This window comes from Triticum urartu, chromosome 5A (genome assembly GCF_056163025.1).
Source record: "Triticum urartu cultivar PI428250 chromosome 5A, HENAU_Tu73, whole genome shotgun sequence".
In the NCBI taxonomy this organism is placed as follows: domain Eukaryota; kingdom Viridiplantae; phylum Streptophyta; class Magnoliopsida; order Poales; family Poaceae; genus Triticum; species Triticum urartu.
In genome coordinates this window covers 461049101-461111126 of record NC_141877.1, presented here as the reverse complement: position 1 = coordinate 461111126, position 62026 = coordinate 461049101, and the positions used below count along the sequence as shown (strand labels likewise).

The 62026-nt window shown below is 44.6% G+C and overlaps 3 protein-coding genes and 1 pseudogene across 13 annotated transcripts; 3 read left to right on the top strand and 1 right to left on the bottom strand.

The window, feature by feature from the left end:
* Positions 1 to 19514: 19514 nt before the first annotated feature.
* Positions 19515 to 50950, top strand: LOC125509757 (uncharacterized). 11 transcript variants are annotated; one of them, XM_087526450.1, is made up of 7 exons: positions 19515 to 20843; positions 20932 to 21036; positions 22522 to 22665; positions 34592 to 34743; positions 35416 to 35551; positions 42624 to 42742; positions 44403 to 44619. In XM_087526450.1, exons 4-6 carry the CDS (start codon positions 34671 to 34673, stop codon positions 42724 to 42726), a joined length of 312 nt encoding a protein of 103 aa, XP_087382576.1. In that variant the 5' UTR covers positions 19515 to 20843; positions 20932 to 21036; positions 22522 to 22665; positions 34592 to 34670; the 3' UTR covers positions 42727 to 42742; positions 44403 to 44619. The 11 variants fall into 11 exon arrangements, 6 of the variants coding, with proteins under 6 accessions (XP_087382576.1, XP_087382578.1, XP_087382575.1 ...); XR_015604930.1 differs by lacking the exons at positions 19515 to 20843; positions 20932 to 21036; positions 22522 to 22665; positions 44403 to 44619 and adding exons at positions 48498 to 48875; positions 50608 to 50950 and having other exon boundaries at positions 33408 to 34743; XR_015604931.1 differs by lacking the exons at positions 19515 to 20843; positions 20932 to 21036; positions 22522 to 22665; positions 44403 to 44619 and adding exons at positions 37309 to 37380; positions 48498 to 48902 and having other exon boundaries at positions 33408 to 34743.
* Positions 40626 to 41599, bottom strand: LOC125507131 (putative LRR receptor-like serine/threonine-protein kinase At5g10290 pseudogene; annotated as a pseudogene).
* LOC147971937 (uncharacterized) lies at positions 46004 to 47013 on the top strand. Its single transcript, XM_087526446.1, has one exon. It carries the CDS (start codon positions 46151 to 46153, stop codon positions 46898 to 46900), a length of 750 nt encoding a protein of 249 aa, XP_087382572.1. The 5' UTR covers positions 46004 to 46150; the 3' UTR covers positions 46901 to 47013.
* Positions 50951 to 53152: 2202 nt separating the features above from the next.
* Positions 53153 to 58298, top strand: LOC125509756 (plant UBX domain-containing protein 10). Its single transcript, XM_048674792.2, has 5 exons — positions 53153 to 53269; positions 55280 to 55879; positions 56034 to 56243; positions 56331 to 56501; positions 57964 to 58298. Exons 2-5 carry the CDS (start codon positions 55298 to 55300, stop codon positions 58189 to 58191), a joined length of 1191 nt encoding a protein of 396 aa, XP_048530749.2. The 5' UTR covers positions 53153 to 53269; positions 55280 to 55297; the 3' UTR covers positions 58192 to 58298.
* Positions 58299 to 62026: the final 3728 nt, after the last annotated feature.

Below are 62026 nucleotides of genomic sequence, written 5' to 3'. Positions count from 1 at the left end.
GAGTACATGGCAGCCTCGGAGGCAGCACATGAAGCAATATGGGTGAAGGAGTTCATCACTGACCTAGGAGTCATACCCAATGCGTCGGGGCTGATCAAGCTCTTCTGTGACAACACTGGAGCCATTGCTCTTGCCAAGGAGCCCAGGTTTCACAAGAAGACAAGGCACATCAAGCGTCGCTTCAACTCCATTCGTGAAAATGTTCAAGATGGAGACATAGAGATTTATAAAGTACATACGGACCTGAATGTAGCGGATCCGTTGACTAAACCTCTCCCTAGAGCAAAACATGATCAACACCAGAATTCCATGGGTGTTCGATTCATCACAATGTAACTAGATTATTGACTCTAGTGCAAGTGGGAGACTGTTGGAAATATGCCCTAGAGGCAATAATAAAAGCATTATTATTATATTTCCTTATTCATGATAATTGTCTTTATTCATGCTATAATTGTGTTATCCGGAAATCATAATACATGTGTGAATAACAGACACCAACATGTCCCTAGTAAGCCTCTAGTTGACTAGCTCGTTGATCAATAGATAGTCATGGTTTCCTGACTATGGACATTGGATGTCATTGATAACGAGATCACATCATTAGGAGAATGATGTGATGGACAAGACCCAATCCTAAACATAGCACAAGATCGTATAGTTCGTTTGCTAGAGTTTTCCAATGTCAAAGTATCTTTTCCTTAGACCATGAGATCGTGTAACTCCCGGATACCGTAGGAGTGCTTTGGGTATATCAAACGTCACAACGTAACTGGGTGACTATAAAGGTATACTACGGGTGTCTCCGAAAGTGTCTGTTGGGTTGACATGGATCAAGACTGGGATTTGTCACTCCGTATGACGGAGAGGTATCACTGGGCCCACTCGGTAATGCATCATCATAATGAGCTCAAAGTGACCAAGTGTCTGGTCACGGGATCATGCATTACGGTACGAGTAAAGTGACTTGCCGGTAACGAGATTGAACGAGGTATTGGGATACCGACGATCGAATCTCGGGCAAGTAACATATCGATTGACAAAGGGAATTGCATACGGGGTTGATTGAATCCTCGACATCATGGTTCATCCGATGAAATCATCGTGGAGCATGTGGGAGCCAACATGGGTATCCAGATCCCGCTGTTGGTTATTGACTGGAGAGTCGTCTCGGTCATGTCTGCTTGTCTCCCGAACCCGTAGGGTCTACACACTTAAGGTTCGGTGACGCTAGGGTTGTGAAGATATGTATATGCAGAAACCCGAATGTTGTTCGGAGTCCCGGATGAGATCCCGGACGTCACGAGGAGTTCCGGAATGGTCCGGAGGTAAAGAATTATATATAGGAAATGCTGTTTCGGCCATCGGAACAAGTTTCGGGGTTATCGGTATTGTACCGGGACCACCGGAGGGGTCCCGGGGGCCCACCGGGTGGGGCCACCTGTCCCGGGGGGCCACATGGGCTGTAGGGGGTGCGCTTTGGCCTGCATGGGCCAAGGGCACCAGCCCCACTAGGCCCATGCGCCTAGGGTTTCCATGGGGGAGGAGTCCAAGTGGTGGAAGGCACCTCTAAGGTGCCTTGGGGGGAGGGAATCCTTCCCCTGGCCGCCGCACCTAGGAGATCAGATCTCCTAGGCTGCGCACCACCCCCCCTTGGCCCTCCTATATATAGTGGGGGAGAGGAGGGATTTCATACACCAGCCCCTGGCGCCTCCCTCTCTCCCCGTTACGTCTCCCTCTTGTAGCATAGGCGAAGCCCTGCTACTGTGACGCCCTGCATCCACCACCACGCCGTCATGCTGCTGGATCTTCATCAACCTCTCCTTCCCCCTTGCTGGATCAAGAAGGAGGAGATGTCTCCCGTCCCGTACGTGTGTTGAACGCGGAGGTGCCGTCCGTTCGGCGCTTGGTCATCGGTGATTTGGATCACGTCGTGTTCGACTACATCATCACCGTTCTTTGAACGCTTCCGTGCGCGATCTACAAAGGTATGTAGATACATTCAATGACTCGTTGCTAGATGAACTCCTAAATGATCTTGGTGAAACGAGTAGGAAAATTTTTGTTTTCTGCAACGTTCCCCAACAGTTGCTGGTGGTGATTTTATCCAAGACATGTTTGGTCAGTCGATGGTTTATAAAGCACCTTGCTTTTGTTGTAAAACCCCACCCTTCCACCCAAATTCGGTGTACTCATGGTGGTATAGCACATATTAAATAGACTTATGCAGTTAGTTAAGAGCATTACCTTTTCAAATAGCCTCTACGTTCATTCATGATCTCAAAGCAAACAATGACCGCATTATTGGCAACTCTTCTCATTTCTTCTTTCTCTTTCCACATATCAAACAAGGTTGTGATTCAATGCATCATCACTAAGACAATTGCGCAAAAATGCCTTCATAATTTTCATGCCTGAAAAACAACTTGCAATAGCAGTGGCAATATGCAGTACAAGTGCTAGATTCATGAGCCGGCAAACCAAGGGATACACAATAACTTTCTTTGTCTCCCCCATTTTTTGAGAGAGCTCATAAATATTATTTGCTAGAGAATCGATCATCTACTCGAACATTGGCAATGTAAAGATGGGGTGATGTGTAAGGTCCCTCGGGTCTCCATCATCAAAATCTTTCGGATAAAGTCTAGCTAGATCCATCAAAATCTCTAAATTGAAACCTTTGAATGATTCTTTTGGGCTCAAAGAAACTAAGCATATTGGTAGCTTAGATTTTTTTTCTCATTAAAGCGGCTATCATGTTCTTGAAGCAGTAAATCAATAACATCACTGAAACAATCCACTTCATAATGATGCTAATTAGTGATACCTATTTTTTGACGTGCCTTCTTTGGATTGTCATATTGCTCTTCCATCTCCACCAACATGAAAATCTCTTGTTTGTCACAAAAGGCATACACTTCACCCAAGACTGATTCCATTCATTCCTCCTTAAATTGCTCAAGGAGTTTTTGGTTGACTGCACATAATGTACGACATTTACAATGTCTTAATTCTTCTTTGTAGGGCCATTGATAACGTGTTTGTGATAGTCAATATAGTGGACATAAGCTGCAGATATAACACAAAATCAACTGATTGGAAAAATAAGAGACCACATGCTTGCCATCTATTTGCGTCATCCCTATCTTCTTCTTCCACATTCTAGAACTTTGATAATTGTAGGGAACAAATCAATCAAACTCTTCAGAGTCCTCTGGTGAGAACTCCATCGAGTGCCTCCAGGTCTTTGAAGTGCTAGCTCTTTATTTAATCATGTCCAACTTTGAAGTACATCACAACCTATGGCTCCACACACTTGTTCGATGTTGTGTGCGATGATGAAATCAAAAGGATGTGGCGGTTGGAGGTGTTTAAGTTGGCGGGCCTACCTAGATAGGAGGGTTAAGGGCGTCTCCAACAGTCGTATGATCATCATTTGTAAAATTGTCACCCAGACTATTTTGATGACATGACACATAATAAAAGAAGAAAGAGAATGAAATCATATGAACCTGAAGCAATGCTTGAGGCACAAGCTCCAAGGCAAGCATGTTCATATCTTCAACATTTAGTGGCACCGCCTGTTTGTTTAACATACGCTTAATATATGCCTCATTGAAGAGCCTGTATGATGTGCTGATGGCTGCTGATCTGGATACTTATACCAACGATTGAACATACAAACTGTTGTAGATGCTCTAAAGGGTGGTGGGGTGTCTTATTTAATGGAGGGGTTAATTAGGATGGGTCGGGGATTGGCTATGCCATGGAAAAGTGGGACCGTAAGGTTAAGGAGGTGAGAGAGTGGCTAGGATAACCAATGGTGAGAGAAGTAAGAGGAAGAAAGAGAGGAGCTTGTTGGAGAGGAAGAAGAAACTTGAGAAGGGGAGCTACTATATCAGTTGTGCCCACTTATGCGACCTAATTAATGGCGGGCGCCGTGTATGGCCCGCCACTGCTAAGTGTTGTCGACTGTGCCTTGCACAAGAAAATATCTTGTGGGCGGCGAAAACAAGTACCCGCCACTGTTGTTTGTCCTAGCAGTGGCAGGCAGAAACTGGAACCCGCCACAACCATTTTTCTGCAAACTTTGGCCCGCGCGGAAGGATATCTTGTGGTGGGTGATAAATATTGCCCACCACAGCTAAGCTAGACTACAAAGACCTATGGTAGGCCCTTTTTCGCTCGCCATTGAAGAGTTTTGCCAATGACTCCATTCTGAAAGAATTTATGAGTGGCGGGTGGCAAGAACTGCTCGCCACTGGAGATCAAGTCGTAGTGGAAGGCACAACTTATTACCCACTACTGTAACTATTCCAAAATAGTTGTGGCGGATTCCTGGCAACGCCCGCCACTAATTTGAGGCCACCTATAAGCCTTTTTGCAGTAGTGCTTACGGGGCAATGAATACTTGAGGCCACTTATAAGCCTTTTTCTAGTAGTGCTTACGGGGCAACAAATACTCGACGCACAAGCATACACCCACGGATCCTAAGAAGAATACTAGTCTCAAGCTCCGCCCAAGAGAATCCAAGAAGAGTAGACTTAGGAGTGATCGGGCACTCTAGCTAGGACTCGACCACCACTGGTCACACCCCGACCACCTCTTTTGTAACACTCCGATACTTGCCCCCCCCCCCACTTTGGTATCAATAAGAACATGACGTAGGGTTTTACGCTACCATGACTGCCTGAACCTGTATAAAAATCCTCTTGTCTTGTGTGGTTTCTCACTTGTGGAGAAACAGAGCGTTTTAGCCACTGGCCAAACTCGTAAATACAAGGTATCCGTCCTGATGGCAAATAGTATCTTTGCCGCCAGCCATGTCTTTGCCGTCTGTTTTTTATAAGCAGACGACAAAGGCCTTCTTTGTCGTCCGCTAGCAGAAGGCAAAGGGTTGACTGATGGCAAATTCTCTGTTTCCAGTAGTGACACTCCGGGTATGGGGCTAAGGCTTGGTAGCAACTCCACAACGTGTTCCTCCTCTTCGCTCGCTATGGTGAGCGGACTGGAGCCCCCTGTGTTAGAGCATTCACAAGCTGACTCCCGCCACGAGGTGGTCGAGGAGGTTCAGTCCAAAGGCCTGAGCCGGCCGGAGACCGAACTCCGGAACGGGGCGCCGGCACGCACGCCGGCTGCTCAGCTTTGAGACGCCACCCACGGCGGCCCTTAGGACGTTTTTTTAAGGCAAGTCAATCATTTAGCATAAAAGGTTTGATGCAGAACCAAAAAGAGCCCGCGCTAATACTTCTATAGCATAAATGGTTTGACAACAAGCTTATTCACATTGAACCTTAAAACCAGTTTATCAAATCTGCAATTTACAACAGGAACAAAAACTACACTACATTGTAGATTGCCAAGCAATTAAATTGTTACTCTGACCATTTATATAAAAAAAGTTACTCTGACCGGAACATTTGTGTGAAGAATCTCACGTCAAGTCCTGTACACATCAGATCAGCCTCAGACTCCCAATTCATTTTATTTGCAATAATTATAAGTTCAAGAGCAGCAACACGTGACTTCGATGTGGATCAAACACAGGCAATTGAGGCAAGGCAACAGTGATTGTGGAGAGCATGTGCAAACCTCTCCTCTAACAGAAATCTCTGTTAACCTTCTCGGAAATGAACATCTCTGTTAATTTTTCTCGGAGATGGGCCAAACTTTATAATGAATATTTACACACAGCATACAGCACCACAAACATGTGTGAAAAAATATATAACTAATTTAGCTGATATACTCTGTATAATCAATCATGTACTTCCATATATGTTCTAGATAAGAGTGTGCCTACATAACCAAACAGACATAACTTTCTCAATCAATCATTCTTAGTACTCCCTTCATTCCTAAATATAAGAGGGTGCTTGGATCCAAGGGACTATTTTTAGTCTGACTAAAAATAGTCTCTTTTAGAGGCTAAAGTTCCAAGCACCCCTGACTAAAGAGAGGCTAGGACTAGTCTTGAGGCTAAAATTTTTTAGTCATAGGAAACCTACTAAAATATGTATTAGCCCTCTCTCTCTCCTTATTTAATTCCTCTTCTTTAACACATGCGAGTTTTGGATTGGAGGGTTTGGAGGATAATAAATGAACAATAACTTGATTTTAGTCTCTTTAGTATTTGAATCCAAGCATGGATAAGGCTAGCAAGTTTTAGTCCCACTACTTTTAGTCATAGGACTAAAACGTATTCAAGCACCCTCTAAGTCTTTCTAGAGATTTCAATATGAACTACATACGGATGTATATAGACATAATTTAGAGTGTAGATTCACTCATTTTACTCCGTATGTAGTCTATATTGGAATCTCTAAAGAGACTTATGTTTTGAAACGGAGGGAGTACACGCCTACTCTGAGACCTCGAGAACAACATAAAGAGTATGAGAGCATGTCGCTAGACAAGATGGCCTGCCAATATGTGTACACAAAAAGAATCACTAATTTATAATCACGTTCAGCCGCCAAGCTGTCTCTCTGTGACTTCCAAGATGCGGAACCGAGTAGTACTAATTAAGAAGGGCCCGACAGAACATTAATAAAAGAAAGAAAAAAATAAAAAAAATTGCACAGATCCTCACGTAAAATCTCACGGATATAACATCGGCTGAGATTTCGTTAAGTCTCAGTCGACTGATATTTAGGAAAGTAGTTGTATGATTCTAGAAAGAAAAAAACAGGGTAGTTGTATACTTCTCGACCAGCCTAATTTTTAAAGCGTGTTCTAAAGCAAGTTGGTGAGCCTCCATATCTAAATGTTGGGGGCATTGCCGCATTGGTATAGAGCAGCCTTCATTCGCAGCCGCTCGCATGGGTGAAAGTTTCAGTGAGACCTCTTACTCCCGCTTGCAGTTCAGTCAATGATGTTGACATTTGTATGGGTGCAGCTTTCGCCTCTGCCAATATCACACCGCATATAAATCGGAAGAATGCCAATTGATGTCACCACCATGTTCTTAGACACACGCATTAAATCCGCCTTCCTCATGAAGAACCTTCCGTGAACTGTTTTTCCGTTTGTTTTTTGGTTTATTATTTCTGTTATCTTTTTCAGTTTTTATTTTATTCTGTCTTATTTTCTTTTAAAGTTTTCATTTATTTATTTTCTTTATTTTTTCAGTTTGCATTTTTTCTTTTCTTTATTTTTCCAGTTTGCTTTTTTTCTTCTTTCTTTTGTTTTTTCCATTTTCCTTTTTCTTTCTTTTCCATTTTTATTTTCCCATTTTTGCAAACATTTTACGAATCCTCAAACATTGTTTTAAAATCCTGAACATTTTTCAATTCACGAACATTTTTCATATTTGTGAACATTTTTTTAATTCAGAAACACATTTTACAAATTGGTGATCTTTTTGGAAATCATGAACATTTTTTTGAAAGTCGTCAACATTTTTTAAATCGACAAACATTTTTCGAAATTTGATAACAATTTTTTATATTCATGAATATTTTTTGTTTTGACAAACGTTTTTGAATTCATGAACTTTTTTGGAATCAGCAAATATTTTTTGCATGGATGAACTCTTTTAGAAATTTGGGGATGAAAATTGAAATTTACATGCACCTTTTGAATTTTGTGATCACTTTTTCAAAAATTCATGAATATTTTTTGAATTCACGAATATTTTATGAAATCCCGAACATCTTTCAAATTAGTGAACATTTTTTAATGGGAAAAGATTAGCATCAACTGACTGATCAAGGCGCTGCATCCGCCGCTTGATGCGCCGTTGGATCAATTAAACTAACCAATCTCATCTTCCTGTCAACCTTATCTTTTCCAGCATCTTTCTCCTCCGCACACATATTCCTTCTCAAAATCAAGCTCCCTCTCTCTCCCAAAGTTAGCTTCTAGTAGCAGCATCACCCAGCCCTGGGATGGCCTCGCAGCTCACACGGGCACCGGTGGCCGGAGCGCCGAGAACGAGACGGTTGTTGTGCCTCTTGCAACATCAACCTCACCGCTGTCTTGAGGCGAGTTTCTGCAACAACCCGTTGTTGCGGAACGGTGGCGAACGACGACTGTGTAGTGCGGAACGCGCTTGGAGATGTTGTTGCAATTTTTTAAACATGAGTCTTGTTGCGGAAAATTAGCCGCAGCGGTAGATGTTGTTGCAATTTTTGTAACAAGAATTCTGTTGCAGAAAATGTTGGGGAACGTAGTAATTTAAAAAAAATTCCTACGCACACGCAAGATCATGGTGATGCATAGCAACGAGAGGGCAGAGTGTTGTCTACGTACCCTCGTAGACCAGAAGCGGAAGCGTTAGCACAACGCGGTTGATGTAGTCGTACGTCTTCACGGCCCGACCGATCAAGCACCGAAACTATGGCACCTCCGAGTTCTAGCACACGTTCAGCTCGATGACGATCCCCGGACTCCGATCCAGCAAAGTGTCGGGGAAGAGTTCCGTCAGCACGACGGCGTGGTGACGATCTTGATGTTCTACCGTCGCAGGGCTTCGCCTAAGCACCGCTACAATATTATCAAGGATTATGGTGGAGGGGGGCACCGCACACGGCTAAGAGAATGATCACGAAGATCAACTTGTGTGTCTAGAGGTGCCCCCTGCCCCTGTATATAAAGGAGCAAGGGGGAGAGGCCGGCCGGCCCTTGGGGCGCGCCAAGGAGGGGGGAGTCCTCCTCCTAGTAGGAGTAGGACTCCCCTTTCCTAGTCCAACTAGGAAGAGAGAAGGGGGAAGGAAAGAGAGGGAGAGGGAGAGGGAGAGGGAAAGAGGGGCCGCGCCCCCCCTTCCCTAGTCCAATTCGGACTCCCCATGGGAGCGGGCGCGCCACCTCCTGGGCTGCTGCCCTCTCTCTCCCCTCAGGCCCACTAAGGCCCAATACTTCCTCGGGGGGTTCCGGTAACCCTTCCGGCACTCCGGTTTTCTCCGAAATCACCCGAAACACTTCCGGTGTCCAAATATAGCCGTCCAATATATCGATCTTTATGTCTTGACCATTTCGAGACTCCTCGTCATGTCCGTGATCATATCCGGGACTCCGAACAACCTTCGGTACATCAAAATATATAAACTCATAATGAAACTGTCATCGTAACGTTAAGCGTGCGGACCCTACGGGTTCGAGAACAATGTAGACATGACCGAGACACGTCTCCGGTCAATAACCAATAGCGGAACCTGGATGCTCATATTGGCTCCTACATATTCTACAAAGATCTTTTATCGGTCAGACCGCATAACAACATACGTTGTTCCCTTTGTCATCGGTATGTTACTTGCCCGAGATTCGATCGTCGGTATCTCAATACCTAGTTCAATCTCATTACCGGCAAGTTTCTTTACTCGTTCCGTAATACATCATCCTGCAACTAACTCATTAGTTGCAATGCTTGCAAGGGTTAAGTGATGTGTATTACCGAGAGGGCCCAGAGATACCTCTCCGACAATCGGAGTGACAAATCCTAATCTCGAAATACGCCAACCCAACAAGTACCTTCGGAGACACCTGTAGAGCACCTTTATAATCACCCAGTTACGTTGTGACGTTTGGTGGCACACAAAGTGTTCCTCCAGTAAACGGAAGTTGCATAATCTCATAGTCATAGGAACATGTATAAGTCATGAAGAAAGCAATAGCAACAAACTAAACGATCAAGTGCTATGCTAACGGAATGGGTCAAGTCAATCACATCATTCTCCTAATGATGTGATCCCATTAATCAAATGACAACTCATGTCTATGGTTTGGAAACATAACCATCTTTGATCAACGAGCTAGTCAAGTAGAGGGATACTAGTGACACTCTGTTTGTCTATGTATTCACACATGTATTATGTTTCCGGTTAATACAATTCTAGCATGAATAATAAACATTTATCATGATATAAGGAAATAAATAATAACTTTATTATTTCCTCGAGGGCATATTTCCTTCAGTCCCTCACTTGCATTAGAGTCAATAATCTAGTTCACATCGCCATGTGATTTAACATCAATAGTTCACATCACCATGTGATTAACACCCATAGTTCACGTCGACATGTGACCAACACCCAAAGGGTTTACTAGAGTCAATAATCTAGTTCACATCGCTATGTGATTAACACCCAAAGAGTACTGAGGTGTGATCATGTTTTGCTTGTGAGAGTAGTTTAGTCAACGGGTCTGCCACATTCAGATCCGTAAGTATTTTGCAAATTTTTATGTCAACAATGCTCTGCATGGAGCTACTCTAGCTAATTGCTCCCACTTTTAATATGTATCCAGATTGAGACTTAGAGTCATCTGGATCAGTGTCAAAACTTGCATCGACGTAACCCTTTACGACGAACCTTTTGTCACCTCCATAATCTAGAAACATATCCTTATTTCACTAAGGATAATTTTGACCAATGTCCAGTGATCTACTCCTAGATCACTATTGTACTCCCTTGTCAAACTCAGTGCAGGGTATACAATAGGTCTGGTACACAACATGGCATACTTTATAGAACCTATGGCTGAGGCATAGGGAATGACTTTCATTCTCTCTCTATCTTCTGCCGTGGTCGGGTTTTGAGTCTCACTCAACTTCACACCTTTGTAACACAGGCAAGAACTCCTTCTTTGACTGTTCCATTTTGAACTACTTCAAAATCTTGTCAAGGTATGTACTCATTGAAAAACTTATCAAGCGTCTTGATCTATCTCTATAGATCTTGATGCTCAATATGTAAGCAGCTTCACCGAGGTCTTTCTTTGAAAAACTCCTTTCAAACATTCCTTTATACTTTGCAGAATAATTCTACATTATCTCCGATCAACAATATGTCTTTCACATATACTTATCAGAAATGCTGTAGTTCTCCCACTCACTTTCTTATAAATACAGGCTTCACCGCAAGTCTGTATAAAACTATATGCTTTGATCAACTTATCAAAGCGTATATTCCAACTCCGAGATGCTTGCACCAGTCCATAGATGGATCGCTGGAGCTTGCATATTTTGTTAGTACCTTTAGGATTGACAAAACCTTCTGGTGCATCATATACAACTCTTCTTTAATAAATCCATTAAGGAATGCAGTTTTGTTTATCCATTTGCCAGATTTCATAAAATGCAGCAATTGCTAACATGATTCGGACAGACTTAAGCATAGATACGAGTGAAAAACTCTCATCGTAATCAACACCTTGAACTTGTCGAAAACCTTTTTGCGACAATTCTAGCTTTGTAGATAGTAACACTACTATCAGCGTCCGTCTTCCTCTTGAAGATCCATTTAATCTCAATGGCTCGCTGATCATTGGGCAAGTCAATCAAAGTCCATACTTTGTTCTCATACATGGATCTCATCTCAGATTTCATGGCCTCAAGCCATTTCGTGGAATCTGGGCTCATCATCGCTTCCTCATAGTTCGTAGGCTCGTCAAGGTCAAGTAACATGACCTCCAGAACAGGATTACCGTACCACTCTGGTGCGGATCTCACTCTGGTTTACCTACCAGGTTCGGTAGTAACTTGATATGAAGTTACATGATCATCATCATTAGCTTCCTCACTAATCGGTGTAGTAGTCACAGGAACAGATTTCTGTGATGAACTACTTTCCAATAAGGGAGCAGGTACAGTTACCTCATCAAGTTCTACTTTCCTCCCACTCACTTCTTTCGAGAGAAACTCCTTTTCTAGAAAGGATCCATTCAAAGCAACGAATATATTGCCTTCGGATCTGTGATAGAAGGTGTACCCAACATTTTCTTTTGGGTATCCTATGAAGACGCACTTCTCCGATTTGGGTTAGAGCTTATCAGGTTGAAACTTTTTCACATAAGCATTGCAACCTCAAACTTTAAGACACGACAGCTTAGGTTTCTTGCCAAACCATAGTTCATACGGTGTCGTCTCAACGGATTTAGATGGTGCCCTATTTAACGTGAATGCAGCTGTCTCTAATGCATAACCCCAAAACGATAGTGGTAGATCGGTAAGAGACATCATAGATCGCACCATATCTAATAAAGTATGGTTATGAGGTTCGGACACACCATTATGCTGTGGTGTTTCAGGTGGCGTGAGTAGTGAAACTATTTCACATTATTTTTAACTGAAGGCCAAACTCGTAACTCAAATATTTTACTTCTGCGATCATATCGTAGAAACTTTCATTTTTGTTACGATGATTCTCCACTTCACTCTGAAATTCTTTGAACTTTTCAAATGTTTCAGACTTGTGTTTCATCAAGTAGATATACTCATATCTGCTCAAATCATCTGTGAAGATCAGAAAATAATGATACCTGCCACGAGCCTCAATATTCATCGGACCACATACATCAGTATGTATGATTTCCAACAAATCTGTTGCTCGCTTCATTGTTCTGGAGAACGGAGTCTTAGTTATCTTGCCCATGAGGCATGGTTCGCAAGCATCAAGTGATTCATAATCAAGTGATTCCAAAAGCCCATCAGCATGGATTTTCTTCATGCGCTTTACACCAATATGACCTAAACGGCAGTGCCACAAATAAATTGCACCATCATTATTAACTTTGCATCTTTTGGTTTCAATATTATGAATATGTGTATCACTACGATCGAGATCCAACGAACCATTTTCATTGGGTGTGTAACCATATAAGGTTTTATTCATGTAAACAAAACAACAATTTATTCTCTTACTTAAATGAATAACCGTATTGCAATAAACATGATCGAATCATATTCATGCCCAACGCAAACACCAAATAACACTTATTTAGGTTCAACACTAATCCCAAAAGTATAGGGAGTGTGCGATGATGATCATATCAATTTTGGAACCACTTCCAACACACATCGTCACTTCACCCTTAACTAGTCTATGTTCATTCTACAACTCCCGTTTCGAGTTACTACTCTTCGCAACTGAACCAGTATCAAATACCGAGGGGTTGCTACGAACACTAGTAAAATACACATCAATAATCTGTATATCAAATATACCTTTGTTCACTTTGCCATCCTACTTATCCGCCAAATACTTGGGGCAGTTCCGCTTCCAGTGACCAGTCCCTTTGCAGTAGAAGCACTTAGTCTCAGGCTTAGGACCAGACTTGGGCTTCTTCACTTGAGTAGCAACTTGCTTGCCGTTCTTCTTGAAGTTCCCCTTCTTCCCTTTGCCCTTTTCTTGAAACTAGTGGTCTTGTCTACCATCAACACTTGATATTTTTCTTGATTTCTACCTTCGTCGATTTCAGCATTACGAAGAGCTTGGGAATCGTTTCCGTTATCCCTTGCATATCATAGTTCATCACGAAGTTCTACTAACTTGGTGATGGTGACTAGAGAATTCTGTCAATCACTATTTTATCTGGAAGATTAACTCCCACTTGATTCAAGCGATTGTAGTACCCAGACAATCTGAGCACATGCTCACTGCTTGAGCTATTCTCCTCCATCTTTTAGCTATAGAACTTGTTGGAGACTTCATATCTCTCAACTTGGGTATTTGCTTGAAATATTGACTTCAACTCCTGGAACATCTCATATGGTCCATGACGTTCAAAACATCTTTGAAGTCCCGATTCTAAGCCGTTTAAGCAAGGTGCACTAAACTATCAAGTAGTCATCATATTGAGCTAGCCAAATGTTCATAACATCTGCATCTGCTCCTGCAATAGGTCTGTCACCTAGCGATGCATCAAAGACATAATTCTTCTGTGCAGCAATGAGGATAAACCTCAGATCACGGATCCAATCCGTATCATTGCTACTAACATCTTTCAACTTAGTTTTCTCTAGGAACATATCAAAAATAAAACAAGGGAGCTAAATGCGAGCTATTGATCTACAACATAGATATGCTAATACTACCAGGACTAAGTTCATGATAAATTAAAGTTCAATTAATCATATTACTTAAGAACTCACACTTAGATAGACATCCCTCTAATCCTCTAAGTGATCACGTGATCCAAATCAACTAAACCATGTCCGATCATCACGTGAGATGGAGTAGTTTTAATGGTGAACATCACTATGTTGATCATATCTACTATATGATTCACGCTCGACCTTTTGGTCTCCGTGTTCCGAGGCCATATCTGTTATATGCTAGGCTCGTCAAGTTTAACCTGAGTATTCCGCGTGTGCAACTGTTTTGTACCCGTTGTATTTGAACGTAGAGCCTATCACACCTGATCATCACGTGGTGTCTCAGCACGAAGAACTTCGCAATGGTGCATACTCAGGGAGAACACTTATACTTTGATCATTTAGTGAGGGATCATCTTATAATGCTACCGTCAATCAAAGCAAGATAAGATGCATAAAAGATAAACATCACATGCAATCAATATAAGTGATATGATATGGCCATCATCATCTTGTGCTTGTGATCTCCATCTTCGAAGCACCGTCATGATCACCATCGTCACCGGCGCAACACCTTGATCACCATCGTAGCATCGTTGTCGTTTCGCCAATCTTATGCTTCCACGACTATCGCTACCGCTTAGTGATAAAGTAAAGCATTACAGCGCAATTGCATTGCATACAATAAAGCGACAACCATATGGCTCCTGCCAGTTGCCGATAACTCGGTTACAAAACATGATCATCTCATACAATAAAATATAGCATCATGCCTTGACCATATCACATCACAACATGCCTTGCAAAAACAAGTTAGACGTCCTCTACTTTGTTGTTGCAAGTTTTACGTGGCTGCTACGGGCTTAGCAAGAACTGTTCTTACCTACACATCAAAACCACAACGATAGTTTGTCAAGTTGGTGTTGTTTTAACCTTCGCAAGGACCGGGCGTAGCCACACTCGGTTCAACTAAAGTTGGAGAAACTGACACCCGCCAGCCACCTGTGTGCAAAGCACGTCGGTAGAACCAGTCTCGCGTAAGCGTACGCGTAATGTCGGTCCGAGCCGCTTCATCCAACAATACCGCCGAACCAAAGTATGACATGCTGCTAAGCAGTATGACTTATATCGCCCACAATTCACTTGTGTTCTACTCGTGCATATAACATCAACGCATAAAACTTGGCTCTGATGCCACTGTTGGGGAACATAGTAATTTCAAGAAATTTCCTACGCACACGCAAGATCATGGTGATGCATAGCAACAAGAGGGGAGAGTGTTGTCTACGTACCCTCGTAGACCGGAAGCGGAAGCGTTAGCACAACGCGGTTGATGTAGTCGTACGTCCTCACGGCCCGACCGATCAAGCACCGAAACTATGGCACCTCCGAGTTCTAGCACACGTTTAGCTCGATGACGATCCCCGAACTCCGATCCAGCAAAGTGTCGGGGAAGAGTTCCGACAGCATGACGGCGTGGTGACGATCTTGATGTTCTACCGTCGCAGGGCTTCGCCTAAGCACCGCTACAATATTATCAAGGATTATGGTGGAGGGGGGCACCGCACACGGCTAAGAGAATGATCACGAAGATCAACTTGTGTGTCTAGAGGTGCCCCCTGCCCCTGTATATAAAGGAGCAAGGGGGAGAGGCCGGCCGGCCCTTGGGGCGCGCCAAGGAGGGGGGAGTCCTCCTCCTAGTAGGAGTAGGACTCCCCTTTCCTAGTCCAACTAGGAAGAGAGAAGGGGGAAGGAAAGAGAGGGGGAGAGGGAGAGGGAAAGAGGGGCCGCGCCCCCCTCCCCTAGTCCAATTCAGACTCCCCATGGGAGGGGGCGCGCCACCTCCTGGGCTGCTGCCCTCTCTCTCCCCTCAGGCCCACTAAGGCCCAATACTTCCCCGGGGGGTTCCGGTAACCCTTCCGGCACTCCGGTTTTCTCCGAAATCACCCGAAACACTTCCGGTGTCCGAATATAGCCGTCCAATATATCGATCTTTATGTCTTGACCATTTCGAGACTTCTCGTCATTTCCGTGATCATATCCGGGACTCCAAACAACCTTCGGTACATCAAAATATATAAACTCATAATGAAACTGTCATCGTAACGTTAAGCGTGCGGACCCTACGGGTTCGAGAACAATGTAGACATGACCGAGACACGTCTCCGGTCAATAACCAATAGCGAAACCTGGATGCTCATATTGGCTCCTACATATTCTACGAAGATCTTTTATCGGTCAGACCGCATAACAACATACGTTGTTCCCTTTGTCATCGGTATGTTACTTGCCCGAGATTCGATCGTCGGTATCTCAATACCTAGTTCAATCTCGTTGCCGGCAAGTTTCTTTACTCGTTCCATAATACATCATCCTGCAACTAACTCATTAGTTGCAATGCTTGCAAGGCTTAAGTGATGTGTATTACCGAGAGGGCCCAGAGATACCTCTCCGACAATCGGAGTGACAAATCATAATCTCGAAATACGCCAACCCAACAAGTACCTTCGGAGACACCTGTAGAGCACTTTTATAATCACCCAGTTACGTTGTGACGTTTGGTGGCACACAAAGTGTTCCTCCGATAAACGGGAGTTGCATAATCTCATAGTCATAGGAACATGTATAAGTCATGAAGAAAGCAATAGCAACAAACTAAACAATCAAGTGCTATGCTAACGGAATGGGTCAAGTCAATCACATCATTCTCCTAATGATGTGATCCCGTTAATCAAATGATAACTCATGTCTATGGTTTGGAAACATAACCATCTTTGATCAACGAGCTAGTCAAGTAGAGGCATACTAGTGACACTTTGTTTGTCTATGTATTCACACATGTATTATGTTTCCGGTTAATACAATTCTAGCATGAATAATAAACATTTATCATGATATAAGGAAATAAATAATAACTTTATTATTGCCTCTAGGGCATATTTCCTTCAGAAAATTAGGGAAGAAAGAGTTTTGCAATATGGGTCTTGTTGCAAGAAATTAGAGAGAGCGAAGTTTTTGCAACAAGCGTCTTGTTACAGAAAATTATATAGGTGGAGATTTTGCAACAAGTGTCTTGTTGCAGAAATACGAGGTTCATCGAATCGGATGGCTCACGAGACAGTGGATTTTGCGCCGAAGGATTAGTTCCCCTGCGGACAGGGGAATCTGTTTCCGAAACTGAGGTGTTGTTGCAGGACGTAAGGAGGTGGTCACGCGAGCGCGGTGGTTAGATCCGATGGCTATCAGGGCGCTGATCCAACGAAGCTCCCTTTTTTAATTCATTAACATTTTCCAAATCATGAACTTTTTTGTAATTAAGAACTTTTTTAAATACCAATCTTTTTCAAGTTTGAGATTCATGAACAGTTGTCAAAGTAAGAAAAAAAATAAAAACTAAAGACATAAAAAAAGAAAGAAGAAAACAAGAAAACAGGGGCACCAGACGCCCGCACATGGGAGAGCTCATGAATCATTTTTTTTTTCAAATTTGAGATTCATGAACAGTTGACATGTTGGTCTTGGATCTTGAATCACTAAGTATCAATGGAGTGTTGTTGATTTTAGTGGGAGTATTATTCATATTAAAATGTTTAATTTGAATTACTCTTGATGAATACATGTCTTAATGTTTTGCATATTTGTGTTGTAGATCAATGGCATCACCTGCTCAACCCAGTTTTAGGAAAAAAAAATCATCGATTTTGAAGATGTTTGAGGATTTGAAAAAGTTCATATATTTTTTAAAAAGTCCTTGAATTTGAAAAGAATGCATTTATGAAAAAATACAGAAAAGGAAAAAAAAGGGATAAGAAAAACCGAATAAAACTGCTCGAAAACTGACCAGCGAACCGGGAAAACCCGATTTGGGAAGCTTCCCAAAACCAGGGCTTCGACAAACATGAAGAAAGGAAAAAAGGGAAAAAAAGGTTTGTACAAGGGGAAAACTGCCTACTTGTTACTGCGGTTTCCTCACAATGAAGAGGCCGTGAGTTCGAACCTTTTCGCCACACTTCTTTTTTGTTTAAACATAAGAAAAAAAATGTAAAATGAGCAGGCACATAGCTGAGCAGGGGTGTGCGCCTGTTTGCAGAATGAACAACAACCCATGCTTAGAGATTGTTTGGAAGCGTTAGCAGCTGATATATATATATATAAAATTAGCTTTTAGCGGACTTTTGGCAAAACCCATGTTACAATCTTTTTTATCAATCACGGATGTATGGAAAATTGCGGTTGGGTTAGGAAAGTAATAAGTTGGCGTTGTATAATTTTTTGTTGGATAGGGTTTAGCCTATCGTACATCAAGCATGACCTTTTGATGCTTTCCTCATTATGCGTTTGCACAAAAACGTCTCGGAGTTGTTTTTCTAACAACTCAATTTTTGGGTATTATGAAAACCAAGTTTTTCTTATCCAAAAATTATTTAGAAAATACCTTCAACCGGCGATCGTGTGGGTGCGTCCGTCGGCTCCGTATCCGTTAGATCGTCTGCTAATCAGACGGACAAGAGCAACCCCTCACCCACCTCCCTGTACACAACTGAGCAATTATTTCCAAAAAAAGAAAATGTACAACTACGTGCCTTTTTTTTTGCAGCAGCGGTGACTCATCTGACCGGGGGACAATGGAGGCGAGGAATTTCGTCGGGTCCGACGAGGATGGCGCGCAGGTGGGTGGCGGGGACATCCGAGAGCCGTGAGGAGCGACGACTTGTGCGGCTAGGAGGGTGACGACATTGAGGATTCCAGCCGGATCCGACGAGGACGACCCACAGAAAGGAGGTGGGGGCTCGTCTCGGCGAGGTCCGATGGGGTTGATGGCGAGCGTCACAATAGGTACTTGCGACGACAACGGCTCACGATGCTCCTGCGGCGCATGGTGTTCTTCAGTGAAGCATGTTTTCTGAACAAAGGTCTTGTTACAATAGTCAGTGATGTTTGTGAAACAATGTTGTTGTTTCAAAGAGGAACCATACAGAGAGATGCTTTTGACAACGTCATCGATGTTTCTGAAACAAAACTCTTTGTTGCAATAGTCACGATTATTTCTGAAACAAAACTCTTGTTGCAAAGAGGGATAGTATGGCGAGCAACTTAGATGGGACAGCTCGCGAGGCGGCCAACAACTGGTTCTCTAAAAACTAGTTTTTTTAGCACCTCTAAAAACTGGGACCGCCTATAAGGTGCGTATATAAGATTTGCGTTTTTATTTTAGCCAGGCCAGTACAGCCTGGGCCGTAGCCCACGGCTACATTCGGCCTGTTAATGCCCAAAGGCCCGCTCGGAGCTGGGCGCCGGTCTCCGACGTTGGATCGAGCCGACGGCTCCTATCGACCAATACCAGCGCCGGGTCAAACCCTAAGCACGCCGGCCATGGCGGTGCGGCAGCCCCGTTCGTCGGAGCAGCGTGCCTGGCCTCAAGGCCGCGCGCTCCTCTGCCGAACGGTGCTAGCCGTGTTGAGCACATGGCGATATCGGAAGCCTGTTCGCGCCGGCGACGTGTGCGGCGCGGGGCCACACAACATTCGCGTCCGATAGGGCGGCGCCGCCAGCCATTTCTTCCCGCCGGCCATCAAGAGAGACGGCGGCGTCGTAGCGTCAGTAGGTAGGCCCCGAATCCCTTTCTCTTCATCTTAATTTCATCATTTTGGGCTTCAAACTTTGGGGGTTTGAATTTGCAAGTTGGGTTTGCCGTCCAGGGTTAGTGTTTCGGATTGGGGAAATATTTTTTGGATTTCCTTCAACATTCAATTCTAACTGAATAGATTAAATATCATAATTATCTTATCAGCACCGACCATTAGCAATTATAGCCTTAACCGAAACAATAAACGACTAAAACATGATCAATGGCTTTAATACTGTATGCCACATCTAGTGCTTAACCATGCAATTATCATAACTGAGGGTAAGGTGGAACTTAATCATGATCATCAACTGAAAGCCAGTAACGTCTGAATGCTTTGAAGCAGTGGGGGTAGTGATCTCGAGGCACCGGGTCAACGGCAATGTGGCTACCCTCGTTGTCAGGCCAGAAGTCACCTGGTGGACTTAGCCCTGCACTATATGTCACTGCTGCTGCCAATGTAGCTGCAACCAGCAAGAAACTATGGTTCCGCTCCAGTTCCTCCTCCTTGTCATGGAGAGGAGCATCTGGATCATCTCTTATGTTGTGCCTTCTGCTGAAAATTTGTGCTATATAGAATCCTCTCAGAACCTCTGGATATCCCTGAAAATTTCTCGAAGCCATCCAGGCGCTAGATGCTGGAAGAACACTACATTAAGTGTGACATATGTGAAGATGCCAACAAGTAATACCCAAATGTAAACGGATGTTCTGACCTCCCTGTATCTCCCAGCAGCATAGGCCCCCATAAGTCCCAGCAGGTCAAGCAACATCGCGAACTGCAGCGAATGGAGCCAAATTGCATTCCGGCACAGCTCCCTGACCAGAAACAGGATCAGAACAGTGAGTGATGTCATGAATGCCGTTGTGTTGCAGTAGAACACCTTGTACCGCTTGGTGTGGCTAAGAAACATGACAATGTCACTGGGAAGGTAGCTGGTTATCTGGCCAGAGCATTGATTACGGGTTGAGCTACTACTCAAGACAGCAACTAGTCGAGACTAGTGGCTAGACTAGTCTATGAGTCACACTCTGGGTGTCGACTAGAAATCTCGTGTAGACTAGTTCGCCGAATCGAGCAGTCGAAGGACCAGTCGTGCACCTTGAGTCGTTCGACTAAAAAAGAATTAGGGATTGGGAGGGGATAAGTGAGCCACCCGCCCAGCCCGCAGCCTATGGGAGGGAAAATTTCGTCTCCTAGGTTTCCAGCTCGCTCTGAGCTGCCTTGCCTGGGAGTCTGGTAAGAGGTGCCACCTGCACCCATTATCCCACCGGCGCTGCCACCCACCACCGCCTCTCCGCCACTGCGCTCTGGCCCTTTCCCTCCATTGCTCCTGCTCTCCCTGCATCTGCTGGCTACTGGATCCACTCATCCGCCAGGTTGCAGCAAGCAAGCAAGCATAGTAATTTCTCCCTTCTCCCCTTCCCTTCTTTGATTTGATTTCCCCCCTGCCCTCTTCCTTATTTCGTTTTGCTTGCCTCAATTTCAAGACCCTTAGGTCTGAACTGCAAAGTCTACGCCATTGGAGATATCTCCTTCAAGAAGCCAACTAGGAGCAAGGATCCAGCAAGGAAATATGCTTATTGGCCTGATCTGTAAGACAAATTGACCGCCAATAAGAGTCAAAAGGATATTAGAAAATAGCTTTGGATTTAGCCACTAAGAAATGATCGTGCTTTCATTGAAAAAATAAAACAAAGCAAAGAAACTAATAGTGTTTCCATTCGGTTATTTCTAGTCAATTCCCAACTTTGTGTAACTTTTTCTTTTGCAATCAAAGCTTTGTGTAACCGTTTCAATTAAAGTATCTCTTGCAGTAGACCAGTGTTTTATTTAGGACACTATAAAACCGAGCTCCTTGCCAGCCCTCTCACCGTCTCACGCATTGAGCAGTTTAGTCCGTTTGATTTCGCATTCTCACAATCCTTGGCCGTCCGATCACAATTCTATTCTCGCCTGGGCCATTTGTGCAATTTCGTGGGCTCATTGATCACAATTTCGAGGGCAGCTACTCTGGAGGAAAATTTGAAGTAAGCTGTTTGATCGGGCCTCTCTTCACCTCAGCCAGCCCGTTTCTGTGGCAGCCCATTTAGCGTGATGAAAATCTGTTCGGGCAGTGTACAGCCGACCGAGCAACTCAGCCCATCAGGTCCTCCTGCTCTGCTCGGGTGAGAAAAACATTCCCACCTTTACGAGTGAGCCGACTCATCTGATGTGCCTCATGGCATGGCAGAACTGCGGTACATGCTTATATATGCCGCTAATAATTCCTTGCCCAGCCATCCGATGGGAGCTGCGTGCAAAACTGGTGGATACGTAAGAAAAATCATTAGCCAAATATAACACTGCCCCGTCCGTTACTCTCGCGTGCCGTGTCGCTGGTTCGGATGTTTAACTGAAAATCCATACGTCTAAATGAAAAGGCACAAGTGTATACTGAACAAGCAAAACAAGGGAAGGTACTCTTAATTTTCTGATCAATGCGGCAGTAGCAGCCATGCGCTAGGAAGACCTACTTCTCAAAGACAAAAGGGACCAGTCTAGGAGTACATTGGCCCTGGTAATTGTCAGTGGTGCTTCGTAATGCATCTGCTCTTTTTTCAGACCAGTCTGGTTCATCTACCTGCAGATTAATGCATTTAGTAAAGGGACCAACAATGTATATTGACTCCTGAAAAATGGACATGTTTCTGATTAAAAGGATGAGCTGACACTCTTGCACATCTCTGACACTTGTTCAGGTGTAACTGAAAAGGAATAGCCAGTTACATACTGAACAAAGAAATTCAGACCATGCGTACATAATAATATCACCACTGCTCTAAATCCCAAAAGGCCCAAACACTGAAGCCACATGAAACGGGTGTATATTTCAGAGAACTATATGTAGGTACTGTGCGGACTTCACCACTGCATCTAAATCATGAGCACTTTATTTGACAACGATCAAAGCAAGTCTTGATCATCCTATGGTATGATCAGATCAGCTCTCAGAAAGAAATCATACTCTTATACAAGTGTGAGACAGACACAGATATACTACCATTGGATTAGCAGTGAGTGGAATATTTATTTTGCAGGACAAGCAAAGACGACAATCATGGACATCCCTGACAAAAGCTCTCTGGACATGGACAACACTACCAGTGTGTTCAGCAATCAAATCTTGATGGGAACGAGCATGGATCCAACTTGTGCGCTCTCCGGAGCAACAACTCCTCCAGGTAACAACATATATACTCCATTTCTATAGCTAGCTTCCGTATTAGTACTCCTCGTTTTGTATTCTGGTAGATGCATGCTCTATCACATGACATGAGAGAACAACACAGCATCTAATCCTACACTAATATAATTCCCTCAGTTTGCAGTGCACCGGTCATGAACGGTTTGAATTGATGTAACTCTAGCTTTCTTTTATTTTTGTGAGACACAAAGCTAGAGTGGCATAGCTAGCTATAAGTCACAGAGGGGCGTGTCTAGTTATTTTTGTGAGTGAGACACAAAGCTAGAGTGATTGAGACACAAAGCTAGAGTGAGACACAAAGCTAGAGTGATTGAGACACAAAGCTAGCGTGAGACACAAAGCTAGAGTGGCACATATGCTGTAGTACGTAGTAACACATATGCTAGCTAATTTTTTACACAGCTTTTTACCTCCCATCAATCGATCACTCTGATAAAGCTAGCTAGCTGCTTGTCATTGACAGCATCTTAACAGTGAAAATTTGGAGTTATTAGAATTAAACACGACATATGAGTCCGTGTTGGTTTCCATCAGCTAGTAGGATTGGAGGTCTTAGCCGTGTAGGTTAGATTACTACACCAGATCGTTGAGAAGCAATAAAGAAAGCCATGAGTGATATGCCCCTGTGGCTAACCAAAAAATCTTCCGATCAGTATTTTCTGTTTGCCATCGCCAAGTTTGCGAGTTCTCATCGAGACGTTCTATCGTGATCCAATTGATCCAAACGCTACAGAGGAAGCTTACCGAGGTCAGGTGCACGTACGCAAAGTGTGCTAGTGATACGACGTGTGCTACTGATAAAGAAATCAATTAAGCAGCTTGCTTGCTAGCTTCCAAGCCAGCTTTGCACGAACGTTTGTTTGCTCTGCGTGATTTGATCCAACGTTCTAAAGCAAACAGGAGTTGCAACCTTTTCTCTCCAAGCAAAGTGTGCTAGTGATACGACGTTGCAACCTTTTCTCTCCGAACAGGAGTTGCACGTACGCAAAGTGCGCTACTGAAACGACGTGTGCTATTGATAAAGAAATCAATTAAGCAGCTTGCTTGCTACTGTAGCTTCCAAGCCAGCATTGCACGAACGTGTGTTTGCTCTGCGTGATTTGATCTAAAGTTCTAAAGCAAACAGTAGTTGCAACCTTTTCTCTCTCCCCACTGTGTTGCATGCCAGATGGATTCCCACTAAAGAAAAGATGTGTAGATGGATAGATAGGCCGGCATTTGATTCTTGAGTTGCACGTTTTGTTCCCTATACCTTTTCCCTTGGCCTTTCCCGTGTTTCATACAGATTCTGTTGCATGCCAGATGGACTCCCACTAAAGAAAAGATGTGTAGATGGATAGATAGACCGACATTTGATTATTGAGTTGCACGCTTTGTTCCCTATACCTTTTCCGATGGCCTCTCTCGTGTTTCATACAGAATCTGTTGCATGTCAAATGGACTCTCACTAAAGAAAAGATGTGTAGATGGATAGATAGGCCGGCATTTGATTCTTGAGTTGCACGTTTTGTTCCCTATACCTTTTCCCTTGGCCTCTCACGTGTTTCATACAGAATCTGTTGCATGTCAGATGGACTCCCACTAAAAAAATATGTGTAGATAGATAGATAGACCGGCATTTGATTCTTGAGTTGCACGCTTTGGTCCCTATACCTTTTCCCCTTGCCTCTCCTGTGTTTCATACAGAATCTGTTGCATGCCAGATGGACTCCCACTAAACAAAAGATGTGTAGATGGATAGATAGGCCGACATTTGATTCTTGAGTTGCACGCTTTGTTCCCTATACCTTTTCCCCTGGCCTCTCCTGTGTGAATCTGTTGCATGCCAGATGGACTCCTACTAAAACAAAGACGTGTAGATGGATAGATAGGCTGGCATTTGATTCTTGAGTTGCACGCTTTGTTCCCTGTACCTTTTCCCTCGGCCTCTCCTGTGTTTTATACAGAATCTGTTGCATGCCAGATGGACTCTCACTAAAGAAAGGATGTGTAGATGGATAGATAGGCCGACATTTGCTTTGTTCCCTATACCTTTTCCCCTGGCCTCTCCCGTGTTTCATATGGAATTCATTGCATGCCAGATGGACTCTCTGATGCGGAGCATCCCAAGTCCTACCAAGTGCCAAGTAGACTCATGACATGAGCACGTGCAAGAGCTCTCGAATCAGAGGTGACATCACTCCTCTCGCAACTCCCTTTCGAATCATATGAGACATGGCTACTACCTCAAACGGAGACACTTTGCATACTTAGGTACCAAGGAGTTAGCCATGGAGAAGCTAAGGAGCAAGGAGGATCGGAAGAGGAGGACATACGCGAAGACGGAGAAGAGAAAGGGCAAGACAACAAAAGCCCGGATGATTCGGACCGCCATTCGGACGATCCGGCCGCAGCCCGGACGATCCGGACCACGGCCCGCACAATCCGGCTACAGCGTCCTCGACCACAGCAGGCCTCTCCGCGAAGCCGGATCATCCAGATGGAGTCTCGGATCATCCAGACCCAGCCGGACCTCCGGACCCCACTTCGGACATCCGGGCCGCCGCCTGCCTCCTCGCCATGTCTGGACCATCCAGACCATCTCCCGGATCATCCGGGTCCCTGAAGCCCAGATTGTCCGGCTCCCCTTCCGGATCATCCGGACCCCCGCCTGTGCGCGCGTGTTAGGCCGAGGCCCACGTACCCTTTCGTCCCCTTAGCCTATATATACGACTCCTCCACTTTTCTAGGTTAGCAATGTGATAGCTCATTTTAGAGATAGAGCTTTGCTCATCCACTTGATACTTTCTCCTTCGGAGACCGCAGGAGAAGATCCCCCAAGTGGATTCAAGATCCCTCATGGGAAGACCCCTCAAGACCTCCTCACGGAGAAGAACTACCGCCTCTTGTATCGTCCTTTGTTGCATTTGGATCCTGTATCACTCTTTATGTTCGTGGATCTAGCACATGTGTGATCGTTTCTCGTTGATTTGAGTGTTTCCTCCCTCATGTTTCACCTTGTGTTCTTGGTGTTCTTCGTAGGATCCCCTCCAAATCGTGAAAGACCGGCCATAGGGCTTCCACCCTACATCACTCCCACTAAAGAAAAGATGTGTAGATGGATAGCTAGGCCGGCATTTGATTCTTGAGTTGCACGCTTTGTTTGCTATACCTTTTCCCCTGGCCTCTCCCATGTTTCATACAGAATCTGTTGCATGCCAGATGGACTCTCACTAAACAAAAGATGTGTAGATGGATAAATAGGCCACCATTTGATTCTTGAGTTGCATGCTTTATTCCCTATACCTTTTCCCCTGGCCTCTGCCGTGTTTCATACAGAATCTGTTGCATGCCAGATGGACTCCCACTAAAGAAAAGATGTGTAGATGAATAGATAGGCCAACATTTGTTTCTTGAGTTGCATGCTTTGTTCCCTATACCTTTTCCCCTAGCCTTTCCCGTGTTTCATACTGAATCTGTTGCATGCCAGATGGATTCTCACTAAAAAAAAGATGTGTAGATGGATAGATAGGCCGACATTTGATTCTTGAGTTGCACGCTTTGTTCCTTATACCTTTTCCCTTGGCCTCTCTCGCGTTTCATACAGAATTTGTTGCATGCCAGATGGACTCCTAGTAAAGAAAAGATGTGTAGATGGATAGATAGGCCGGCAGTTGATTCTTGAGTTGCACGCTTTGTTCCGTATACCTTTCCTCGTAGCCTCCCCCGATAGAGAATCTGTTGCATGGCAGATGGACTCCCACTAAAGAAAACATGTGTAGATGGATAGATAGGACGGCATTTGATTCTTGAGTTGCACGCTTTGTTCCCTATACTTTTTCCCCTGGCTCTCCCGTGTTTTATAAAGAATCTGTTGCATGCCAGATGGACTCCTACTAAAGAAAAGATGTGTAGATGGATAGATAGGTCGACATTTGATTCTTGAGTTGCACGCTTTGTTCCCTGTACCTTTTCCCCTGGCCTTCTTCCGTGTTTCATACATAATCTGTTGCATGTCAGATGGACTCCCTCATGTGGAGCATTCTAAGGTCATCCCCATAGACCTATCATCATCTCACCAAGTGCCAAGTGGACCCATGACACGAGCACGTGCAAGAGCTCTCAAAACCGAGGTGACATCACTCCTCTTGCAACTCCCTTTCGAATCATATGAGACATGGCTACTACCTCAAACAAAGACATTTTGCATACTCAGGTACCAAGGAGTTAGCCATGGAGAAGCTAAGGAGCAAGGAGGATCGAAAGAGGAGGACATACGCAAAGACGGAGAAGAGAAAGGGCAAGACAGCAGAAGCCCGGATGATCCAGACCGTCGTCCGGACGATCCAACCCCAGCCTGGACGATCCGGACCATGGCGCGGACAATCCGACTACAACGCCCTCGACCACAGCAGGCCTCTTCGCGAAGTCGGATCATCCGGACCTAGTCGGATGTCTGGACCCCACTCCGGACATCCGGGCCGCTGCTTGCCTCCTCGGCACGTCCGGACCATCCAGACCATCTCCCGGATCATCCGGGTCCCTGAAGCCCGGATCGTCCGGCTCCCCTTCCGGATCATTCGGACCCCCGCCTGTGCGTGTGTGTTGGGCCGAGGCCAATGTACCCTTTTGTCCCCTTAGCCTATATATATGACTCCTCCACTTTTCTAGGGTTAGCAATGTGATAGCTCATTTTGGAGATAGAGCTTTGCTCATCCACTTGATACTTTCTCCTTCGGAGACCGCGACCTTTATGGAGAAGATCCCCCAAGTGGATTCAAGACCCCTCACGGGAAGACCCCTCAAGACCTCCTCATGGAGAAGAACTACCGCCTCTTGTATCGTCCTTTGTTGCATTTGGATATTTTATCATTCTTTATGTTCGTGGATCTAGCACATGTGTGATCGTTTCTCGTTGATTTGAGTATTTCCCACCTCGTGTTTCACCTCGTGTTATTGGTGTTCTTCATAGGATCCCCTCCAAATCGTGAAAGATCGGCCTTAGGGTTTCTTTGTTCGCTATACCTTTTCCCCTGGCCTCTCCTGTGTTTCATACAAAATCTATTGCATGCCAGATGGACTCCCACTAAAGAAGAGATGTGTAGATGGATAGATAGGCCGGCATTTGATTCTTGAGTTGCACGCTTTGTTCCCTATACCTTTTCCCCTGGCCTCTCTCGTGTTTCAGACCAAATTTGTTGCATGCCAGATGGACTCCCACTAAAGAATAGATGTGTAGATGGATAGATAGGCCGGCATTTGATTCTTGAGTTGCATGCTTTGTTCCCTATACATTTTCCCCTGGCCTCTCCCGTGTTTCATACAGAATCTGTTGCATGCCAGATGGACTTCCACTAAAGAAAAGATGTGTAGATGGATAGATAGGTCGGCATTTGATTCTTGAGTTGCACGTTTTGTTCCCTATATCTTTTCCCCTGGCCTCTCCCGTGTTTCATAGAGAATCTGTTGCATGGCAGATGGACTCCCACTAAAGAAAAGATGTATAGATGGATAGATAGGCCGGCATTTGATTCTTGAGTTGCACACTTTGTTCCCTATACCTTTTCCCCTGGCCTCTCATGTATTTCATACATAATCTGTTGCATGCCACATGGACCCCCACTAAAGAAAAGACGTGTAGATGGGTAGATAGGCCGGCATTTGATTCTTGAGTTGCACGGTTTGTTCCCTATACCTTTTCCCCTGGCCTCTCCTGTGTTTCATACAGAAACCGTTGCATGCCAGATGGACTCCCACTAAAGAAAAGATGTTTAGATGGATAGATAGGCCGGCATTTGATTCTTGAGTTGCACGCTTTGTTCCCTACACCTTTTCCCCTGGCCTCTCGTGTGTTTCATACAAAATCTGTTGCATGCCAGATGGACTCCCACTAAAGAGAAGATGTGTAGATGGATAGATAGGCCGACATTTGATTCTTGAGTTGCACGCTTTGTTCCCTACACCTTTTCCCATGGCCTCTCCCGTGTTTCATACAGAATCTGTTGCATGCCAGTTGGACTCCCACTAAAGAAAAGATGTGTAGATGGATAGATAGCCCGACATTTGATTCTTGAGTTGCACGCTTTGTTCCCTACACCTTTTCCCCTGGCCTCTCCTGTGTTTCATACAGAATCTGTTGCATGCCAGATAGACTCCCACTAAAGAAAAGATGTGTAGATGGATAGATAGGCCGGTATTTGATTCTTGAGTTGTACGCTTTGTTCCCTATACCTTTTCCCCTGGCCTCTCCCGTGTTTCATAGAGAATCTGTTGCATGGCAGATGGACTCCCACTAAAGAAAAGATGTGTAGATGGATAGATAGGCCGGCATTTGATTGTTGAGTTGCACGCTTTGTTCCCTACACCTTTTCCCCTGGCCTCTCCCGTGTTTCATACAGAATCTGTTGCATGCCAGATGGACTCTCACTAAAGAAAAGATGTGTAGATGGATAGATAGGCCGACATTTGATTCTTGAGTTGCACGGTTTGTTCCCTATACCTTTTCCCCTGGCCTCTCCTGTGTTTCATACAGAATCTGTTGCATGCCAGATGGACTCCCACTAATGAAAAGATGCGTAGATGGATAGATATGGATAGATAGGCCGGCATTTGATTCTTGAGTTGCACGCTTTGTTCCCTACACCTTTTCCCCTGGCCTCTCCCGTGTTTCATATAGAATCTGTTGCATGGCAGATGGACTCCCACTAAAGAAAATATGTGTAGATGAATATATAGGCCGGCATTTGATTCTTGAGTTGCACGCTTTGTTCCCTACACCTTTCCCCTTGGCCTCTCCCGTGTTTCATATAGAATCTGTTGCATGGCAGATGGACTCCCACTAAAGAAAATATGTGTAGATGGATAGATTGGCCGGCATTTGATTCTTGAGTTGCACACTTTGTTCCCTATACCTTTTCCCCTGGCCTCTCCCGTGTTTCATACATAATCTGTTGCATGCCAGATGGACTCCCACTAAAGAAAAGTGTGTAGATGGATAGATAGGCCGGCCTTTGATTCTTGAGTTGCACGCTTTGTTCCCTACACCTTTCCCCCTGACCTCTCCCGTGTTTCATACAGAAAAGAAGGTGATACTTCCGTTTTTCTTTCTTCCTTTTGCTTGTGCAGCAGAGGGGCCTGGTCGTACCACGTACGGAAAATCAAGATCAGATATGCCAACCGGCCAGGTGGCATCAAATCCTTTAAGGTCCTCGTTTTCCAAAAGGGGGCCAGGTGATCATCATACCTTGTGGACAATGCATGTCCATGATCATATGCTTTGTCATGGTGCAATAGCGATCATTCCTCCTTCGATTTCCCGCATGCATGTATCTTTTCGACGTACGGCTCCTTGTGTTTGTAAAGGTAACCGAACTTGGACTTCACCCTAGGACGAACTTAAAGCCGTACGTCGGCGATTTGTCAACCGGTCGACAACAGAAGATATATGAATCTAGAGATTAATCAGATGCAAACTCGTGTGGCTCCCGACCCATATGCACGTACCATTAAAGTGGAGGAGGAGAGGGAACCAGAGCTAGAAGATGAGAAAGCAAAAGAGGCAGGCATGCGGTCGTTGATCTAGTCTAGGAACAAAGTGTAAAAGGGGCCAGGGAAGGAGAGACAAAGCATATCAAAGTCAGATAGCGGGAAATTTTCTGTGAATGATATGCTTGCACTTTGATAAAGCATGATGTGCACCAGGAGCATGATATCAAAGGGAGAAACAAGGTGCGTGCAAGTGTGCTTGCGTGGTACAGAGAGAGATGGATAGCGAGATAGCTAGGTAGACTTTAGCAAAGGCAGGCAGGACAAGAGCATGCAAGCTACTCCCTCCGTCCCATAGTTAGTGCAGTAGCGATCATTCCTCCCTGTGTCTGTAAAGGTAACCGAACCTAGATTTCACCTAGGATGAATGTAAAGCCGTATGTTGGCGATTTTTCCATTCGGTCGGCAACAGAAGATATATGACCATCTAGAGATTAATCAGATGCGTACTCGTGTGGCTCCCGCCCCATATGCACGTACGATTAAAGCGGAGAGGAAAAGGAACCAGAGCTAGAAGATGAGAAAGCAAAAGAGGCAGGCATGCGGCTGGGGAATTAAAGTAAGACGAAACCACCGTTGATCTAGTCTAGGAACAAAGTGCAAAAGGGTGCAGGGAGGGAGAGACAAAGCATATCAAACTCAGATAATAATGGATAGCGGGAAATTTTCTGTGAATGATATGCTTGCACTTTGATAAAGCATGATGTACACCAGGAGCATGATATCAAAGGAGGAGCATGCTATCAAAGGAAGCGACAAGGTGCGTGCGTGGTACAGAGAGAGATGGATAGCGAGATAGCTAGGTAGGCTTTATCAAAGGTAGGCAGGACAAGAGCTTGCAAGCTACTCCCTCCGTCTCATAATATAAGATCGTTTTGCAAGCTAGACAAGGTGCGTGCAAGTGTGTGTGAGTGGTACAGAGAGATGGATAGCGATATAGCTAGACAGGCTTTATCAAAGGCAGGCAGGACAAGAGCATGCAAGCTACCCCTCCGTTACATAATATAAAATCGTTTTGCAAGCTGTTTTGGCTTACAAAGCGATCTTATATTATAGGACGGAGGGAGTAGTTAGCTTGCCTGCATGCCTGAAGGGCTTGTAGCTATATGCATGTGTACAAGAGCATGCAAGCTACAGCTGTTTTATTAGCTTACAAAGTGATCTTATATTATGGGACAAAGGGAGTAGTTAGCTTGCCTGCATGCCTGAAGGGCTTGCAGCTATATGCATTGGTGCCCATCGATCGCTTGCTTCTGGTGCACAACACACACGATCGAGCTTGAAGACTGTGTGTGTATGCGTGCATGGCATGCTGCCTGATGAGCTAAAAAGAAATGTCTCATCTTTTTGTTATGCCGGCCAAAAGAATTGAAGGTGTAAAGTTGAGATGCTTATGTTACATACATATATGCGTGCATGTGTACTGTATGTATGGACCATGCAAGCATGTATGATGGATCGACCACTCTTTCTCTCTGCTAGCTATATATCTCCTAGCTAGCTAGGTGCTAGGTTGGAATCGATACCTTCCTGGTCTGAATATCGATCATTGGTGCAAATATACCTTCCTGGTCTGTATATCATTGGTGCAAATCTGGCTGGCTAAAGCGAATCAGTAAAGGAATGTTATCAATTGACAAAATAATGTTTATACATAACAATTGACAAAATTGCAGATCACCAGCTCACAAGAATGAGAGAGCACGTGGTGTCCACCTCCTGCTCGGACCACTGCCCTCTCATTATTCTCTCAAATGCCAAGTCTACACGTGCACCGTGTGAGATTCCGGTTCAAGAGCTTCTGACTGAAATTTCCGGGTGCCTCAAGACGGTGCAGTTAGTTTGGACTAGCTAACATGCACGTACACAGCAGCCTCACATCTCGTCGCTTGATTGATTTGGCTGGAACACAACACGCACATAAGATATTTTTGCCTCAACCCGTGGGCTTGCATTTGCATTGATTGATCAAGAGCTTTTAGTACATTTATAGTTAGCGACTCCAGTTAATGCAAGTCTGATGTGCCTATCCGCCTATGTTGGTGTGGGCTTGAACGAGTGGCTTTACTGCCGTGGTTTGTGTCTTTTGGAGTATATATGTTCTCTGGTAGATGAGAATCTGCAACACATAGCGCTATAGGTGAGCATCTAGACGATTCACTTTGTTCTCCTGTAGATGAGCATCTAGACGATTCACTTTGTTTTAATTTCCTGTAGATGAGCATCTAGAAGATTCGCTTTGTTCCCCTGTAGATAGCATCTAGACGGTTCACTTTGTTCTCCTGTAGACGAGCATCTAAACGATTCACTTTGTTCTCCTGTAGATGAGCATCTAAATGACTACTCCCTCCGTTCCAGAATAGATGACTCAACTTTGTACTAACTTTGTGCAAAGTTGAGTCAACTATTTCAGAACGGAGGGAGTAGATAGTTACGATGCATGCTCACTTTGTTCTCCTGTAGATGAGCATCTAAACGACTAAATAGCTACGCGTGTGTACACTTTGCTCTCTTTGTTCACTTTGTTCTCTTGTATCTACAACCAGGAATAAACGCCCTTGAGAGAGTAGGGTATGTATCGCTGTCCGTTTTACATGATCCCTCTCCCCAGCAAAAGAAAAACTAATGAAGAGAAATACACAGTTTTACCAACACCACGTGGCCAGGGCTTGCATGATCCACCTGATTATAGTAAGAAAGCGACCAGATGTTAATTACTCCACCTGATTATAGTAAGAAAGCGACCAGATGTTAATTACTCCGTTCCTGAATATAGGATTTTTTAGAGATTTCAATAGGGACTACATACGGAGCAAAGTGAGTGAATCTACATTTTAAATACGTCTATATACAACCGTATATAGTCCGTATTGAAATCTCTAAAAAGACGGAGAGCTGCTTTGCGACTTAACATGAATAAAAATGGCGAATGATACTAGGCAGTACAAGTGCGATAAATTAGTCCGGCTAGACAGCCAACTGACAAATTTGACTGCCTACGACAACAACATTGAGTTCAATACAAGTGATATAAAGGTGACCGTAACTTAATTACTCTAGATTAACTGCTGGAGTTGCAGCAAAATGCAATACAGAGTCGCGCCAGAAGCCATACTGACTGCTGGAGGTGCCCCTCGCGGACGGGAGAGACTAGTATAAAAGGAGCACCTAGTGTGCAAGAATAGAGAACACATCTCACCCACCCACGCCACTCACTCTCTCACTCCTCTCCACACGGCAACAACAGATAAATCCCCTAGGTTCGCCGGTGAGCGCGGCCGGCGAGAATCCAACTGGGGCGCGAACCGGCGATTGTGAGCACCGCATCGAGGCCGGCTCTGCCACTCGATCCGCATCCTCGTCCATGAAGAACTGGTAACCTGAATCAAAAGGAACCCAACTTCAGAAACTAGCTGCAGCGTAGACATCAAGCAAGGGTACCACATCGCAGCGTAGACATAGTCGCCTGGCTACCGGATCCATTCTGGGCTCTGTTTGGGGTGAAGGCGATGCTTAATGACAGTCGTCGTGTCCTAGGCAAAGACGATGCTTAATGGCCAGCGTAGACATAGTCGCCTGGCTCTTCTAAGACACCACGACTGTCATTAAGCATCATCTTCACTTCAAACAGAGCCGAGGTTGAGCAGCAGGACATCCTCCATGCATGTAAGCTCCCAATACTTCATAGAGACATAAGATTTTTTGTGGATGGATGCAGGGGGAGACAGATTTTCATCGCCTGTTTTTGACTTTTTTTACGGTTGTTCTTGGTCTCTATGGCTCCACTAGGTTTGGAGAAGGAAGAAAGGCAGCATTAGTAGTGTGTGAGACATGGTGGTGGGGCTTTGACCTTTCTTTCTTTTTTGATCCGGGTTTTGACCTCTCCCATGTTGCGTTTTTATATACCATTCTAGTTTCTTCTTTTAATTTCCCAAAAAATAACTAGTTGGCACGTAGTCGCTACATTATAATATAAATTTAAGCCATCGACCATCTGCTCTGATTTACGGAGTACTTGCTTTCCGGTTGTAGTATTTATCATACTCCCTCCATTCTAAAAATACAGTGCATATTTTGTTTTCTAAAAGCCAAGAAAAATTATCGACATCGACAATACAAATTAGTATCATTAAATTCATCATGAAGTGTACTTTATATTTTATTTATTCAGTACTTTAGATATTAATATGCTAAAAACTTGGTCAAACATAGAAACATTTGACTTTGAAAAAACAAAATATGCACTATATTGTTGAAGGGGGGAGTACTATTCTCAGTTGATGTCATCATCTGCTGTGTTTCGTATGCCCTTTATTTTGATCCACAATAATGCAGGTATTTGGCAGACTGGCACTGACACATTCCTCTGTTCTGTGAAGCAAACAGAGTTAAGATTATAATCAGCAGCGATCCTTTGTTCTTCTATCCAGAAAAAGCTGATATCAGCTTTCGGAAACCATGAAGCTAGCTTATGAATTAATCTTCCTGGGGTTCTTACAGTCTGTTGCATATCAGATGTTTGATCAAGAGGGTAAGAACTTTACACTGGGTTTTTTGACCATCAGCACATAAAGTAACTGGACAAGTGAACTGCATATTCAGTTTGAGAATTTTGACCAGAAGATGTCACACATTAGTAGTGACGCAAAAAAAAGTGATGTAGAATAGACTTTTCTTTTCAAGGGGCTGCAGAATACTCTTTCGACAATATAAACACTTAACTGGATTTTGGATCCCCGCACGTGTCGTTGTCAATTGTGTGAATTAGCAATGTCGAGAAAACAACCATAAGAAGAGATGAATGCATATCCTTTTTTTGGTGTGAAATCACAGCATTTTCATTCTAGTGCCCTGGTGCACATTCGCTTCGCGCAATGGGATAGTCTTTAAAAATGCAGACACTTAAGCATGAGCTTCTGAGTGGTAGAACAAGCTTAAGCATGAGCTTCCCTTGGTTATCCTGAGGGCAGAGAATAAACATCTTAATCAGTTTTTTTATGGTTCTTAATCAGTTTATTGCCTGACCTGACCTTTTCGTGTTATATGTTTTACGATTGTATTATATCTTTTTGCAAGCTCTACATCAGTTACGGTCCATATTAAACATGCAATAGATGTTCGCCAGAACTATTCACCAAACTTAATAGTTCTCTTTGATTGAGTATCTACCTTTTATTTACTAATAAAACTTGCCTTTCTCCAGTCCAGGCTCTGTTTGAGGTGAAGATGCTGCTTAATGACAGTCGTGGTGTCCTAGAAGACTGGAATCGCCATCTAGATACTGCATGTAGTACTATTGCTATTGTCATGTGTGATCCTGACGGCAACGTGGTCGAAATGTAAGTGAAGCCTAACCTAATCATCTCTTGTGTAATTGCACTAAACCAGTCCCTGCCAAAGGCAGTTACAGTATGTTTACATTCTATCCTTTGAACAGAGGAAATAATCTCGCACATTTTGAGTAAAGTATACCCTTTGTGTCTGATACCAACTTTTCCTTGATACACAGAGGATCTCAACATCCTCCCTTGTAGTGTCAGTTAATTTAGTTGCTCGGCGAGGTGACAACATCAATACCTGATTGACAGACGTAGTATATGTTTTGGCCAAACGAAGTTGTTCGTTTCAACTGGTCTGAGCTTTTCTACTTTTATGTTCATGTTCAAATTTCAATCATACTTTGCCTAGTTTGTCCACAAAATCCAGTGAGCCTTGTAAGCCTAGTTTGTGTTTTATAGTTTTTTGTCTTTTTGTTGATAGAGTTTGTGCCTGTATTTTTTTTCTCGGAAAGGGCTTGTGCTTGTTTTGTTTTTTAATAACAAAATTAAAAAGGTTGTCCCTGTTAGTCATACTCATATCCAATAATCATGCGTGATGAATTCTAGGTTGATGTGAAGCGTGTAATTTGCACTGATTTATTAGTTAATTAACTTTCAAAAATCCAACTGAAAAATATTTTTTAAAAATCTCTGGTGCATTTGTCATCCTCTGGTCCCTAAGGCCCAACGCTCCTCAGACATGCATTTTCATCTTCGAGTCAACGAATCCTGCTCTTTCTCTTGGATTCTCAACTCACTTTTTCTACCACCACGGTCTAAGAAGCTGGAATCATTGAGGGTACTCCTAATGCTTGGCTCTCACAGTAGCATGGTATCATTGGCAAAATGCCAAGGTGGCATTGTATTTAAAGAAAAGAGAGAGAGGGGAGTTGTATGATAGTGGAGATATGGCTCTTGGCTGGTTTTCCTATGCAGTGTAATATACTTTTGTGTGACATATCTCCGTATTTTTCACTCCTTACCTTCTCTTCTGAATTACGCCACAAGATTGAGATATAAATATAACCCCTGAATTAATTAAATGCAATATCATTTAGATACAATATCTAAGATATAATGCATTGTGGTGTTTGTCTCTAAAGCAAATCTACTACCCACAAGGTTGCGCGTAGTGTGCATAGTATCATAGATAACCTCATTTACTGTTTTGTACGACACGTATTAACACGCCATTTATTATACTATGGTATCATATCATGACATCGAATCATTTCTTCCTTCATTTAATTGTATGACACCCCATCTAAATTGCCTAGTGTACATGCATGATACTTCATATGATACTCCAACTATGGGAAGTCTAAAGCGTTAAGACCCAATACATTGGGAGTGCCCTTATGGGACACACCCTCAACGGCCTGTACCCCGAAACATTTGCTTCCAGCAAACCATTAACGATGGGTAACGTTTGCCTTAAAAACATACGGCACACATTACACGTCCATGATATTCAACATCCCACGCCAGCAGGGCCTCCCTGCATTAAATCTCCCTATAGTACGCCGGGTATATTGGTGTTCATGTGTGTGTATCCTCAACGAAATTGTGTATGGCATCCATTCCCAGTCCAGACATAATGGTAAAAATATAAGGAGCATTTGTTATCGGTGCAAAACATCATGCTCGTCATTATAATCGCTAGTTTCATATTTTTTTGGTCACAAGGGTGTTTTCTTATCATCTATTACTATGTTTGTAATAGCATGTACATGTGTTCACAAGACTATTGGCTTAGCTTCTCATTTCTGAATTTGTAGAAGCTTGAGTTCGTCGGGGTTAAGTGGAATCTTGTCGCCCAGCATTGCGAAGTTGACAACACTACAATGACTGTAAGATCAAGCATCAATTACTTATGGAATATATGATTTTTTCCTCATGAAAATGGTATATTGATAGATATTCATTAAAAATGGTTTTACTATCGTTATTGTCATATATCTTCGGTTCAGGTTTTTAGATGATAATAATACAACTGGAGAAATAACACAGGAGATTGGGAATCTTTTAAGTTTGACAACTCTTAAACTTGAAAATAATCAATTCAATGGCTCAATATCCGATTTTCTTGAGCGCATTTCGAAACTGCAAAATTTGTAAGTCAGACCATGACTTGCTTTATCTCTTAGTATTACAATTAACTAATAAACATAAGGGTGTGGTAATTTCAATAGGGTTCTCAGCCAAAATCCTCTAAGTGGAAATATTCCAATCTCTTTGTCAAATATATTCCATCATTGAATTCCATGCTTATACAATAAGAAAAATGACTGAATGTTATTGTTGTCATTGCAAGCCTTGTATTTATTTTAATAAGCAAATAACCACTTAAATTGTGGTTTACACTTAATGTCATGCAAAGGAAACATCAACAATACAAGTAATCCAGAAACCTACATGACAATCTATATGGAACCCAACATTCGGATTGAAAAACACATGCTTGCATTTCATACTTAACATTTATTAATAGGCGGATCAAGAAAATCCACCATAAAGGTGGTTCTCGGAAGCATTGGTGGAGCAATAGTTGTTGTTGCTATGTTTGCTCTAATCTTGCGAAGCATGCCTTGCCGATGTGATTTATTTTTTATGTTCCAAGTTAGTTAGGATTAGGGGTAAAGTATTTTTGTTAATGCATGTTTACCATATTGAAATTTTCACCATGAAAATATTTTTTCATCTATTATAGTGGAATTCTACAAAGAAAGGCTTTTTTTATCAACTAAGGACATGATAAACATGTAAATTAAATTCAACATGAGCATTGTCTCAACCTAGATCTTGGGCCGGCACAATAATTCTCATTGCATCATCTCATGATTGCAGCAAGAAATTTGAGTAAAGAAAATTTTCTTGGCAAGGGCTCTTTAACTGAGGTTTACAAAGGAGTTCTTCCAGGCCGAGACAATAAGGCGGTTGCCATCAAACAAATGGTTAAAGTAGAAAATTATAGACATGACAGGGCTTTCAAATAAGAAGCTAAAGTTATAAGTGTGGCTGTCCATGGGAACTTACTAAAATTGATAGGGTATTGCATGGCACAAGGGAGTGCTTCTTGGTTTAGAAAGTAATATCACATTGCCAGTAGATTCTTTTCTTATATATTTTTCTATGCACATATCTTGTTGATGGCTTTTGCTCAGTTGAACTATTCAGTCTATTAGTTTTGGCAGACACAATGTCTTATTTTTGTGGATGATGAAATATAAATCTCTGACATCGTCAAAAGTAAAGATAATTGAATTATCTCTACTTGTATGAGACACAAAATAATAACAAGAAAGTCATTCTTGGATAATATTATATCATTATAGTTTGCTTCGAACTATCGTCGATGAAACTAATGAAATCACATAAATATGAGGGTATAAAACTAAATGAACCAACATTGGATTGGAAAGAAGAATGAAAATTGCTCTTGGCACTGCCCTTGGTTTGGGATACCTTCATGATAACTGTAACTCCCTGATTATCCACGGTAATATCAAGGTTGTCAATGTCCCGCTCGATGGAAATTTTGAAGTTGTGCTAGGATACTTTGGACTGCCAAAGTTAATGGACCAAGGGAAGGAAATAATGACGATAGAGAGATCCAGGGAACATTGGGCTACATGGCTCTAGAGTACAGGAAAGACATCAACGAAAACCGACATAAATGGATATAGTGTCTTGGTGTTAGAAATTGTGACGGGAAAGGGTCCAGGCTTCCATGGTAATGTAAGATTCTCTATCCTACTTTTATTTACAAGTACTTGTGAAAACAAGAAAAATGATATTAATTTAGCTCATGAAATTGGAGTTGTAGAAGCAATTTTATGCTGAGTTTTTGCACGGGCTAGTTATATAATATTAACGCTCATCAATAACTACAGATGTAGTTTGAGTTGAAGTTTTCCAAGAAAACAATGTATTAAATACTTTGTGATCTGACTAAAACGACAAACCATGAGCCAAAAGTAAGAAAGAATTAATTCACATGATTTAGTTCACACAATTTTAATTGATTTCAGTAGGATAATAATTATTAATTTGTCTGATAAAACTGGAAAAAATGTCGACACGGACACATGAGATTAGGGATTAGCACTTGAGAGGTTTCTTTCTGTTGAGAGTTTAGGGCTTTTGGTATGATAGGGCTTTAGTCCCGTATAAGGTCACTCCGACTTTTATCTAAGTATGTTAAGAGTCCAAGTCTATTAGGAGTGCTTTTAAGAGTTTCTTACCTTTCAAGTCATTGTAAACTATGGTTATATATTCATAGAGATTGTTACTTCAAAAATCAAGTAATGAATTAAACCCAAAGTAATCTGAGTCACAGTCTGATTGTTGTTGTTATCAATCCCTAACTCCGGGACACCACACGATCTCCGGTCGAGCACCCATACAACCTGAGACCGGGGACGGAGGCTATGTCATCCTCGAGTTCTAACACTTTATTTGTTAGAATGATAGTATTATCTACTTAGGCACCTTAGAGAACATGTGAAGTAGTGCTCTCTTTGTGGAAATGGTCACCCAGAAAAATAAGTGAGATATTTTGAAATTTGTAGAGGCTAAAGAAAACTCTTTTAAAATGATACAGTCATTGTTAAATTTAGTCACATGTGGCCTAGATACTACACACCATGTTGCTGAAACAAATTCTTAGTTTTTGCTCATAAGATAAATTGTTAGATATGTTCTATTTTTACTCTGTACATTGGTGAATACACATAGTTTGCTAGACTGTCATGATCTCCAATACAAATTTTTTACCACTTATTTTCAAATTTGTATGTTCACACAAAATAATTAAAAAATGGATTTAGTTTTTTAGATTTATCATACAAATTAATAATTGTTATCATACTGAAATCAATTAAAATTGTGCAAGCTAAATCATGTAAATCAATTCTTTCTTACTTTTGGCTCCTGTTTTGTTGTTTTGGTCATATCGTAAAGTATTTAATAATTGTTTTCTTGGAAAAATTTGCTCGAACTACATCTGTAATAATTGATGAACTGTAATATTATATAACTAGCCTGTGTGGAAAAACTCAGCATGAAATCGCTTCTACTACTCCGATTTCACAAACTAAATTAATATCATTTTCCTCATGTTTACACTAGTACTTATAAATAAAAATAGGATAGAGAAGCTTAGATTAACATGGAAGTCTGAACCCTTTCCCGTCACAATCTCTAATATCAAGACACCATATCCATATATGTCGATTTTTGTTGATGTCTTTCCTGTACTCTAGAGCCATGTAGCCCAATGTTCCCGGGATCTCTATCATCATTATTTCCTTCCCTTGGTCCATTAACTTTGGCAGTCCAAAGTCTCCAAACACAACTTCAAAATTTCCATCAAGCAGGACATTGGTAGCCTTGATATCACCATGGATAATCGAGGGGTTGCAGTTATCATGAAGGTATTCCAAACCACGGGCAATGCCAAGAGCAATTTTCATTCTTCTTGTTCAATCAAATGTTGGTTTATTTGGTTTTAAACCTGCATATCTATGTGATTATCTAAACTAGAAGAAAGTCTCAAATTCTCCATGAAAGGATAAACCAAGAAGTGATCCCTTGGTGCCATGCAATACTCAATCAATTTTAGTAAGTTCTTGTGGATAGTCACACTTATAACTTCAGCCTCTCATTTGAAAGCCATATCATGTCCATGATTCTCTACTTTAGCCAATCGTTTGACGACAATCGCTTTATTGTCTCGGCCTGGAAGAACTCCTTTGTAAACCTTAGTGAAAGAGCCCTTTCCAAGATTTTTTAACTCAAATTTATTTTTGCAATCATGAGATGGTGCAACAAGAATTATTGTGCCGACCCAAGATCTGGCTTAGAGCATGCTCATCTTAAATTTAATTTACATGTTTATCATGTCCTTAGTTGAAAAAAGCCTTTCTTTGTGGAATTCCACTAAAATAGATGGGAAATTATTTTCATGGTGAAAATTTCAATACAGTAAACATGCATGAACAAAAATAATTTTACCCCTAATGCTAACTAACCCGGAACATCAAAAAACAAATCACTCCAGCAAGGCATTCTTCGCAAGATTAGAAAACACATAGCAACACGGAGAACTATTGCTCCACCAATGCTTCTGACAACCACTTTTATGGTGGATTTTCTTGATCCACCTATTAATAAATGTTTAGTATGAAATGCAAACATGTGTTTTTCAATCCGAATGTTGGGTTCCATATCGATTGTCGTGTAGGTTTCTGGATTACTTGTATTGTTGATGTTTCCTTTGCATGACATTAAGTGTGAACCACAATTTAAGTGGTTGACGGTATAGCTAGAAGCCTAGAACCACATGATTACACTCATTATGTTAATTGCAGGAGTGCATAAAATTCCTTATTCAATGTAATATAGAAATTGTATAGAGGTTGTCTCAACTAATTCGGATTGGAGAGATTATTAAAGTTCAGGTAGGCCATACTTTTATAGGGACACATGTAGTTGTTCAGGTATTTTACCACTAAGATTGTTTTATGCCAGATTGTTACAAAACACAAACCATAGATCATCACATAATTGAGTTCAAATGGTCTTATTCGCTTATTAAAATGAATACAAGGCTTGCAATGACAACAATAACATTTAGTCAGTTTTCTGCTTATATCAGCATGGAAAGGAAAACTTACATGGAATTCAAAAATGTAATATTTGACAAAGAGATTAGAATATTTCCACTTAGAAGATTTTGGCTCAGATCCCTATTGAAGTTACCACACCCTTATGTTTGTTAGTGTACCGTAATTCTAAGAGATAACACAAGTCATAGTCTGCCTTATAGATTTTGCAGTTCTGAAAAGCGGCCAAGAGAATCGGATATTGAGCCACTGAATTGATTATTTTCAAGTTTAAGATTTGTCAGACTTGAAAGATTCCCAATCTCCTATGGTATTCCTTCAATTATATTGTTATCATCTAAAAACCTGAAATGAAGATATGTGACAATAACGATAACAAAACCATTTTTATTGGAGATCTATCTGTACACCATTTTCATGAGGAACAAATCATAGATTTCATAACTAATTAATGCTTGATCTTGCAGGCATTATTGTGTTGTCAAATTCACAATGCTGGGCGAGAAGATTCCACGTAACTCTACGAGCTCAAGCTTCTACAAATTAAGAAACAAGAAGCTAAGCCAATAGTCTTGTGAACACACAGGTACGTGCTATTGCAAACTTAGCAATAGATGATAAGCAAACACCCTTGTGGACCGTAAATTATATGAAAACTAGCGATTATAATGACGGGCATGATGTTTTGGCACCGATAACATATGCTCTCTATATCTTGCCATTAAGTATGGACTGGTAATGCATGCCATTGACATTTTCATTGAGGATACACGCACATGAACACCAATATACTTGGCGTACTATAGGGAGATTTAATGTGAGGGACCCTAGCGTGGGATGTTGAATATATATCATGGATGCGTAACGTATGTCGTATGTTTTTAAGGCAAAAGTTACCCATGGTTACTGGTTTGTTCGAAGCAAATGTTTCTTGGTACATACGAGAGTTTATCTCATATGGGCACTCCCAATATATTGGGTCTTAATGCTTTAGACCTCCCGTAGTTGGAGTATCATATGAAGTATCATGCATGCCGACTAGACAATTTAGATGGGATGACATACAACTAAATAAGGAAAGAAGGATATAATAGTATGACATGACATTATAATATCTCTCTACTCCTATGGAGTTGGTATTTTCGCCTCACATCCCATCCTCCTCCCACCGCTCCTATATTTCGCCTGACTGTATTCCACGCCCACCTTTCACAGCAGCCAACTTTGGCCGGCACGTTAACCCAACGCACGCCCTGGACCTCGATCCCGATGACATAAGGGTCTTGCCGTCGCCTGCACCTCCTCGATGCCCACACGCCGCCGTCCTCTCCTCATGGCCAACGACTACCAGCCTCTGGACCAAGACCCCCTACCGCCCCCAAATTGCCATTCCCTCCTCTCGAACCTTGGCGCCGCCATCTCCGAGACCGCCGCCACACGGGAGGCACCTCTGCACTTTGTCATGACCTCCTACCAATGGCGGAGCTGGGGGTATTCCTGGGTATTCCCTGGAGTACCAAAGAATTTTGTGCAAAAAAAAATTACTACATATATCAATATACGATGTAGACTTACTTGGCCCAGCCAATGGCCCAATGCCCAGCCCAAACACAGCAACGCAATGACGCGGGGCGCCAGGCATGAGCGACCGGGTGTCTGGTCTCGCGCGTGAGTAGCAGACCGAAATCGAATGCCCTTTCCCCTTCCCCTAACCTAGCGCTAGCTGAGGCTCCGGCGGCGGCAGCGAGCGATTCTGGTCCGGCGGCCGGCCTTCTCCTCTCGCCTCTCCCTCAGTTCCTCCCCTCCCCTCCGGCCATCTTCCTCCCCTTCCCAGCTCCCCTCTCCTCCGTCCGGCCCTCTCCTCCGCGGCTCCGCCAAGCGCCAGAACGGAAGGCCGCCAGTTTGCCTCCGGCTTCCCCAGCGCGGCGGCTGCCGGCATCGCCCTCCGTCCAGCAGCAGCAGGCAGCAGGTCCGGCGACAGCGTCGTCCAGCAGCAGCAGGCAGCAGGTCCAGCCTCGGTTCCTCACTTCCTCTGTTTCTTTCCCTCTGTTTCTAACAAATCTGTAGTTTATTCAGTGAGTGCTTGTAAATTTAAATATAGTAAACTGAAATTGCAATAACTTCCTTTACTATGTGATTCGTTTCTTGTTTACTATGAAAATTGAAGTGTTTGTCCCATGTACATTAGGCCATGCCACATTGTCCCTGTCACTGATTTCTATTTTGTTTATGTGATTGTCATGCAGATGAAGAACAAGGGTGTTACCATATTTGAAATGTGGGACAAATCTTCAAAGACAAGGAAAATAACTCCTACATCCACACCAACTTCTCTTTCCGTTGAGGTCGAGAGCAATCTGCAGCTAGCACTAGTGCAAATACATGACGAAGCTCCATAACCGGAGAGGTAGACAACTCCAATTGTAGAAGATGATGAAGCGGTCGATGAAGATGATGAATCAATGCCCCAATTTGAAGCAGATTTGGCAGCTCTGGAACGTGATCCCGGCAAGCGACTTCCCATATCTTCATATCATGCCAATGACCAAGATAGAGTTAGAAGGAGATACATTGACTTGGGTGCTTGTCAACCAAAGGATCATAAGTTTGAGATCAGAGATTTTAGTGGACATCCCCGTCGCTTTTGCCCTACTTGGTTTAAGGATTATAAGTGGCTTGAGTATAGTGTGCAAGAAGAGGCTGCTTTCTGCTTTGTTTGCTACTTGTTCAAGGATAAAACAAAAAGTCCCGGAGGAGATGCATTCGTGAACGGTGGGTTTAATAATTGGAACTTGAAAGCTAGATTGAAGAGGCATATTGGTGCTGTTAGTAGTGCTCATGCTGAAGCTCAAGAAAAGTATGATATGTTCACTACACCTACAACATCAATTAGGGAGTCCATTGCTTCAAACACCACACAGTACAAGGTTCTATATAAGCTCCGTGTGACATGGACACTCACATGTTTAAGATTCCTATTGCACCAAGGTTTGGCATTTAGAGGACATGATGAAAGTGATGACTCACTAAATAAAGGAAATTTCCTTGAGCTTTTAAATTGGCTAGCAGGAAACTTTGAAGAGGTTGATAGGGTGGTTATAAAGAATGCTCCACAAAATTGTAAGATGACTTGCCATGATATACAACAAGAGTTGATCAAATGTTGTGCCCAGCTGACTACTAAACTAGTCATTGAAGATCTTGATGGTGGACATTTTGCAGTACTTGCAGATGAGTCTAGTGATATGTACCAGAATGAACAACTAGCTGTTTACTTGCGTTATGTGGATAAGAAAGGATGGACAGTTGTGAGATTTCTTGGTCTTGCCCATGTTGAAGACACTTCCTCTTTAACACTTAAAGCTGCAATTGAGGACATGCTTATGGCATACAATTTGAGCTTTGCAATGGTCCGTGGGCAAGGATATGATGGGGCTAGTAATATGAAAGGTAATGCTAATGGCATGAAGAAACTAATTATGGATGAGTCTCCTTATGCCTATTATGTCCATTGCTTTGCCCTTCAACTACAATTAACTCTTGTTGCTGTTGCAAAGGAGAGTGGTGACTGTAATTGGTTCTTTCAACAGCTGGCATGTTTGCTAAATGTTCTAGGCTATTCTTGTAAAAAGATGAGAATGCTTCGAATAGCTCAAGCTGAGAAACTTATTGCTGCATTAGAGTTGGAAGAAGTAGAAACCGGGACGGGTTTGAATCAAGAAATGGGTATTGGAAGGCCATGTGATACTCGTTGGGGCTCTCACTACAAGACTGTCAACCATGTTATCTCTATGTATCCGGCAATAAGGCGTGTTCTCATAAGGATTGCAAAAGAGTATAATGGCACAGAGGCAGTAGCAGCAATGACTATGTTGACATCATTTCGGACATTTGAATTTGTTTTCATGGCACACTTGATGCAAGAAATATTTGAATGTACCGATGACTTGAGTAGAGCTTTGCAAAAAAAAAAGATCAAGATATTGTTAATGCTATGGAGATTGTTGATCTCACAAAGCTGCACTTGCAATGCTTGCGAGAAGATGAAGGGTGGAATGATTTTCTTGAGAATGTCACTTCTTTTTGTGTAAAGCACAAGATCAAAGTTGTTGACATGGAGGCTCCTTACTATCCTGCTGGGAGACCAAGAAGAGGGTTCTTCAATGGCGCAAAGAATTACCAACGTTTCAAGGTTGAAATGTTTGTGGGTGTCATTGATAGGCAACTTCAAGAGCTGAATGCAAGATTTGATGAGGTAAACACTGAACTACTTACTTGCATGGCAGCATTCAGTCCACGTGATTCATTTGCTGCTTATGATAAAGAGAAGTTGGTTAGGCTTGCTAGAAAGTTTTATGCTAAGGATTTCACAAATGATGAATTGTCAAGACTTCCGTGGCAATTAAGTATGTTCATTTCTCATGTGCGTAAGGATAAAAGGTTTAGCAAGTTGAAGAGTCTATGTGAGCTTTCAGTTTTGATGGTTGAGATAAGAAAGAATGAACAATATTATATTGTTTACAAGCTTCTTAAGTTGGTTCTCATTCTTCCGGTAGCCACTGCTAGCGTTGAGAGGGTATTTTCCTCGATGAAATACGTGAAGAATTCACTAAGAAACAAAATGGGTGATGAATATTTGAACAATTGCTTGGTTATATTCGTTGAGAGAGAATTCTTCGGGCAAGTGAAAGATGAGGATGTCATCAATCTCTTCCAGAAAGGGGATCGTAAAGTTATATTGTAATTTCCTTTGCTATTTGTAATTTTTCTTAATTGTTAGAGATATTGTCACAATGATATTTTGCTACTATTATTGATGTATGGTCATTGAGTCATTAATATTATCATCTTGTTGTACATTTATTGTTCTATTGTGTTGCTTTGGCATAAAAAAAATGAAAAGAATACCCAGCAGCAAATTCCTGGCTCCGCCACTGCCTCCTACACGGTGTTGTCAAGGCGTCGAGCACCACGCGTGGAACGGCGATTCTGTCCCATGGAATCATGGATGAATCTCAGGGCAGAGGTGGCCGCTTGTGGACGACCTCAGGGCAGTGGGGAGATGATCTGACGCTGGGAATCGGGCGACCTCCACCGGATCCGCGGTTCGGCTGTCCGCATACAGGCGACCGAAATCCCACTAGATCCTCCTCGCCAGATCCTCATCGCCATTGTCCGGAGGCCCGGCGAGGGGACGCGATAGTGGGCCTCATTACCAACCACACCTGCAACGCCTCGGAGACGGCGACACTGTCGATGCCCGATCATCTTGATTTGCGTTGGCTTAGGAATATTTCTTAAATATAAGTGTTGAATCATCACCTGAGTTTCTGCACCCGAGCTCCAATGAGCTCGGGTGAATAGTAAAATCAAAACTAAATCAAAAAAAAATTAAAAAAAATCCAATTTTTTTGGAAGAAACATACACAAAAGTTCTAAGTGCTTGCAAAAATTCGCCATGAAATCACATTTCTAAAAGGCGTGGCAAAAAAAAACAAAATCAGTACTCTGAAAAAGCTACTTTTAAAAGCATTTTGGAGCACTTAATTTGTTTTTTTTGCCACGCTTTACAGGAATGTGAATTCATGATGAATTTTTGCAAGCACTTAGAACTTTTGTCAATGTTTCTCCCAAAAAAAAATTTGGAATTTTTTGAATTTTTGAATTTTTTTTGATTTTACTGTTCACCGAGCTCAAATGAGCTTGGGAACAGAAAGGCACTTTCGCACCTGGAGCTGCTAGTATGAGATTTTTCAGGGTAGGAGATATCAGACTCCATGGCAATGGCCGATGGCTATTGTTTGAATTTCTCACAAGCCATGAGAAAATCGGGGTTTAACACTGCCTAAATTGTGTTACACCCTATGCTCATGATCTGGTGACAGTTTGAACTATTATTGGTAGCATAATTACACATTGCACCTCTTTTGTTATGGCGATGAATTGCTTTGATCTTTGTTTTGTAGTACGGGACAAGAATGGCTTCAACGGCAGCATCTTGAATCATCAAAGTTGTGTGAATTCCCTCTTGCTTGGGAATTGTATTTTAGCATAGAGCAATAGCACTACACTGCTGAACGTTTTCTTGAACAGAAGCCATCTGAACTTAGTTTGAGCTCTCATGTTGTTAAATGAAGCTTGATTTTTAGTAAGCTGAACAATGTTTCTGATTTCCTAATTTAACAGGATATTTTCAGTTCTGTTTGTATTGTTCTAATTAATCAGTTATTTTACACTATTATGTAATGGGCATGCTTATATATCAAGTGATTACAGCATCTTTATTATTTTTGTCACGACTATTTCCTTCCTCAGATTGCTGATCCACGGTCCTCCTGCAGATTCCAATGCTGACTTGAATCCTGTTAGGAGTTGATCAAGATAATCCACTGTGTTGTGATGCAATCACTGATTAATTGGTGTGGAATGTAGTGCTCTACTTGAGAGAGAGAGAGAGAGAGAGAGAGAGAGATGTGACCAGTAATGCATTCATTGTTCACGCTTCTCTGGCCAGCTCATATGTGGTTATCGAAGCAGGAAAAGTTCTTAAGAAGGACTCTAATTGCTATGGACCTCGAGATTTCAGATGCTTCTTACTATTGTATATTGCCGTTGACACTGGACTTGCTATTCCTGTAAGAGGTACATTGGAATCGCTGTTCATCTAGAGGAGTCAGTGCCAATTCTACGTCGGAATAATGCAATGTTAATGATTGGAGGTGATGCTTTTCTCTTCCATGCCTAAATTGTCTTTAGTATATGTCCATATAAATAAAAGGGAAAAATATATTTCCCGTCCCTCAATTTTTTTAAAAGTATAAAAATGGTCTCTCAACTTCAAAACCAGCAAAGCTTAGTCCCTGAACTTTTAAAACCGGATAAGTTTAGTCCCTCATACCGCTTTCAAGTGGTTTCCTACCGACATGGACACGATTTTGACTAAAACCAAACAGGTCATACATGTTTGACCGGTCTTTGGTCCATGTGGCAATATTTCTCTTTCCTTTCATCTATCTAAAGTGTGTACATTTCATCGAGCACATAGCATGCAATGTCTGCATGTACACAGTCGTGCTTGCTGCAGCTTGCCACGACCGATTATCACCAACGACTGACAAGCCACGCCCCATTTTGGGCTGCCCTACGCGCCTCGCCGCACCACACCTCCCCGGCCACCTCAGCGACGTGTACATGAGGCCGCGCATGCATGGTACATTTTTTTTTGACGAGTACATGCATGGTACATTGGTACAAGCTCCAGATGTTGAAGATGCTCCTGATAGCAGCCCAGGCATGATTGCACGAACGTGGAGGAGCGGGGGTCATGCTTGTGGGTGGATATGAGGTTCAGGATACAAGCCCATCTACAGCACACGGCCGTTGTTGCCGAGTAGACCAGCGCCATGCAACGGCCTCTGCACCTCAGGCCTCCGCGGGGCCGAGGAAGCGAGGATCCTCCACGGGGCTGCTGCCATAGATGCGCCCATGACCTCCATTGTCGTGCCTGCGCTGGAAATTGTCGACGTGCGACAACTCGCCTCCGTCTCACCACATGCTGGAGCGCCGCCGTCGCCGTCATGCAACAAATCGCCCGTCTCCTCCGCCACTGGATGGAGCGCCAAGGAGGGTGCAGCCAGCAGGAAAAGCACGGGGCGCCTCACCCCGTGTCGTACCTGTCTCCAGTGTTGCCGGCTGTGCTTTACATGGACTGTTCAATACCGCTTTGCCATGCCACGTCATAGATAAACCAGGTTTGACCGAGGCAGGAACTAACTTTATCCGGTTTTGAAAGTTGAGAGACTAAATTTTACTGGTTTTGAAGTTGTGGGACCATCTCTATACTTCCAAAAGAATTAAGGAACGCAAAATATACTTATTCCTAAATAAAATTGCAGTGTTCCAATTATTGAATCTTCGATCAAGTGGTTGTTTAATTCATATATAACACAATTGTAAGTGGTTGTTTAATTCATATATAACACAATTGTTAAATTAATTAGTTTTTTAGCTATATTATAGTTTGAGCTGAGGGCTTCTTCAGTGGCGGAGCTTCGTGTAGACCAACGGGGGCAATGCCCCCCCCCCCCCCCCCCCTCAAATTAACTTTTACAACAATTGTAGAATATGCTCTATTTTAGGCCCAACTAGCTAGTGTTTAAACTAGAGATTAGCCCCTCCTCTCCTGTTAATTTGCCTACCTTCAGCTGATGGCCCCATCTTGGATTATGCTCAAGCTCCGTCACTGGGCTTCTTACAATTTTTACTGCTGCTAATTTGCACTTCTACTAGATTCATTTTTTCACATGAGTTAGTTTAGAGCAGGGTATTTCGTAAATGAGTTTATGTAACTTTTCTATCTGAGAGTGGATATGTTCTGTGTGCTAGATGGATTGACTCCTACCAAACACTGATCCCAAGCAGAACTACAACCTGTCCATGGATTACCTGCAGGCCTGCATTCTAACCAACAACATTGGGCAGTGAGCGAGATGGGCGAGCGGCGACCAGGGAACACGCGGAGTGGTGCGACCGCGCAAGAGGTGACAGGGAGCCGGCGGAGACTGCCAGTGGTGAGCGGTCGGCACCAGTGGCGAGCAGGCAATCACCGCGACGGCCGAGCGGACAGGGCGAATAGGTGCCACGAACTGCATCTCAATTGGAATATAGTAAAGAATTGATATGAGAACGATGCATACGTGTGACCATCAACTGAATTGTTGTGTTTTGTGTGCTTGTGTCTGCAACCAGCCAAATCAATCAGCCAAGGACTATTATGTGCGCGATTGTGTTAGTAATGGGTATCTCTGAAGAATATTTCTCATGATGCCACCGTAGCATGGCAGACCTTGTAAGTGCCACGAACAACATGATATTCTTCTTTCTACTTTAATTCCTTGATTTGAAAAATAATTTGCTCTGCACGTGTAGGAACATAGAGGTCGGGCAAACGAAACTTCGGCATCTTGATCAATCAAGCGAAGTTTTTAAGCGTACATACAAGTAACTTTGCAATCAAGTGCTGTTGTTGCTTTTTCAGTTTCACTAATTGCTAGCCAACGTCAAGGTTCATATTCATTTTTATTGTATAGATGGAACGATATTGTCTATATATGGACACAAGACGGTACTCATGTAATACTCGGACACTTGCAACATGCCATTGCTAAATTAATCTCTACCATACTTCTCCATAACATCCACTGCGGTAAGGTTGTTTCAGTTTAATTTAGCAACACTTTGCATGGTCTAGATAGCTAAGGTTCTAAATAAGCTATTGCTTATTTTCGTCATTTCAAAATGATTTCGTGAAGTTTTTGTTCCCATCTATAAGATCAATCATCCTTTTCCCTTTATTTTTTCCTTTCTGAGGTGAGCTTGTGTCTAGGGCACATCTAGATGTGCTCTAGTTATTGCACATCTCAGTGAGTGAATCAAGTATAAAAAGAAAAAGAAAAAAAAGAAAATATTCACACAAATCTCAATGTAAGATTAATGGCATATAATTTAGATGTGCAATACTTATGGCACATCTAAATGTGCTTTAGCAAAACTATTAAATGATAATTCATTGAACTCAAATATGCCCTCCTCTCTGGCGACACTGGGGCGACTCCCACGCGGCTTCCCCCCACCCCCCTTCTCGTCGCGCCGCCGCCGGCGAAGCCCGGAGGGCTCCAATGATGGCGGCGGCGGGGCGTTTCCCTGGGCAGCCCCCACCCAGTTCTCCCGGCCTCCATGGCATGGCGGCGACCCGGCGACGCGAGCTCCCAATCTGTGGGCTTTGGCGGCGGGGTGTGGTGGTGGTCCTTGGTGGGCGGCTGGCAAGGGCTGGCGACGCCGAGGGGCCCAGGTGCTGTCGGGGCGGGGCTGTGGCGGCAGGGGCTGGCGGCCCAGATCTGGGCGCTGCGAGACTGTTGCTGCCTCCGTGGTCGTCCTTGCCGCGGGCGGTGCAGCACCTGCTGCTTCCGGCATGTGTAGCGGTGGTTGGATGGCATGGTCTTCCGGTGGAGGCACCAATCCGAGAGCAGGCCCGCTCCGTCCTCAAGCTATGTGTCAGGATGCCCAAAGGGCTGGACTTTTCCCAGCTTTGCCTGCCGTTGAGGGATGATCCATTGGCAGGGGTGCCACGGCATCGTCCCGGCCTCCCGTTTGGTGGCGGTGTGCTATCGGGGAGCTCGCTTTGCCCGGGAGGGGCATGGCGGGGCGGTGGTGACCAAATCTAGCCGACCCGGGGGTGGGTACGGACTTGGGGGCTGTGCAGGGGTGGGGAAGGAGGTCCCTTCCCAACCAAAAACCTACCACTTTAGGGGTCGTCGTCCCATAGAACTACCATTTTTTAAAAAGTGGTCGAAAACTACCAAAAATTCTTAATTTTGTGACTAAAAACTACCACTTTCAGGTAATAGACAGTTTAAACGATTTAAACATGTTGACCGTTCAATTGACTGTTATTACAGGTGGGACCCACACGTCATTCTTCTTCCTCCTCTCTCTATCTTTCTTTGGCATTTTCACAAACAGCTTCTGTGCATGGGAGGGAAGGAGGTCAAACTCCGGTGGCGTGCCCACCGAGCCACGCCTGCCGAGCCGCGCCGCCGCCGCCCGCCTGCGTTTGCGCCGCAGCCGTCCGGCGCCGCTCCGCTCACGAGCCGCCTGCTGCTGCCGCTCCGGGCTGCCGCTGCTAGCCACCGCCCGACGCCGGCGCTCGCCGCCGTCGCCCCGGGCCTCCCGCACCCCGTCGCGTAACAGTCGCTCCTGCCAGCGAGGTGCGCGCCTTCCCTGCCCGAGGTGCTCGCGCTGCAGGAGCTGCTCGCCGTGGTGCTGCAGGAGCTGCTCGCGCTCCAGCTCGAAGGGAGGCCGACGAGGACGACGCCATCTGAGCCGAGGTCGTCGAGGCAGGGGACGGCAGCAGCATCCAAAGCTCGCCGGATCTCCCGGCGACGGCGACTTCCTCGCCAGGAGATGGAGGGGCGGGTGCTCTTCGGCCCCGCGGCGCTGGCGGCTGCCTCGCCGGGAAGATGGAGGGGCAGGTGCTCTTCGGATCCCGCGACTCCGGCGGCCAGTGGCTGCCTCGCCGGGCGGATCGAGCGACGGTGCGGGCTCGAGAGCAAAGGTACGGGGCAGCAAGTGGACTTTTTTTTGACTGAGATTGGGGATTTTGCAGCCACGTCAGCTCCGACGGGTGGGTCCCGCATGTCATAAACCTGTTTAAATCGTCTAAACTGATCATTTTTCGAAAGCGGTAGTTTTTAGTCACAAATTAAGAATTTTTGATAGTTTTTGACCACTTTTTAAAAAGTGGTAGTTCTGTGGGACAAAACCCCCTAAAGTGGTAGCTTTTTGTCAATCACTCTCTTTTGTCATCTTGGTTGTAAGCGTGGGGCGAGGGTGGCGGTGGAGCTATGGATACCGAGGCGGACGGCTTTGGTGGTGGGAGCCGTAGTGATCGGGGGCGGAGCTCGCGGCTCGGGTGTTGCCTTGGTGCCATGGTCGTGTGGGCGACGTGGTGGCCAGAGTGCTAGGGTCGGTGGCGTTGGCGCAGCGGGCAGATGTGGCCTGTTGTACTACGTCTCAGAGGAGAAGTGCTTGTCGGGGTTAAACCTGCTCTGGCTCTGCCAGACCGACGACGGCGACGCCTGTGTGGGTGTTGTTCTCCTTTTGAAGGCGACGCCATGGTTACTCTTCTTCCTCTATGTTGCTTCGAGGGAAACCTTGATCTTTGGATCAGGCGATGGCGGCGCTCCGGTGTCGCTTTTTTCTTGAAGGCGACGCCTTGAAGACCCGGCGCATCGTACACGACTTCGTTCAATGCAATCCCCTCCACGAGCCTTCGTTCCTATCTATCCATAAGGACCAAGCAAGAGCAGTGAACACATTCCAAGCTAATTTGCAACTGCTGCCCTGAGTTCCCGTCACAAGAGAGTGAAAATCCACACAGCTGGATGGTTGCCATGATGCCTCGATTGCTTCACGAACAACACTCCACACAACTTGTGCCACTACACACTGAATCAAGATGTGGTCACAGGTCTCATCCTGTCCGCACAACACACATTTGTCATCGTCCGTCCTATGCTGTTTGAGGATCTGATCCCCGCTAGGGACGCGGTCTTGAGTGATCCGCCAAAAGGAAAATCTTGATTTTAGCTGGAATACACGCCTTCCAAATAACTATAGTGTCACATACTTCAAAATTCTTGAAGATTTCTTTGTATAATGACCCCTAGAGAAATGGCCCAACAACTCTAGGCGCCTGCTGGCGAAATCATGTCCGTCCAAGATGCGCCTCCCTACCAGCAGGCTGACCAACCCGTCCCATTTGCCGCATTCGGTCAGGTCTAACGGGCCCAAGGAGCGTTTGAAACGGGAGAGAATATCACATGGAGATCAAGTTTCGGTGGAAACCACATGGAATCGACGTTTGAAGTTTCAAAGAATCTAAACAAAAGGGATCTTAAGAGTGTGATATTCTATTAGTACATGAAATTCATGAGTTCAAACAAATTACCATTTACGAGGGAGGAAAAAACAAAATCAATATTGAATAATGCCGAAGAGTAAAAACGTCACTATTCATCACTGAATTTCTTCTTTTCATAGCTCGTAAATGGTAATGTGTTTGAACTTAGCATAGAACATCACCCTCTTAACATCCGGAATTATTTTTCAGATTTCTTTGAAACTTTCAAACATGATTTTCATGCATGAAGTTTTCTTTGAACTTCATGAAGTTACTACAAAGCCTGCCCTGGCCTTGTAGTAACTTCCACATCCACTTGGCCATAAGACACCACTTGATGATGAATCTCGGCTTACACATGTTTCGGCATTGCAACTAGCTTGTCGTACACGTCTCAGATCTCCTACTTTGCTGCTCTAAAGGATCGACACACCTGTGAAGAATCCGATGTCCTTTGTTTCAAAGTGCATGAGACAAAGCACAAAGCAAACCCTATGTGCTCCCTTTATTTCCCTTCTTTAACAAAGCAAAGCATATATCATTTTCTTAATCCGGAGTGCACGCAGCCGCTTTAATTTAATTGGCAAGAGCAAAATGCACACAGTGGAGACGCTCAGCAAGCGCCTCACTTCAGCTTCCTGAACAATCCTCTGGTAGCCACAGAGGAGTTGTCGCTGTAGCATGTCTTCAAGCTCGGCGAGGGATGGCGCAGGCGGGAGCTCGCGGAACTACCGCAGCGGCTTCGCCAGGAACCTCGCGAGGCTCCCGTCCAGCATCGTGGAAGGGCTGTCGAGGTCGATAGCCCGCCGGGCTCCGAGGAGCCGCCCGCAGGGCATCCAGGTCCCCCAGCACCACCAGCCGCCGACGCAGTGGCCTCCTCTTCCAGCTGCCACTCCTACTCCTCCGCCCTTCGTGCCGGAGGAGCTGTTCTTCTTCAGCGCGTTCGAGCAGCAGTACGGCGGCCACCACCCGTTCTTCTACGGGTGCCGGCTCAGCGAGGTCCTGGCGATCGCCCGGCGAGAGGGCAAGCACGTGTTCGTGTACCTCCACGACCCGGCCCACCCGTACACCGAGCCCTTCTGCCGGGGCACGCTCTGCTCGGACGTGGTGGTGGAGTTCCTCGACGCCAACTTCGTGTCCTGGGGCGCGGTCACCGGCAGAGGGGAAGGGTCGGGCATGGCCGCGTCGCTGCAGCCCGGCAGCTTCCCGTTCTGCGCCGTCGTCGCCCCGGTCTCCAGCGAAAGCATCACAGCCCTACAACGGGTACGAACTACGAAGCCGATAGTATTGGACTTCACAGTGTCAAGAAACAGATGGAGCTTAGCGTTCCATCGTATGAGTATTAGGTTATAGAGGGAGTACAATTGAATTTTTCATGTTTTTATTGAGAACTACAGTATATCTTGTCTCCTCGCAGGTAGAAGGGCCGGTCACGCCGTCGGAGCTCGTGGAGATGTTGCAGAGAACCATCGACGAGCAACGCGTTGCTTTTCGAGCCTCGATGGCTGACGACCATGCTGCGGCATTCAGAGCCTCTAGGGCTGAGGAGGAAGAGAGGAGGAGATCGGCTCTACGGCTGCGGCAAGAGCAGGACGCAGCTTACCTCGAGTCACTTCGGAAGGATCAGGTCCAATAGCAATTTTCACTCTGTGCTGTACAATGTAGTACATGCCCTGCTCAGACTTGGACATCTCAATTGGCTGTGTCAGTGCAGGAAAAAGAAAGATCCAAAAGGACTCTTCAGGAGGGAACCGCAAGGCCAAAGCCAAAGCCAAGCACGAAATATCCTGGCCAGGCAGGTAGAGAAACTAGCAGGACAACCCAGATCAGAGCACCTGCGCATAAGGAAACTGTACCTTCACACACAACGGAAGCAAACACCAAGGTATGAAAACTAAACGAATTCTCGGGTACACTCGCGATAGATAGATAGCAACAACAAGATAATATCAAAACTCATGAGCAGGGGAGTTTCGGATGCCTAATTTTTTTATTTTTTTTATAGAAATGAAGGAGGACCCCCTGGATGATGCATGCATCCACTTTATTAATTATTCACACAAGTCCTTACAAAGTCATACAATAGTAAGACTAAAGCCACCGTCTAGGCAATATCTGTCGCTACTCCTATCCAGTTGATCAAGGGATGCTGATAGTCTGGGCTTAATACCAAACAGACCTCGCAGCCAAACCTAACATCTAAGACCTGAGGTCCCAAACAGGACGCCTGCCGGGTATGGGGCAACCACGAGTCCGACGCACTCCTCAACCAGGACGCCTGCCGGGTATGAGGCCGCCGCAGCCACCTGCCACGAATCCATCTTTAGTGTTGTATTGCTGCGTCTACCTTGCCCGGTCTAGCTGCCGTCAAGGCCACCACAATGTCAGATAGTGCCACCATCCTGCGCTCGTTCATCATCACACGTCCACCGACGAGACCCCGCTGCTCCATGCCGTTGAGACCCGCTGTTGTCAACGTGCCAGATTCCACGCCGCTCCTCCTCTTGTCCCCTCCAGCCAGCACTTACTCCAAAACGATGCCCCCAGGAGAAAGAACGACATCGAAAACGTCGTCATCGTCCGATCTGGTAGACCCAGATCTAGGGTTTCCCTTGGAACCTCCCAATCAGGTTGACGTGACCTGCAACGACGATGCCTCGAGAAGGGAACGACGTTCGAGACGCCGCCATGACCGCAGTCAGGCGCGATTTTCACCGGAAGCCACGTCGTCCCGATCTCGCGACTGGCTGGAACCGAGCGGAGCCTCGCCACGAAGACGAACGCCGCCTTCGGTAATCCGGCGGAGATCCGTCCTCTCCTCACCGGTCCCTCCAAGCGCCGCCGGTCGGCGGAAGGCCACCCCGCGGCGGATCAGATCGGGGCATTGGATCCGCAGTCACCGCCGTCACCATCTCCGCACAGATCAGCCAACCCCGCCGGATGGGGCGCTGCCGCCGCCGCCGTCCATCTCAGGGCCGCCGCTCCGCCGATTATGGTGCTTGGGCCACCGCCGCACAGAATGGGATCGCCGCCCCAGCCGCCGCCTTCGGATCCCATGAGAGGTGCCGCCCCTGCCGCCTCAAATGAGATCCCGCAGCATCCACCCGCCCTTCGGCACCGGGCCCACCGCCACCGCGGCCCACGCCGGCGGCAGCGGAGGCAGAAGGAGGCGCAAGAGGCGACCTGCGGTGCTAGGGTTTAGGGGCCCCTGGCGTCGCCCAGGGGGAGGCGACGCGAGGGGGAGGGTCTATCTTTGTTTATCTATGTCTGCTTTTCAGATGCCTACATATATAGAAAGTGTTGCAAATTATGCATAGAAGTTTACTGAACACTGCTTTTATGTGCAGGTAATGATAAGATTTCCCAACGGCGAGAGAAGGCAGCAGAGCTTCCGTCACACGGACACAATAAGGGAAATCTACAAGTATGCTAATTCCTTGGGCATACCTGGCATAGGAAAGTATCAACTTGTAAGGAGCTACCCAAGGAAAACCTACGGGCATCAGCAGCTGGAGATGAATCTTGGAGATGCAGGTTTCCATCCGAGTGTGACACTGTACATTGAGCAACTTTAGTAAAACATGATGTAACTACGAGACTGAATGTATATTTGATGCAAATCATGTAATACAAACATGCCAAGACATGAAGGCGTGCAGCCAGTATGATCACCAATTCACCATTTGCCATAAGTCTTAACAGCCACCATATATAGTAGGGTCACAACGCATCCATCGGTTCACAACACAAGGGGTCTCAGATTACAACAACATGAGTTCGCGGCGCCATGCCCCCGAGTCCTGAAATCAAACCATCTTAGTCCAAAAGCTACATGAATTACAACAAAAACGCAGGTTTTTGGTTAGATTGTGACCATTATTATTGATCCACAGAAACTGGTGCATGCATCTCACTCACAGCCTGGCCCTGGACGACGCTGCAGTTGGAGATGTCAGCTGCTGCATCCCATCCTCCAATTGCTTCATCTCTTGTGCCTCTCTCTGTTGCAGCGCCTTGGCCGAAACGAACACAGACCAACCAGAGTCTCCCGGCACAACATCGTCAGGAACTACCCACATCTCGCCAATCCTCTCTGATAGATCCGTCTTTCTGTGCCTCATCTCCGGCGTTCCAGCTGGGCACAGAATAAACTCTTCCGCCAGGTTGGAATAATCTGCGCGATCAGTTGTCGTGTCTTCAGGTTGTATGCTCCCTCAAACTGTCGCAATACTCACGACGTTCATGGAAATAGGACGTGAAACGCTCCCGCTGAAGACATACCACATCCTTGCAATCAACCCCCATGGAAGTGGCAGCCACAGCACCGGCGCCGACTGCGGGATAGTCTGGTCGGCTCCTCTGCCCAGGCACCAGGGATAGAACCATAAACGGAGTGTCTTGGAATTCGCAGGGGAAATGCAACCACATCCTAATAACCGCTAGCATTGCCGCATCCTGCAAGGCGTCAAAGGGGGATTTGTGCGTGGCTTCCACTTTAACCGACCAGCCGGGAGCCCGGGACGCTGCTGCAGCTCCACTACCAGAATAAATGACGCTGCCGACGGTGTTATCTATGCCGACGGCCCCCGTCGGCATAGATGGAGATACACCGACGGCCGAGGAAACACCGTAGGCGTACAGAAGCCGTCGGCAAATCTTCGTCTATGCCGACGGGCACCGTCGGCGTAGATTAGCCGCCGGCATCTCCCCCACTATACCTATGGGGACCGTCGGCACACATGTGGGCCCGCCGACCCAGAACCGGATGGGGAGTTGACGCCGTCACCACTATGCCGACGGCCTTGACGGAGGCCGTTGGCATAGTTAGTACACTTTTTTTAGTTGTCAGAAAACACGTGTGCTATCTACGCGGACGGCCTGGCCGTCGGCATATCTGTGGTCTATATATGCCGACGGCCAAACCGTCGGCATATATATGTTATATGTTTTTTATTTCTCATTTCATATTTTTAAAATTTAGACTTGATTAATTTAAATCTAATTTATATAGACTTAAACATACAGAAATTATATATGGATTTCGGGCAGAATTTTCCCTATATTATGAATATCCGGTTTGTTTTTACTTTTGAGTACTTTAAAATGTAACCTCATGTAATTTTGCATATAGGTCCTTATACTTAGTAAAAATCACAAATAATTGATACTTCCATAGATTTGGACAACTTTTAAATGCCTTTTTTTATCATAATCTCGCACCGCCTTGTAGCAATGCCACCGAAACAGCGCACGGGTCCTGATGCGTGTGTGAAAGTGATGTTGCATGCGTAGACGCTCATCTTGGGTCTCCGGGGTGTTGCCCCCCCCTCCACGGACGGTAGTGCCACCGTCACATGGAGAGGGGAATCGTGCGCGTTGGGTAGAACAAAGGGAACCTATTGGTGGGTTCGGTCCAGCCCTATTTGGGGATGTTCCTATGGGCTGACCAATCGCAACCAGGTGGAAGAGTACACTGGTCAAAGCCCGCCCGGCAAAGTCAAAGGGCTGGATCATCGGGTCAACTGGGCTTCGTGGTGGCCTTCCAGGTGTAGCAATGCCACCGAAACACCGTACTGGGTCCTGAAGCGTGTGTGAAAGTGATGTTGCATGCGTAGACGCCCTTCTTGGGCTTCGAGGTGTGCCCCCCTCTACGAACGGCAGAGCCGCCGTCACTTGGAGGGGGGAATCGTGCGCGTCGGGTAGAACCGAAGGGAATCTATTGGTGGGTTGGGTCCAGCTCTACTCGGGAATGTTCCTATGGGCTGACCAATCGCAACCAGGTGGAAGAGTACACTGGTCAAAGCCCGTCCGGTGAAAGTCAAAGGGCTAGATCATCGGGTCAACTGGGCTTCGTGGTGGCCTACCAGGTGTAGCAATGCCACCGAAACACCGTACCGGGTCCTGAAGCGTGTGTGAAAGTGATGTTGCATGCGTAGACGCCCGTCTTGGGTCTCCGGGGTGTTGCCCCACTCCACGGACGGTAGTGCCACCGTCACTTGGAGAGGGGAATCATGCGCGTCGGGTAGAACAAAGGGAATCTATTGGTGGGTTCGGTCCAACCCTATTTGGGGATGTTCCTATGGGCTGACCAATCGCAACCAGGTGGAAGAGTACACTGGTCAAAGCCCGTCCGGCAAAGTCAAAGGGCTAGATCATCGGGTCAACTGGGCTTCGTGGTGGCCTTCCAGGTGTAGCAATGCCACCGAAACACCGTACCGGGTCCTGAAGTGTGTGTGTGAAAGTGATGTTGCATGCGTAGACGCCCTTCTTGGGCTTCGAGGTGTGCCCCCTCTACGAATGGCAGAGCCGACGTCACTCGGAGGGGGGGGGGAATCGTGCGCGTCGGGTAGAACCGGAGGGAATCTATTGGTGGGTTGGTGAAAGTGCTAGTGATCGACTAGGGGGGGGGGTGAATAGGCGATTTTTATGAAAGTCTTCAAAACATGGAAGTTTCAAAGACAAACGATAGAAATAAACCTATTACCATGCAGCGGAAGGTAGACTACACTAGGCAAACCATAGTCAAGTATTCAATGAAGTGAAAGCGCAATGACTAATAGCAGCTAGGCAGTAAGGATCAGGTAGGAAGATATAGTGAAGCCAATCAGAACAAGTAATCACTCAGTGAAGCCAAATGGTGATGCAATCGTACAATGACTTCACAAGGACCAACAGTAAGTAAAGGGAAGAGAAGGATGAAACCAGTGACTCGTTGAAGACAATGATTTGTTGGACCAGTTCCAGTTGCTGTGACAACTATACATCTGGTTAGGGAGGCTGAGATTCAACTCAGAAGACCTCATCTTCACCTTATTCCCCTTGAGCTAAGGACACCCAGTCCTCGCCCAATCACTCCGGTAAGTCTTCAAGGTAGACTTCCAAACCTTCACAGACTTCGTTCACCGGCGATCCACAATGACTCTTGGATGCTCAGAACGCAACGCCTAACCGGCTGGAGGATTCACAGTCCTCAAGTGTAATAAGTCTTCAGATCACACAAACAGGAAGACTTAAGTGATGCCTAACACTCTTTGGCTCTGGGTGGTTAGGGCTTTATCCTCGCAAGGAATTCTCTCTCAAAGGCTTCGAGGTGGGTTGCTCTCAAACGACAAAAGCCATACTCTAACTCTGAGCAGCCAACCGTTTATGGTTGTAGGGGGTGGGCTATTTATAGCCACTAGGCAACCCGACCTGATTTGTCCGAAATGACCCTCGGTCACTAAGGAACTGACACGTGTTCCAATGGTCAGATTTCAAACACACACGACAACTTTACTTGGGCTACAAGCAAAGCTGACTTATCCAACTCTGGACAAGATTTGCTCTCATAGTCTTCACTCGAAGACATATGATTTTGGTTAAGCATCACTTCAGTCATTCTGACTGGTTCTCTTGGAACCCACTTAACAG

Excerpts from the sequence above, each read along its gene's own strand:
- LOC125509757 (XM_087526448.1), top strand. The coding sequence starts at position 34,671 with ATGAAGCTAGCTTATGAATTAATCTTCCTGGGGTTCTTACAGTCTGTT. Across the intron at positions 34,744-35,415 it reads TCAGATGTTTGATCAAGAGG|TCCAGGCTCTGTTTGAGGTG; the intron begins GTAAGAACTTTA and ends GCCTTTCTCCAG. Across the intron at positions 35,552-42,623 it reads GACGGCAACGTGGTCGAAAT|GCATTATTGTGTTGTCAAAT; the intron begins GTAAGTGAAGCC and ends TTGATCTTGCAG.
- LOC147971937 (XM_087526446.1), top strand. The coding sequence starts at position 46,151 with ATGGAGATTGTTGATCTCACAAAGCTGCACTTGCAATGCTTGCGAGAA.
- LOC125509756 (XM_048674792.2), top strand. The coding sequence starts at position 55,298 with ATGTCTTCAAGCTCGGCGAGGGATGGCGCAGGCGGGAGCTCGCGGAAC. Across the intron at positions 55,880-56,033 it reads GCATCACAGCCCTACAACGG|GTAGAAGGGCCGGTCACGCC; the intron begins GTACGAACTACG and ends GTCTCCTCGCAG. Across the intron at positions 56,244-56,330 it reads AGTCACTTCGGAAGGATCAG|GAAAAAGAAAGATCCAAAAG; the intron begins GTCCAATAGCAA and ends GTGTCAGTGCAG.